Consider the following 72,089-nt stretch of genomic DNA (forward strand, 5'->3'; position numbering starts at 1 on the left):
CCCAAATATTTCAACTTCTTCTTTCTGACATAAGTTTGAGTTGGGTCTGTGGTTTCCCTACCCCTTTTGTTCTGTGCTCTTGGAGAAAAGCTATTTTCAATAGTTACATCCTTTTGGGAGGATGCAACTAGCAATGTGCTACTTTCCTTATTAATCATCACAGCCTGTTGGGAGACTGTAGTGTGGCTAGGCCGGGATACACTAACCTCTCTCACCCTATCCTTATGGTTTCTTTGATGTTTACCCTGTCCCCCACCTTTCTTACCACCCTTCACACTCCCCTCTTGTGTTGTGGTAGTTTTAAAACTAGTTTCTTTTGAGAGGAACTAGAGTGGAGTTTCTTTAATTTGGATTTTAAAATTTTAGGTTTTGTGGCTTGGGTAGACATCTGTTTGGTCACAATCATAGATGCCATAGCCACAATTGTATGCAAAGAAACTGGAGGTTGGGAAAGAGTTGTGACAGAAACAGTTACCTCACTTACCCAAAATGCCTCCATGATTGGCAGATAGTTGAGAGGCACTTCACTATGAAGATTGTTCATGTTCAAATCAGCAAGTACCCTCTTTTATTGGACCAAAAAATCAAGCTTATTTGTTGGGTTCTCAATCAAGAGATCCTTAGAAACATGGTTTGCTAGCATCATAAGAAACCTAGCATAATATATATTTTTGGACCTTTTCTTGATATCTCTTAATTTATACCCTAATTCTATCATGACATAGTTACTAAGCATATAAAGAATATTAATTTTTGAGTAAGTAACTGCATCAAAGTTGCTAATTTTACCAAAAAATGCTTTTATAAAAGAATCACAGAGAAAGCTCCATTCTTTTCTAAGGCCCGTTCTCCCAACCTCACCTAGTTTGGAAGGTTTGAGAGAGTAACCCATAGACACAAGCATGGTGCTCACATATGTCTCTGTGTGTGGAACATTAGTGTTGTTTTCAGTCAAATGGAAGCAAGCTTGTATTTCATGACAATTAATACAGTAATCATTACATTTCAGAGAGAAGGCAATGGTTTTATCTTTGGAGTTGTACACAGTGGTGGTCCAGATCTGCTCCACAACTTCACAGTAGATTACTGGAGAGTGAAGCATAGCATGGCTTAGTTTGTAGTTGTGAATGAAATCCATCATCTTGTCATAGTCCTCAGAAGCAGCAATGTTCTTGTCCACCAGTGCCACAAAGTTGTTCTACTCATAGACAAATCCAGACTGAGACATAATTTTGAATACGGGTGCCAATTTTGTGATTGAAACAGTTACATAGTGGGTTTTTGGAGACGAAGATGGTAAAAATTGCTTTGATAATAATGAGAAAGATAAAAGTAAAAATGAAAAATTGAAAGGGGCTTTTATACTTTCTCATAAATTATAAATTAAAAATTTAAAAGTACAATAAAGTACCCAATGAAAATTGCCAAAAATAATCGTTTAAAAATGAAATAAACTGTAGAAATTCTAAAGATTATCCATCGACATATACATACACACTGTAAGTAAATTTGAAGGATAAGGTATAGAATTAACTGCTATGATTAAAGTAATTCAACGGATATATATTAAACAATTATCCGTCGAGATATAAAGTACCCAAAAAAATATTTGATTTTCAACAGATAATGAAATTCAACGGATATTCAATTTCAACTAGATAATGAACATCCGTAGATATATAAATTTTGACTTAGCGAAAATTTCATCTCTTTAGGAAAAATCAAATTTATTTCTGGTTGTATTTCAAATTGCTTAGACATCAAAATAACTTAGGAATAATTAAGCATACCTAACTCACTTACCAACCTAGTAAAAATTGACCCATCAAGTGGCTTGGTAAAGATGTCTGCAAGTTGATGCTCACTTGGAACAAAATGAAGTTCCACAATACCATTCATGACATGTTCTCGAATGAAATGGTACTTGATATCAATGTTCTTTGTCCTTGAATGTTGTACATGATTTTCAGTAATGGCAATGTCACTTGTGTTGTCACTGAAAATTGGAATCTTATCTACATGTAGACCATAATCCAATAGTTGATTCTTCATCCATAAAATTTATGCACAACAACTACCAACAATAATATATTCAGCCTCAGTTGTGGAAGTAGAAACTGAGTTTTGTTTCTTACTAAACCAGGATACTAGTTTGTTTCATAGTTGACAGGTTCCTGGTGTACTTTTTCTGTCTATTCTACAACTTTCATAATCTGCATCTGGATAACCAATTACATCAAAACCAGAACCTCTAGGATACCAAAAGCCAAGTTTTGGTGTTCCTTTGAGATATCTGAAAATTCTCGTAATAGCTACTAAATGAGATTCTCTAGGATCAGCTTGAAATCTAGCACAAAGACAAGTAGCAAACATTATATCTGGCCTACTGGTTGTTAAATATAAAAGTGAACCTGCCATGCCTCTATAATTTGAAATATCCATAGACTTTTCAGTTGTGTTTATTTTAAGTTTAGTGGCAGTGGCCATAGGAGTTTTTGCAGATGTGCAATCCATTAAGCCAAACCTCTTTAAAAGATCATGAATTGACTAATGAATATTCCATCACTAACTTGCTTAACTTGGAGACCAAGAAAGTAAGTTAGTTCTCCCATCATACTCATTTCATATTTACTCTGCATTAGTTTGACAAACTTTTTACAAGGTTTTTCATCTATAGAGCCAAATATAATATCATTTACATAAACTTGAACAAGTCTACTAGAGCCATTAACATTTCTAAAGAATAAGGTTTTATCAACAATACCTCTTTTGAAGTGATTTTCTAAAAGGAACTTTGACAAAGTGTCATACCAGGCTCTTGGTGCTTGCTTCAATCCACATTGTGCTTTAAAAAGATAATAAACATATTCTGGAAAGTTGGGGTCTTCAAAACCAGGAGGTTGACTGACATAGGCTTCCTCCTCCAAATCTCTATTTAGAAAGGAACTCTTTACATTCATTTAATTGACTTTGAAATTGGCATGTGTTGCATAGGCTAGAAAAATTCTGACAGCTTCAAGTCTTGTAACAGGAGCAAAAGTTTTATCAAAATCTATCCATTTCTGTTGACAATAGCCTTTAACAACCAATCTGGCTTCGTTCCTTACGACTATACCATTCTTATCCATTTTGTTTCTGAATTCCCATTTAGTGTCAATAGAATTCTTGCCTTTTGGTTTGGGTACCAGCTTCCAAACTTCATTCCTTTCAAATTGGTTTAGCTTTTCTTGCATAGCTAAAACCCAATCAAGATCCAACAAAGCTTCTTCTACCTTCTTTAGCTCTTCTTGTGACCGGAAGCTGCTATATAGACATTCATCTTGAGTTGTTTTTCTTGTTTGCACTCTTGAAGATGAATCACCAATAATTAATTCAAATGGATGATCTCTAGTCCATTTCCTTTGTTGTGGTAGATAAGCTCTAGATGAAGAGGCCTCAAAGTTGTCTTGATATGTGACTGAGTTTTGATTAAAAGAAACTCTCCCTGAGGTTGTGGATCTTTGACTTGATGTTGAGATCCTTTCTGTATGTGATCTAAAATGACTTTCAACTCTTATTGATCGCTCAACGGATGCTGCATTTTGCCTTTCGACGGATGATGCAATTTGTCTATCAATGGATGATATACCATGTCTTTCAACGGATGATGCACTTTATCTTTCGACGGATGTAGAATCATGGGCTTCATTTGTTGCTGATTTTTCTGCATTTTCCTTAGAAATTATTTCTTGATCACTTTCATCATCACTATAATCACAATTCATCTCAACATTGTCGAATTTGAGGCTTTCATGGAAACCTTCATCTTGTAGTCCTTCAATCTTCTTATCATCAAACACAACATGTACAGATTCCATAACAATGTTGGTTCTAAGATTGTAGACTCTATATGCTTTTCCAACAACATATCCAACAAAGATACCTTCATCAGCTTTGGCATCAAACTTTCCATGTTGCTCAGTTTGATTTCTTAGAATGTAGCACTTGCATCCAAAGACATGAAGAAAGTTCAGTGTTGGTTTCCTGTTCTTGAAGTTTGATTCATATTTAGATTTGAGGAAATATTTTCAAGAGAACTTTGAGAATTCATCCACAATCACTAGACAATATCTTTTCTTTGAGATTGACAACACATTGACTGGTCCAAACAAATTCATGTGCAATAGTTGCAGTGGTTCTTTAATTGTAGATTCAAGCTTCTTCTTAAATGATGCCTTGATTTGTTTTCCCTTTTAACAGGCATCACACAATCTATCTTTTGAGAAGTCAACTTGAGGAATGCCTCTTACTAGGTCTTTCCTGACTAGTTCATTCATAGTCTTGAAGTTCAGATGGGACAGCTTCTTGTGCCATAGCCAACTTTCATCTTGACTTGCTTTGCTAAAAAGACAAGTAATAGAATTTGCATTAAATGAGTTGAAGTCAGCTAGATACACATTTTCTTTTCTCACTCATGTGAGAACCATTTTATTATTCTTAGTGTCTATAACAACACAGACTTATGAATTGAAGGTTACAGAGTTGCCCTTATCACATAGTTGGCTGACACTCAAAAAATTGTGTTTAAGTCCATCCACCAGAATAACTTCTTCACTGATGATATTGTCTTTTGAAATCAAGCCATATCCCACAGTATACCCTTTGTTGTCATCTCCAAAAGTTATACTAGGGCCATCTATCTCCTTGAAATCAGTGAGCAGGGTATAATCTCCAGTCATGTGCCTTGAGCAATCACTATCCAGATACCAAAGATTCCTCATGTTTCCCTCCACAAATCAAAATCAAATCAAGTTGATTTTGGTACCCAAGTTTCCTTTGGTCCTGCCTTGTTAGCCTTCTTTCTAGGTCTCCTGGGCTTTTCCTCACTTGACTTAGGTGATTGAGATTCAATCTTGGTCATTAGAGTAGGGTTTTGAAAACCATTCATAATAGCATAATTACCATGCACAGGTTGGTTAACATGAAATGACATATTATGTGAAAACATGTTATTCCAATATAACATGCTAAAAGTCATTTGAGGCATATTGAATGCAGCATAATAAGGATTTTGTGCAAATGGCATATTAGAAAATTGTGCATTCAAATTATGTGCTGGCGTGATATTCATAGGCATTGTGGGCATGTTGGGAAATGGGGGCTGTGCATGCATACCAAATTTACAATTAACAGACAAATGATTAACACTACCACACTTAACACATATTTTTCTAGGTATAAATTTATCAGGTGTGTAGTTGTTATGTTTGTTAATTTCTACTTTCCCATTCCTATTATTTTTCATTTTGGAGTCTGCCTTGACCTCAATTTTCTCCAATATGTCATTCGGCTGCTTCATTGACAAATGCCCCACATTCACTCTTTTGTTCTCCTTGACTTGGCTTGATTCTCCTGTAACAAAGTTCTTGGAAACTGATTCATACATTTCATTGGGTTTAGATAGCTTAACTTTTCTAATTGGTTTCTTTTCAATCAACGGATGTGGTTCCTTGTCTTTCGGCGGATAATCCCCTTTAGCTTTCGACGGATAAACTTCATCATCCATTGAATTCACATCCGTTGATAATCCTTCTACCAACACATGGTCCAGTTTCTCCTTATTTTTTTCCAGGCTTCTTCACAAAATGATTCTATACCTTAAACCTTAGCAATTTAGGCACTTACATTTCTTGATGAAGCCTTGATTATCTCTTTCTCTCGTTCAAACCGCTTTCTTAAAATTTCTTCTTTCTTCAAAGAATCAGTTAATTCATCTTTTGCAATCTTGCATTCTATCTTCAGTTTCTCAAACTCAACAAATTGAGTTTCTAACACAGTGTTCCTCTCACTTTAAAATAAATTATTATCTTTTATTTTTGTGTTTTCTTTAGTGAGAGATTTAAGTGTAACACACATATAATATAGTTTTGTTGACATGTCATTTATGACATCATTACACTCATCTTTAGAAATGTGTGCTAGATTAGTAGTGATTACCTGATTGCTTGAAGAACTAACTTCTGCTTCATCTGATTTGGCCATTAGTGCAAGGTTAACATAGCTTATTTCTTCATCTTCATCTACCCCATCAGCCGTCCGGCCATTTTTTGAGTCAGAAAAGCCCTTTTCTTTTGTTTGAGCAGTTCAAAGTACTATCCACGGGTTCAAACTTCTTTTTCTCAGAATCAAGCTTTCTGCATTCATTGGCAAAATGACCACTCAAGCCACATTTGAAACACTTGAATTTAGATTTATCCATCATGTTTCTATTTGGCTGGGTTGCTCCAAAATTCTTTTTGAATTTGAGCTTGACAAATCTTCTTTATAGGAAAGCCATATGTTCATCTATGTCCTCCATTTCATCCTGACTTAAATGGTCTTCATGCTCAGCCATTACCCATTTTCCTTTGCCTTCACAAACCCTTGAATTAGGTGCAGATTCCACAGCTTCAACCTTCATCTCTTTCCCTCTCTCTTGTTCAGCTACTAAAGCAATAGATCCTCCATTCTTCCTTCCTTTCACTAACTTTTCATCTTGTTCCAACTCAAGCTCATAAGTTTTTAGAATGCCATACAGTCTCTCCAAAGTAATTTCCTTCTAATTTTGAGAGTTTCTAAGAGAGACAGTTATAGGCTTTCAGTCTTTTGGTAGAGATCTAAGGAATTTCAGGTTTGAATCTTTTGTCTGGTAGATTCTTCCATGTAGCTTTAGTGCATTTAGTAGTTTTTGAGACCTACAAAAATGTCAATCAAGGATTTATTGTCCTCACAATGAAAGTGCCCATACTGCTGGATTAGAAGTTGCATCTTATTTTCCCTCACTTGTTCAGTTCCATCACATATGATTTGAATTGTATCCAAATATCCTTAGCAGATTTATAGTTGATAACATTGTCAAACATATCACTATCAAGACCATTGAACAGAATGTTCATAGCCATTTTATCTTTGTGCACTTGTTCAATATCTTCATCTGTCCATTCTGATTGTGGCTTTGGAATTGTTTGCTCATTGCCAACAGCTCCTTCAACGTGTGTTGCAGCTCTGCGAGGAACATAAGGACCTTTCTCAATGCAATCAACATACCTTTCAACTTGAGAGAGAAGATGCATGTGCATTTTCACCTTCCAATGGTGATAGTTGTCTTTATCCATAAAAAGGGAACTTCACATTCCTTTTGTATACAATCAAAAGTGCATAGAATCAAAATCTACGGATTAAAGAGTTATTCTATTAACAAATCAACCTGGCTTTATTCTATTATTTAATGTCTTTTACAAAACATATTCAAGTGAACTGAGTTTAGGATTCCAGATTTTTGCTCACTCGCCCATTTAGCTTTCCAGATTTGGCATATAGTTTATGCAGATTGTCAAGACCAGTCTCCCTACCTATATTAGTTCTGACTACCAACTCAAGCTTTGTCCTTAATTTTGTAATTGCCAAAGGCAGGGAAATTAATTACATATATCAACACTTCATTGCGGAAAGTAAGGTTTTGAGGGCTAAAAAGAGGAAATCAAATTACAAATGAGTTTTTGAGGACTAAAAAGAGTATATCAAATTACAAAGTACGTCATTAAGCATAACATATACTCTACGAGGGAAAAGAGAAACTAGAAGATGGAGAATACCTTCTTGGAGTCTGCCTCAGAGGCTGATGGTGCGAGGAGAAGCAGGCGGAAGGAGGAGTTGTCACGGTGAGTTTAATATTACAAGGGTAGGGAAGATAACCGGACACAAAATAGTTGTAACGAGGCAGTAGGTAGAAGGCTAATATTGTCTTTTGAGGAGTATTGTAATAATGCAAGGCTTACTTAGGAGGGTAAAAATGATAATTTATAATGAATAAAATTATTGAGTTAATTATCTCAGGAGCAAAGAATTTAACAAGTTCGAAAATAATCAATAGATTCATTTTTATTTAGTTTATTAATTAGAATATATATAGAATAATAAAACATAATAATGAATAGTGATTAAATATATATTAAATGTGGGGATAAGTTTGAAATAAATATTGTGTATGAATATTAATATAGGGGCAAAATCGTAATATTAATTAAATTACTCATCAAACCCCCTGTTGTTGTACTATATACATAATAAATAATAAATAATAGATTAACAAATATTTCACTACTATATTTGAAACCATACAAACAGTGTATACAAGTTATTCATTTAAAAAAATTATTATTTTATGACCATTTGTTTACCAAGATTGATTTGATAAACTAGTAAACTTAGAATATTTGAAAAAAAATGTAAATTAAAAATTTAAATTAAAACTAGTTTATAAAAAAGTTAGGCTAAAGACCCGGATCTCGCACAGTCTTTTAATAATTAAAGAAAAACTAAAGTATGCATATACAAAGCTCATTATAGTAAGAGTAGTATTAGAGGTACCAAAATAACTCCAAAAAACATGTTTTTATTGGTGCGATTTATATTAACACATGTGAGTCTATTTCATTTAAGAGAAAATAACCAATAGAAAAGCGACATCTCATTTTTTGGGAAAGTTTTGGTAAAATATTTTTGGACCTCTAGAAATTACTCATATAATAAGAATAATTTATTTCAATGGTTGATATATCTATTCACTCCCGTAAGTAAAATACATCTATGAATGAGGTTATAACTGATTAAAAAATGAATGCATTTATTGTCTAAGAACGGGTAAGACACATGAACAATTATTGTTAGGGGGAATACACACAAATATACAACCAAACAAACAATGCAAAATACACACACAATATATGACACAGAAAAACTCACGTCCTAACTTGTATTATTAATCCAAACAATTATCAATAATACAATCAATCTCTCTAAACGGTATTCACTCAAACGGTAATTAAGTCAAACAATACTCAAGCATACATCAAAACAATAACATGACTATGTATATATAGCCATCACAAACTTGACCATCAAACCTAATAACCTAATCCCATTATAATATTAATTGTTTACTCAATACCCTTACAATTATTACCCAACTCAATTATGATAATAATTGTCTACTCATACAGTTATTACCCAATCCAAATATGTTTTCTATCACCAAGCCCATACTACCTATTGAGTTTAACCCCAACAATCCTCCCCTCCAACCCAATATGGTTTCATGCACAACTGAATTAACGGTCACCATCAAGCCATCGATGTCGATCCGCCAATACTTCCCCTCGAATAATAACCCACCCTTCTAGTACAAAAAGATTTCTTTTATCTTTTCGACCTTTGAGTATCTCTAAATCTCCTTTAATGACTTCCAATATACTGTTTTTCATCATAACATTATATCCCAAATTAACTAATTTATCCAATAAAATTAGATTTCGATTTAACTCTAGTATGTATCTTACTTGAGTTAACTTCTGAATGTATCTTACTTGAGTTAAGTTTTGAACACGACCATTCTGACGTTTCATTGTTACCTCACCAATGCCAACAACCTTTACCCTTTTACTGTTGGGTAAACTTACCATCTTTCCCTCACACTTTTTGTAGGACGAGAACCACTCCCTCATACCACATATGTGATGAGAATATCCCGAGTCAAACACTCATTCTTCTTTTGATCCCTTCCCTTCTTGAACCAAAAGAACATCTTTATCGGCTTCTACAAGCGAAACACTACTCCCTCCTCGTTTTTTCTTCAACTCTCTCAAGTTTTCTCTTGCCTTTGGACACATAAATTGTATATGACCCAAATCCTCACAATAAAAACACATGATATTAGGGTTATTTTTGTTAACATACTTCTTTTCTGTGTCACGCACACGTACCACGAATGCACTTCCATCAGATGTATCACTTGATTCTTGTTTCATCAATCTTTCGACCTCCAAAAGAACAACAATAGTCTCATCCAAATCTAACTTCGTTTTCCCAACCAATAAAGAAGTCATCACAGTATTATACTTCTTCGGTAAAGACACTAGTAGTAGAACAACTTTGTCCACATCCTTCAATTTATCATCCAAATTATTCAGCTGGTTGATTAAGCCATTAAAATGATTCAGATGATCTCTTAAATCTCCGTCTTTTTCCATCTTGATCCCGGATAAATCTTTTTTGAGAAACAACTTATTGGCCAAAGACTTTGAGTGATAAGTCTTCGTTAACTTCTCCCATAAATTCTTGGGATTGTCCTCTTCAAGAACACCATACTTGATTTCCGGTGCAAGGGCCCACCTGACCGTTGATGTTGCACGTAACTTCATGTCTCCCCACTTTGTATCATCAACTTCAGTAGGCTTCTTCACTCCGAGAGTCGCATATAACTCTCATTGAATTAACATATCTTTCACCGTGCTTTGCCACAAGGTAAAATTATTTATTCCATTAAACGATTCAATTTCAAATTCCCCATCCTTCTCCATCATGAACCTTGGCTCTTGATACCACTTGTTAGGGGGAATACACATAAATATACAATCAAACAAACAATGCAAAATACACACACAATATATGACGTGAAAAAACCTACATCCCAACTTGTATTATTAATTCCAAATAATTATTAATAATACAATCAATTTCTCCAAACGGTATTCACTCAAGCGATACTTAAGTCAAACAATACTCAAGCATACATCAAAACAATAACATGACTGTATATATAGCCACAAACTTGACCACCAAACCTAATAACCTAATCCCATTATAATAATAATTGTCTACCCAATACCCATACAATTATTACCCAACTCAATTATGATAATAATTGTCTACCCATACAATTATTACTCAATCCAAATATGTTTTCAATCACCAAGCCCATACTACCTATTGGGTTTAACCCCGACAATTTTAACTTATGATGATGGAAATACATAAAATATTTATCCACTCATAATTGATTAATCTCAAGCCTAGAGATTGAAAGATTGATCGTATTGTAACACAACATATATCCATTCAGTTAATTACTCAAAAATGAATTGTTTAATGTCTTGAACGACATTGAGACACAGAAAGAGAAAGAAATACAAAAAATTCTTAAAATATTGAAGATTAGAAGAAAAAATAATACGAAATAGTTAGAAAAAAGTCTCGAAATATGAGAGCACAAGGATTGATTAGAGTTTCAGAAGATTTTTAAATATTTGTGAATAAAACTAGAAATAGATATTAAACTCTTAGGATGTCACATTTGAAAACAATCCAAATTTTATCAGGAAGATTGTTGTTGATGAGTTATAGTTCGTTTAACATCATTCTAGAAGAATTGAAAATGAGGAGCGAGTATAAATATAACTCCCTTCATCCCATTTTAATAGTCTATTTTGCAAATTTCACACATATTAAGAAATAGAAATTACAATATTTTTTTTTCTCATTTCACACAATAATACAATTTAGTTTTTACACATTACATTGATTGCATTTACTTCAAGAGATGAGTAAATGTACACAATTATATATACATAGACAAAAGTTCTTAAAAAAATAATGTGCATTTTCAATTTCAATGCAAGGACATTTATGAGAAGGATTTTCTAGTCAATATTGAAACTATAAAATTTGCATGGGTTAATGAACGTGACAAATATTTTGGGAAAGTTTTATTTTGCAAAGTGGACAACTAAAATGGGATGGAGGGAGTATGAAAAATCATCATAATTAGATAACACCCACAAAACACTATAAATATATTCATGAGCCACGACAAAGTTGAAAATTATTGTACACACTATCAGTACTACTCATATCAGATTCCAAATTACAAACTTCTTTAAACAACATTGTTCACACATAATTTAATTTAACACACACAATTTAAGTTACTGGCATAGGAACGGGATTTTATGCTAGTTTCTATATATTTCTATATATTATAGCTCAACATGGCTATAAAAAAGTGAAATATTTTATTCTCGTGAAATAACAGATTTGCCCGTGTATTTACTATATTTTTTAAAAAAGTTGTTAATGGAGATCGAACCTGAGTATACTCATTCACCAATATATCTTTATACCACTACACCAAATTATAACTTGTGTTTTTCATCAAACGTATAATATGCGAGTGTCATTTAATACTGAGACATAGTATTTAACTTTAAACATAATTATTCGATTATTTACAGAATTAATATGTATCAAATTACTAACTTTATCGTTATTACATTATCTTTAATGTTAATCCAATTTAAAATTCATAAAATAAGATAGTTATATTTAAAAATTATTTATTTTTATTTATGCAAGTAAAAAAAATTATGACTTATAAGTAAAATTATCCAAACACTTATATAACTTATAAGTATTCATCTATTTACCACTTATAAGTCAATTATACATTTTTAAATTGTAAGTTACTTATTTTAAGATTTCCCAAATGGACACTATATTTTTATTCAAAAAAAAATTAGGCAACTACATTACATAAAAGCCTTAAAGTGTGTGTCGAACCTCGTTCCCCAATGTAAAAAATTGGGTGGGACGAATGGAGTAATATTTTAGTTAATTGTTAATTTGTTTGGTATGAAATAAAACTGTGCGTGTCTTTAACCTAAGTTTAAATTTTAAAAATGAGAATTCATACATTTTAACTATCAAATTATTAATATAAACAAATGAATTATAAATAATAAGTAAAAATGAATATTAGTATTTAAAATTTGAAATTTCACTGATAACTCAATAACATACTTAATATGAATTACATTATTTTTGTATAGTAGGTCTATATAATAATAATAATAATAATAATAATAATATACAATAATTATATCTAAGAAACTTGATTACAAAATGATTTTATTTTTTGGGTGATAACCCTATATAACTAAAATTGGAAAAGGAAGGACAATTCAAATTGCCGAATCTGTGATGCGGGTGATCAAAATGCCGACCAAAAATGGCAAACTTAATGTCATATCAACTAAATATGTCACAATAATTCGCAACCAGTCCACAAACTATGGCATCAAAGCTACTTGCAAAAAATATTCAATTCATTTACGTGTTTACTGGTTTTACGATTTATAAGCATGTATGCAATATATGATATCTTAATGTTGATATAAGATGTTTATATATATGTATGTATATGTTTTGAATATATAATATTCATGAGAATTGTATAATTATGTGATGATTATACAATTTGTATATATACTAATATATGCATAATTTATGTTTTTCTTATTATGAGAATCGTATCTAATATGAATTCTGAAACGGATATAGCAGATTTGCTGAAATTTGTGTATGGTGTCCTATTTTCGCAAACGAGTACCTTTTCGGAAAGGGAAACGAGCATTTGTAAGGCGTATGACATGGTTTAGTACCTCAAATCTACGATTTAATGTTATTAAATTTAATTTTGAATTTTTAAGTTTTTTATCATATTTTATTTTTATCATTAGATCATGATCACAAAATCATGTTATATTATGTGTGATGACCCTATATCACTAAAATAGGAAAAGGAAGGACAATTTAAATTGCTGACGGGATGAAGGTGATCAAAATACCAACCAAAATGATGGAATTAGTGTCATATCAAACACTTAGAATAAGTATATAAATAGAGTAGTGAGATTATATTGATTTGGTTGCACAAGAATGAACGAAGTAAACTTTTTAGTGATATTAATTGGTGATTTCAAGGGATTTACAATTATTGATGTATATTAATTATTGTATAGCAAATTAGCAAGTTAGATTGGTGATGAAGTGGAAATAGAGTTGGACAAGTTTATTTATCCCACATCGAGGCGGAAGCAAAGAAGAGATGTAAACAGGACTATATTAGAAAGGGAAGCGCCAATTGTTAGAACTTACATACCTGGACGGGGTCAATGGGTGATCAAGAAGGCTCATGGCCTAGGCAAGTGGCCTTCATTGCACCTCTGGAAGGTGCACCCGCCTAACATCTCTTCGGAGACTGTACGTCTTAATTTCTGGCAGTGGGGGCCTGCGCTTGTCGCGGCCCCTTCAATTCAGTTCTAAGTTGGTTTTTCGAATTAACTTTTATTATGTTTGAATTGGCTCGATTCAAGTCATTGTTATGAAATCTTGTTTTTCATTTGCATTTAAATTCTCTTCAAGTAGTTAAACCTTTCTAAATAGATTCTTATTATCAGTTCAGAATCCTTCTCAGATGCTCAAAACTACATATTACGAAGTCCTTTTGCCCAAGGATGACACAAAAATTGAGATATGGTTTAATTTTGCAAAAGAAAAAAATAAAAACAAATATTGTGGTGTTATCTGAATCCAGATATAATATTTTCTTGTTAATGGTGTTTAATCTTCAGATCAGGAGACCTATGACTTATATATAGCTAATATTTTATAGTATAGTTTTCAATCAAAAGAGCCTATCATTTTTCTTCTCCTTGCATACTATAAAGCACAATAAATTGTCTTCTAGCCGACTTAACCATGGATTTTGCATTGAATTGCTTAATACAGTAATTAAAACCACACAAGAGTTCTTTAAATTACCACTGGAAGAGAAGAAAAAGTTTCCACAAGAAGCAGAAGATCTCGAGGGATATGACAAGCTTTCGTAACAGAAAATCTCACTTGTTTAAGAAACTTCCCAGTGAATACAGGTCACTCAATCTCTCTGTCTATGCAAATTTATACACTCTCGTTTTGACTCATTTCTTGAGATTGATTTTTGGCTTATTGGTTATATGGTTGGCCAAATCAACTAGGATTTAGTTGGTACTCCTAAAACATATACAGAATGGCCGTCGAGGCTTACTCAGCGGAACTATAAAGCTCTGCAATGAAGCTTGTTAACTGAATGGCAAAATAACTTGAAAATGGATCCTTTGGAAATGATAGATCTGTTTGTAGATTACTCCCATTCAATGCATACAAAGTACTATCCTCCATGTCCCCAATCAGATAAGGTTATCGGTCTTGCACCACATTCTGATGTGTTGGCCTAACACCGACAACTGCAAGACCAACCTAACCTGATTGTCACCAGGCCAAGAACGATCATCTGCTGCACAAGATCGCCACACACCGACAATCAAGCACTTCCAGTCACGCTCTAATCTTGCAGTCATGTTCATCTACCAACATACAGAACAGATCCTGATCAGTATGGTCATGTTAAGCTTAAGAATCTTAATAAATAATAAAGACATTTTAAACATTGTGATATTAACAAAACAAACATCAAAAAAGACTGTTATTGGCACAAGCAATGAAGCAAAGCTAGAACATGTCATTCACAAGCTTGTAACTAGCTTTAATTTATGTAACAACCCCTTCGTCTTTTTCATCGCTTACCGTTTGTGTTAAAATAGATGGAGTTATTGTTATATTTTAGCACCTAAAAATGATTTTTGTGCTAAAATAGTATCATATTTTCGATGCTTACCTCTAATTCTCCAAATGTAACTAACTTGTCTCTAATAATCTATGATTTTTCTCAATATTTTTTAATCTTTTTGATGATGTGGAAAATGATATCATCTATATTTTGTGCTATATTAGCACAGACCGCAACATTATCCTATTTCAATATAATATATTTATTGCATCACTTAATTCATAATTTTACTATCGCGTGTGCCTATGAGCACCTACTAAGCACTAGATTTCATACTTATATTAAACTAATGATAACAGCGCCAACGCTCACACATTTTTTTACTTTATATGAATAGATTCAAACATAGATACTGAGAACAATTAGAAAAAATAAATATGTAAAAGTATTTAACTTTTAGTAATATTTGAGTACATAAACAGATTGTAGCATAATGACCATTTTAAGCCTCATTTGCATTCACAATGCTATACGAAAACAGTAATGGGAAACAGGCTGATAACATGAAATAGTATCTCACTCAGCTCCCACATCGCTTAGAAATAAATATTAAAAATGTTTCATATACTTTGACAATTGTAATCACTTTCGTTCCATCGGGGATGTACGATAAATTTGGAACGATAAAAGATTAGCATGGCCGTGACACGAACAAATCGACAAATAAACCAAATTTTTGTTTATTTATTCTGAAGAAACTTTTGCTTTCAATGTTCAAATTTTTTTATTACCTTCTGAAGAAACTTTTGCTTTCAATGTTTAATAGTAGCTCATCTTTCACTGACATTCAACAGTTATTGATTTGGCTGATCCTCCCTATTTTTTTGGTTACTCTTTCACAGAATTTGCAGCAAGCCATTGAAATTTCAAAGGAAACAGTAATGCAAAACTGTTGTTTCGTAAATGCAAGTTATGCATGCAAACATTATCTGATGAAAAAGTAGTTAAAGAGTGAATATGATATTTGTTTAAACCAAACTATTTTTCATCCCTTTCTCAACTTAACCCAATCTCAACTCCACTCTGCATATTTTACTCATGAATCTGGACTACTGAAGATAATACCTTGGCTTCAAAAGCAATTTCTTTTTATGTCTTGTTACGGCATCAAACACTTACGCTCTCCAAAAATTCAGGCTATTTGTGGACTGTGGTTTCTGAATTCTAGGCAAGTCGTTGAAGGTTTACAAATAGAAAAGTATTGACATTTATCGAATTTCTTGTTAATCGAAAAGCATTGATAGCATTAGTGTATTCTATGTTGCTGTGCAACCAATATACGAGATTGTCAAGATGGACAATCAAGCACTGCCAATCACACTTTGATCTTGCAGTCAGGGCCTTAGTCATAGTTCAAAACTTTTGTTTTACCTTTCATTGTGAACCAATCCAATGTACGAGATTTCAGGGGTTCTATTCAAAATCAGTTTATGGGGTACTAACATATATACCATGTAAATTCATACATATTTACTTACATGATTTAGAAAGTTTTAGGGTCTTTGGGTGTAAGGATCCTAACGCAAGTCTTACTCGTCTATATTCAGGTCACCCTTGGTCATGTTTCATCCACCAGACCTTGTCACTTGTCTCCTTGAAAGTCAAGGTTACAGAAGTTGAACATATGGAACATATCTTGATCAGTATAGTCATGTCCTTTACAGTACAGAAGTCTTGGTAAATAAAAGATACAGTTTTACGTATTATATTAATGTAGGATTTATCATTGCTTAAAGTTTCAAGTATTTCGAAAAGCATTTTAATCAAGAAACAGCACACAGGCAATGGTATAAGATGTCAAGCACACACTTTTAATACGAAATCAGAGAAAAAAACTATGCCAATTATTCTCTTTGATTAATTACCATTTCTCCATCGTCAGCGATTTTTATCAAGGTAGATAAGTGATTGATTGATTGATCAATAATGTATTTCATTCACGTTCAAGAGAAAAAAAATAAATCCCATGTGAACAATATTATGGGCCAAGATTTGTCTCAATCACTTTGCAAATTTCATGATCAAATTTTTATTTGTTTGAAATAATTGTTGGGTATGTAATGTAACCTTTTAATCTTTATATTGTACACATACATACTCGGGAAACAAACTCTTCATTTTTTTGTATGGGGGTAAGCCTGAGTACATTTTACCTTCCTGGACCCTGAGATAAACGGAATATATTGGATATACCGGGTATGTTTGATTTAATTAGACTTTTCCCGAAATCGATCTTTTGTTGTGATTTGAAAAGAGACAGTTTATGATTGAAGCTAAATCTGCCACAAATTTCGGATGAAACCACGACTAGGTTTAGGAAAATTACTTAAAATAATTTTAAAACCGCCGCGCGTACTATCCAATCTCCTTATATATATATATTATCAAGCCAAACCAAACATACCCAACATATCCCACTTATTGCAAGACCTGTGAAGGATAAGATGCATGTAACGTTACCCTCATTTAAAAGAATGAAGAGCCTGTTTTCCGAAAGACCCCGTCTTTTATGTGTGAATGTGTTCCGTGTAAAGAGTAAAAGTTACAATACAAAACCAAGTATGTACACTATTTATTTTTCACATGGGACTTACCTATTTATTTTTCTCTCCCGGTAATTTAAATTGAGAAAGTGGATTGGGATGACAAAAATCGAAGATACAGTAAAACCTCTATAAATTAATATAGTTGGGACCGGAGAATTCTATTAATTTAGAGAGGTATTAATTAATCGATAAATTAATAATTATTAATTTATAGAGAATTTTCGGTAGCAAACAAAATTAACTTTTGAATAAATTTTTATTCACATAAATTTAAATAAAATGAATTGTACAATTTATATTTTATACTTAATTCAATTAATTCAATGTATATGAATTTAGAAAGTCAATGTAATGTACAATATATTAGATTCAAAGTCCATGTAGTGTATAAGTTAAATTCATTGTATTTTACATAGAAAATATTCAATATATATTAGGAAAATTCAAAGTACATGAATTAATTTAATTCATTATATTTTACATAGAAAGTATTCAATGTATGTGTAGTCATAAAATATATTATATATACTGTATATACTAGATTGGGGGAAAAATTATACAAACAAAACAATGGCTTCTCATCTAAAAGGTGTCACAAAATCAACAATGACGGATGAAGCAAGAAAAGCATTATGTGAATATAAAAGAGAAAATTCATCATGCACTCAAAAAGATCTCCAGTTGTGGTTCGAGAATAAGTTTCATCTAAAAGTTAGTCAAGGTACAATATCAAATACACTGAAAAGGTCAGCAGACTATCTTGCAGCTAATTACTTGGAGAAAAGAAAAGATATTAAGCGACATAAACCAACAAAATATCCAGATATGGAGAAGGTTCTCTATGAATGGTTTCTCCAGTACCAAGATCGTGTTAATATGACAGGAGAGCTAATTTTAGAGAAGGCAAAAGAGACCATGAAAATTTTATACCCTCAACAAGATCAGGAACACACTTTTTCTCAAGATTGGCTTGAGAAATTCAAGTTAAGACATGGTATTAAGTCATTTCGTCGCTTTGGAGAAAGTGGTTCTGTTGATGTACAGGACATGGAGAAGAAACTGGAGTCCATAAGGGAAAAAATAAACCAGTTCCCTATGAAAGATGTTTTTAACATGGACGAAACTGGTTTGTTTTACAGGTTACAAGCTGATCACTCTCTTTCTACGAAACAACTTGAAGGAAGAAAACAAGACAAAGAAAGGCTCACGGTTGTTATATGTTGCAATGAAGATGGCTCTGAAAAAATTCCTTTATGGATTATTGAAAAGTATGCAAAGCCACGGTGCTTCAAGAATGTTAACATGGGCAGCTTGAATTGTCATTATCGTGCAAACAAAAGAGCTTGGATGATTAGTGTACTTTTTGATGAATACATTCGTTGGTTTGATAGCCAAATGCAAGGCAAAAGAATTTTGTTTGTGGTAGATAACCGTCCAGCACATCCAAAAAATATTGAAGGACTATAAAATGTTGAGTTGTACTTCTTGCCACCTAACATGACATCAAAAATCCAACCTTGTGATGCAGGAATTATAAGAGCTTTCAAGATGCACTATCGCAGGAGATTTTATCGTGGGTTATTAGAAGGTTATGAGTTGGGACAATCTGATCCAGGAAAGATTAATGTTTTGGATGCTATCAATTATGCAGTCGCGACGTGGACGACAAATGTAAAACAAGAGTCAATAGCAAGGTGCTTTCAACATTGCAAAATTCGTTCCATAGATGAAGTTTCGAGCAATTTAAATGAACATACAACTCCGAAAGAATACATTCATGAACTTGAGGTGATGATTAAGGATCTAGGTTATCGTAATAAAATGGATGTTAATAACTTCTTAGATTATCCGGGTGAAAATGAATCATGTTCCGAGGTCCAGAGTATAGAAGAGATTGCAAACACCATCCTTGAAAATAGTGTTGAAGATGATCTTGAAGACGATACAACACCGTTGGAGCCGGTTACACGTAAAGAAGCACTCAAGGCATCAAAAATACTTAATAACTTTTTGATGCAACATGAAAGCACCACACCCGAGCTTTTGGATGCAATAAGGAAGATTAGGGATGAGCTTCATGTTGATTTAAATTATATGAAAAAGCAAACTACAATTGAATCATATTTTACAAAGATGTAATAGCTATATTTTTATGAATATAAGGGAATTATTAATTTATAGTTTTTTTGGGACCATATTTTTATACAGGGTTTTCAAAAAAATTATTATCTTATTATCTTATCGAAATTGATCATTTTTTGAACTGGCCCAAGTCGGGACCGGACAAAATTATTAATTTAGAGAGATTATTAATTAATCGAGTATTAATTTACAGAGGTTTTACTGTATGTTCCCAAGTATGTACACTATTGATCAATCAAAAATCACGTATTCGATATAAAACGACGTCATGTTGTGTGTTTAAGTATGTTTGAAAATATTGACTATGAGCGAACTAATCCCAATACCACCAAAATTACCGGCAGAATTACCAAAGTCTTGATTTCAACGAAAAAAATTTGAATTTGAATACATCCAATGAATATAATCTCTAATAGCTAACATAAAAAATAATAATAGATGATATAGATGGTATGTTATTATTTTTTTACTAACGTAAAAACCCGTGCGAGGCACGAGTCTGTTTATATACTAAAATAATTTCTCAAACGAACCTATTTATATATTAAAATAATTTTTTAATTAAAAACACGGTAAATATGAATATTTTAATATTATGTTAATTTTTTGTAGTAATTTTTTAGTCAAAATTTTATTTTAATAAGAGCATGTACGTATGTAAACTTGCATATTTATTTTAACGAAATAACCGTATATTTATTAGATATAAAATTGGATATATATACAGGACTATATGGTGAACATATGATGCAATCTATTAAGATTATGTAAAGATCAATCTTGGCATTTCCAAACTTTTTCTTTTTAAAAATAAAATCTATAATTGCATACGTATATATGAGTCAAATATACAATATGTATAAATTTTATCGTAAAGTGTGGAGCGACCTACACATTTACAACAACTTGCTAGTGTGAATATACACAATTAAGGCATTTGCACATGTTATTTTGATAGTGTTTAACACTAAACGACCATATTCGGGGTTAAAATGCGAAAGTTTATCATCCTTAACCTTCTTCAAGGTTAATTATAGGGTGAAAGCTGCTAACTGGCCCTAATCGGGGGTAATCGGCCCTAATCGGGGCTAATTTCCATGTATAAGTTGCTAATTAGGCTTAAAAGAGCCTAATTTTAAGCTAGAATGGACTAATTGGCCTTACTCGAGGCTAATCTGCCCTAATCAGGGCTAATTAAGACTAATCAGTATGCATAAGATACTAATTATCCCTAATTCACACTAATTATAAGAGTGAATGGGTTAAACGACCCTAATATGGGTAATTTCATCATACAAATCACTAATTATCCCTAATTTGGGTTAATTATGCTTAATATACACTAATCGGCCCTAATCTGGGCTTAATTTCACTAATTGGCCCTAATCTAGGCTTAATCTTAAAATTCTGAAAATTAAAAAAATTTCAAAAATTTTCTGATTTTTTTCCATTTTTTTCGAAATTTTTCAAAATTTTCGAGGGGGGTCATCGGGGTTGAGCAGAACCTCCTGCTGCAGGAGGCTCTGCTCGGCCTCATGCCCCCAAATGTGGGCTACTCGGCCCGTTAGAACAGAAGCTCCTGGTCGGCCTGTAGGAGGTTGCCCAGGGGTTCCTGCCCCTTAATTTTTTTTTGAATCTCTCACTCAGAGTTCAGGTCTTCTACATACCTTATCATGCCCTTGCTCTTGGTTGTCCATGGAATTAATTTCATGGTTGCCTTTGAGTTTCTCTCAGCTCTGTTACGGCTGTTTCAGTGAACGTTCTGTACTCATCTCAGTGGACGTTCCGTACTTGTTCTTGCTAAACGTTCTGTGTTCTATTGAACTTGTCCTTATAGGAAGTCTCATACTTCATTGAACTTGTCCAAACTTCTTTTGTAGGATGTTATGCACTTTAACCAACTCGTTCTCGTAGACGTTCTAGTCTTCACGAAACTTGGTTCTGCTGAGAGTTATCCTTTTCAAGAAATCTCCAAAGGACCTCTCAAGAAGGCCTCTAGAGCAACCTTTGAAGGCCTCATGGCTCTCTTACAGGAGCTTTTGGTGAGTCAAAAGACCTTAATGTGTTGCTTGGTCGGTCAAGGCCACTACGGAGGCAAGTTGTGGTCATGGCTCTACTACAGAGGCTCCTGGCAGGCCAAAAGCCCCCAACTTGTGGGCTGGTCGGCCGGGGCTTCCCAGCATGCAAGTTGTGGCCGTCATGGATCTGATACGGAGGCTCCTGGTAGGCCAAAGCCCTCCAACTTTTGGGCTGGTCGGCCAGGGCATCCCCGCATGCAAGTTGTGGCCGTCATGGCTCTGATACGGAGGCTCCTGGTAGGCCAAACGGCCTTCATTTGTTGGATGGTCGGCCGGAGCTTCCCCGCATGCAAATTGTGGTCGTCATGGCTCTGATACGGAGGCTCCTGGTAGGCCAAAAGGCCTCAATTTGCTAGTTGGTCGGCCGGAGCTTCCCCGTATGTAAATTATGGTCGTCATGGCTCTGATACGGAGGCTCCTGCTAGGCTAAAAGGCCTCAATTTGTTGGCTGGTAGGCCGGAGCTTCCCCGCATGCAAATTGTGGTCGTCATGGTTTTGATCTGGAGGCTCCTGGTCAGCCATATGCCCCCCAATGTGTGGGATGGTCGGCCAGGAGCGGTCTTAACGGACCTTGAGAGTCTCCTGCAGGGTAGTCTGATCCGTCAGGAGGAGAACATTCTGTCCTAGTGTTCATGAGCACTCTGGCCTTCAGGGAACTTATTTAGCTGTAAAGCTAATCTTATTTTAACTTCTATAAGTTTTGTTAATCGTGGTGATTAGTGTAATCAATCCTCAGTTAGGACTAACGACTTGTGTTTAGCCTCAACCATGCTTTTCTGATCATTTCCTAGTGAACGTCATGTTCTTCAGGAAACTTGTTTTCGTGGACGTCCTAGTATTCACGAAATTTGTTCTCATGGACTCTTTAGCCTTCATGAAACTTGTTCTCGTGGACGTTCTAGTCTTCACGAAACTTGTTCTCGTTGGGCGCCTATTTTTTCAAGAATTCTCAAGGAATTTCAAATGAGTTCCACGGAAAAACCTTCAGGAGTTTCTGAATCAACCCTACAGGGGTTTCTGGTCGGTTATAAGGCCTTCATGTGGCCTGGTCGACCAATCCTGCTCTTTTTGGTGGACGTCCTGCCCCTTTTTAGTGAGCGTAATGTACTTATTCTCGTGAACATTCTACTCTTCACGAAACATTTTTCCCTCCGTGAGGGTTCTAGTCGGCCTAATTCTTCCTTGTGGAGGACTAGCATCACTAACCCTTGGTAGGCCTAAATCTCACCTCCGTGAGCGTCTTAATCTTCATGAAACTTGTTCTCGTGAACGTTCTGTTCTTTTTGAAACTTGTTTCCGTGGAAGTTCTTGTCTTCACCAGGAGCATCCCTTGGCTCTAGTTCATGGTTCTCTTGGAACTTCATTTGAGGGAAATCCCTATTAGTTCTGGACGTCTGGAGACGTTCTTTCGAGGACGTCCTAGTTAGCCTAACCCCTCCATGTGGAGGAGTCGGCTTCAAGGACTCTTGTTCGGCTATAGGGACCAAGCACTTGAGGCCCTGTTCAACCGTAACCTCAATGTCTAGAGCTTCTTGGACCTTCGGGACCTTATTCGTGGAAGTTATTGAACTTCAATCTTCTCAATATCAAGTCGTGGCTTAGACTTTCCTTTTTTTTTTTCGAGGAGTGCCTTGTCATGTGGGGGCTTCATAATTTAAAGGAAGCTTGTTAAAGCTGGCCTTCGAGGCTTCTCTATCGAGGGTACCTATCTTCCTCCTAATTTACCATTGGTTAAATTTGTTCCAATTAGGCGAACAACTTCCTGAAGCGGAGATGTGCAGGGCTCATGCCTTGTATTGTGTACATCTCTTCTTTTTAGAACTTTCAATACTTCAAATTGAAGGAGGAGCCTGGCTGGCTTAAGGCCTCCCTTGGAGGCCGGTCTGCTGGAGCCCTTTTCGAGGGATATCCAGTTGGTCAAGGGCCTTCTCTGGAGGCTGATCAACCTTCTTTGGTAGGTTGGAGTCTGTAGTGTAGACTTTAGTCGACCAAATACATTTCGTGAAGCTAGCTTTCTCATATCTTTTTCTTATTAGGCCAATGCCTACTTCGCAGCTTCTTTCACTAGGAGTGCAAAATGAAGGAGTGAGCACATGGACTTGGAGGCATTGATGAAGAAACTAGAGAGAAAGTTTCAAGATTGGGATTCTAGAGCTCTCTTAGCATTTATCAACAGTCGAAAGACTTATTCAAGATGATGGACACCCATGATGATGAGGTGCGCTCTGTTAATATGTCCATTGGCTATGTTCATAGCTCTTACCCGGATATGGTAAATTTACGGGGCTTTCGTAGCCTTTGGGTTGTTTCCAAGGTTGCCATTATTGGCCAATCATCTGATTTTGGACTATAGATTGTCCTTCCGTGTTTAGGCCTTGCATGGCTTTGTTTGTCGTGTGTGGATTTTATCAATTTGTGGTCCTTCATGGACTTGAACATCTTCAGTGTGTAACCTAATTGTTCATCATGACTTGATTTCTGATCCTTCAGGACCTCCTGCATTTGTAGTTTGATTTCATATTCGTCTTTTATTTTTGGTACTTTGGTCCTTCAGGACTTTTATTCGTTAGATGCTCGTACACTGGTCGACCTTATTCCTCCATTTACTACTAAGTACTAGGAACATGTCTTTCTTGTCCTAAATATATTAAACCTTTAGCTTCGAAACGTGCCAGATATGAGGAACTTTGTCACCGCTCAAGGTTTCCAACTTGTAGGATCCTCGTCCTAATATTTTCATGACCTTATACGGCCTTTCCCGGGTAGGGGTTAGCTTTTCTTTCTCTTCAACTCCTGAAGCCTCAATATTTCTTAAGATCAAGTCTCCTTGGTAAAAGAACCTTTCTTTAACCCTTTTACTATAATAAAGGCAGACTCTTCGTTGATGCTCTGCATTGCGGGCGCTGGCCTCATCTCTGACCCCCTTAATGGGATCAAGAGCGAGCCTTATGCCTTATTCATTGGTTTCTGATTTATAAGATTCGATCCTAGGGGATCCATGTGTGATTTCAAGGGGCACCACAACCTCAGCTCCTTAAGCCATCATAAATGGGGTAACTTCAGTAGTCACTTTGTAGGTGGTACGATATACCCATAATATAGGCAACAACTCATCCACCCAAGTATTTTACATGCGTTCAACCCTCATCTTAAGTCCATCAAGGATGATTTTGTTAGCAACTTCCGCTTTCCCGTTTTCTTGTGGGTGTGCAACCGAGGTGAAGCGAAGTTCTATGTTGTTATCGTCACAGTAGTCTCTGAATTCTGCATTATCAAATTATTTCCCATTGTCCGTGACAAGGATGCGTGGGATTCCATATCGGCATATCACATTCTCCCAGAAGAATTGGGCAATTTGCTTGGTGATTATCTTGGCTAGCACTTTAGCCTCAATCCACTTTGTAAAGTAGTCTATGGCTACCACAATGAACTTCCTATGTCCCGATGCTACAGGATATGGTCCAAGTATGTCCATTCCCCATATTGCAAAAGGGATGGGTGTGCTGATCGATGTAAGCCTCTCTGGGGGCTGTCGTACTATTGGAGCGTGCCTCTGGCATCTGTCACATTTCTTCACATAAGCCTTTGCATCGGCTAGCATAGTTGGCCAGTAGAATCCCAACCGAGTTATCTTGTGAGCGAGGGCCCTGCACCCCAAGTATTGTCCACAAATCCCTTCATGGGCTTCTTTAAGTGCCTTCTCTGCTTTAAGAGGTCTTAAGCACTTTAAGTACAGAATAACAAAGGACCTTTTGTAAAGAAGGCCTCCAATCAATGAGTATCTCAATGCTCTAACCGACAGCTTGCGTGCCTCCTGCGTATCGTCGGGGAGCCACCCAGTTTCTAATTAGGTCTTGATTGGGTCTATCCAACAACTTGCCACACCAACCGGTGCTATCAGATTTATGACATGAATAGTAGGGGTCTTCAAGACCTGGAAGTAAATACTTCTCGGATAGCTCTCAATTTCAGACGAGGCGAACTGAGACAAGGCATCCGTCGTAGTATTCTCCTCTCTCGGAACATGTCCTGCGTATGATTCATTGAACTGAGTCAGTATTCCCTTGGTAATTGGTCATAGTATCATCCTTGGTCTCAAACTCCCCATTAACTTGAGCAACTACAAGTCTTGAGTCTCCGCAGACCTTCAGGTTTTTGGCCCTCACAGCTCTAGCCAAGCCTAATCCAGCTATCAATGCTTTATATTCTGCATCGTTGTTCGTAGTCGGGAAATCCAACTTCAAGGCATATTCAATCATAAACCCATCAGGGCTTTGCAAGACTAGGCCTGCACCACTAGATTTTGTTTTGGACGCACCGTCAAAATGGAGAACCCAATACTCTTTCAAGGTTATTTCTTCATCCTTATCCTTCTCTTCTCCTTCTGGGGTTACTATCTCTTGCCCCCGACTTCGTGGTCGTTAATGGTGCATTCGACCACGAAGTCTGCTAAGGCCTGAGCCTTGATGGTCATTCGAGGCTAACTCAATCGCCCACTTGATGAGCCTTCCACTGGCCTTCGGGCTATGAAGAATGTTCCTCAAGGGTTGGTCCGTCAGGACTTCGATCTTGTGAGCCTGGAAGTAGGGTCTCAACTTCCTCGAGGCTGTGATGAGAGCAAGCGCAAACTTTTTCGTGGTGGAGTAATTCAACTTTGATCCATGAAGCACCTTACTTACATAGTATACAAGCTTTTGGAGCTTCTGTTCTTCCTTCACGAGGACCGCACTCACGGCTTGTTCAGATACCGCGAGGTACAAATAAAGAGTATCTTTCGGACTTGGTTTAGCCAACAACGAGGCTTCAGTCATGTACTTCTTTAGCTGTTCAAAGGCCTCTTGGCTCTTAGCTGTCCATTCAAAGTCCTTCACCTTCTGAAGGGTTTTGAAAAAAGGGCAGACATTTGTCTCCAGACTTGGAGATGAACCTCCCTAGAGCTATGATTCTTCCTGTCAGCTTCTGAACATCCTTGATGGAGCGTGGTGGCTCCATGTCTAGGATGGCTTTGATCTTGTCGGAGTTGGCCTCTATTCCCCTCTTAGAGACCATATGACCCAAAAATATTCCTGACCCAATGCCAAAAGCACACTTGGATGGGTTTAACATCATCTTGTGGTGCCTCAACACTTCAAATGCCTCTCTGAGGTGACTAATATGATCAGCCTTACTTATGCTTTTGACTAACATGTCATCAACATAGACCTCCACGGTCTTCCCAATTAAACAGGCAAATATCTTGTTTACCAGTCTTTGGTAAGTAGCTCCTGCATTCTTAAGTCCAAAAGCCATAATAAGATAACAAAATACACCAAAGTCAGTTATGAAGGATACCTTGGGGGTGTCATCCTTATGCATTCTAACCTGATTATAACCATTGAAGCCATCCATGAAGCTTAGCATTTCATGTCCAGCAGTGGCATCGATCAGAGTATCAATCCTCAGTTGGGGTAATAGTCCTTGGGACAAGCATCATTCAAGTCAGTGAAGTCAATGCACATCCTTCACTTCCCATTGGCCTTCTTAAACCATTATGGGGTTGGCCAACCATTCAGGGAATTGCACTTCTCGATAAATCCAGCTTCTAAAAGCTTCTCGACCTCCTACTTAATGGCTTCCAACCAATCAGGGGCATAAGTTCTCTTTTTTTACTTTACAGCCTTGTGAGTTGGATCAACGTTCATCCTATGAGTTATAAGGTTTAGGTCAATCTCAGGTATCAACTACTTTCCAAGAAAATACATCACTATTTTCTTGGAGGAAAGTGGTCATTTGGCCCTTCAAGGGCTTGTCCAGAGATGCCCCAATATACGTGACCTTCTCGGGTCTAAGGGGTCTAAAGGAATTGGAACCAAGTCCTCAGCTGGCTTCCCTCGCAGTTCGTCATTCTCTCGGACATCCATGTCTTCTATGGGGAGGACCTGCCCCCCGGTTCCATCGGGCCTAAGTGCTGCAACATAGAAACTGCGGGCCATTTTCTAATCTCCTCTCACTTCTCCAACACCATTCATAGTTGGGAACTTCAATACCATATGGTAGGTTAATGGCACAGCCTTAAAAGCATGTATCCCTGTTCTACCCATGATAGCATTGTAAGTAGAGGCTGCCTTGATAACCTGAAAGTTCAACATCTGCGTGGCCTCCCTGGGCTCTTCCCTGATAGTTACGGGAAGTTGTATTAATCATTCAACTTTACATTACACATGGTTAAAGCCGTGGATGGGTGCGTCAGACGGAGTTAGTTGAGAATCATTGTAGCCCATCCTTATGAAGATGTCATGAAATAGAATGTCCACGGAAGCTCCATTTTCCACCAGGACCCTCATAACATGACAATTTCCAATTATCGGAGTGACAAACAGAGGATCATCCTGAGGAAATTTCAAACCTTCAAGGTCTAGGTCACCAAATTCAAGAATCATATCCGACTTAGAACGCTTAGATGGCTCTCCAACTATGCTCATTACTTCTCTTGCATAAGCTTTTCGGGAGTTCCTTGTAGTACCAGCTGCTGTAGGTCCTCCTGAGATCATATTGATTACTAGCCCTCGGGCTGTGGGTTGCGATCTCTGTCGTTACCCCTTCGATCGTCATCTCTTCGATCATTGTCTCTTCTTTGACCTCCAGCCTCTTCACCCTTGGTGAAATGTCCGAATTTTCCTCTTCGGGTCAAATACTCAATCTCATCCTCGAGTTGCCTACAATCTTCAGTATCATGACCAACATCTTTGTGAAACCTGCAGTACCGACTCTTGTCTCTCTTCTCGGGGTCTCCCCTTAGTGGCTTCGGCCATTTGAAGTCTTTGTCCTTTTCAATTTCCATAAGGATTTGGCTCCTTGGAACATTAAACCTTTCATATTCAGTGAACCTTGGTTGCTGATTCTTCTTAGAGGATGAGGAGTCAAAGTTTTTGCCAATTCGTGGATACTTATCCTTGGCATCGTACTCATGATCCGTCTTCTGCTTCTTGTTCTCAGTAGGTTCATTATTCACAGTTGTCTTCTTCATACTCTCCTCCACTTTGATATATTTCCCGACTCTATCCTGGAGCTGTAGTATGCTTTCGGGAGGGAGTTTAGCCAAGAACATCTTAAAGAACTCATCTCTAGTCCCTTATTGTAGGGCTATCATAGCTACCTTATTATCAAGATCAGGGACCTTCAAAGCCTCCTTCATAAATCGATTCAGATATTATCTTAGGGACTCCTTCGCTCCTTGGACTATGCCCATGAGAGAGTCTGAACTCTTCTCGTGCACTCTGCCACTTATGAACTGCTTGATAAAAGATTGACTCAAGTCCTTAAAGGATCCAATAGAGTTTGGGGGCAAACGGCTATACCACCTTTGAGCCATGTTTGATAGGGTTTGAGGGAAGGCCCAACACTTAATAGCATCGTTCACGGGCTGCAGCAATAGGGCGTTAGAGAACGTCCTAACATGATTAACAGGGTCGCCAGTACTATCGTATACTTTGATGGTGGGCATCTTGAACTTCCTTGAGATATGGGCATTCATTATCTCATCAGTGAATGGTGGGTTTGGATTATCAAAATCTCCTAGGGACATAACATCACTTGGATAAGCCCTTGGGGCAACAACCCTTCTGGGCTTGATTGGAGGGGGATCTCTCCGCCTTGGAGCAATTGGGGGTCTCGGATTCAGATGCGTCTCCAGGTCACGCTTCAGCCTTTAAATATCAGCTTTATGAGCCCTGATAGGAGCCATCTGATGATTCAGAGTTATCAGTATAAGGTCCAGAGAATTCTCGATCCTCCGGGATAGGAGCCAAGCCACGTATGTATTGGGGTGTCCGCCTTTGTGCTTCGCTCCTATTAGAGTGTCCACTCCCTCCAACTTCGGGGTATAGAGGCATCCCATAAGGGGGTTAGTAGTCACAATTGTCGAGTACTTATACCCAACAGGTTGAAAGTTCACAGGTGCATGTAGCTGCTGAAATTGGGGATTCGTCCCTTGAGGATTCGGGGGATTCGTCCCTTGTGGCTGAGAGCCTCAGTTGCCCCTACCAGGGTTCCTCCTTGGGTGGAGGCATAGGTTGAGTGCGGTGGTACTTCTACCACTGATGCGAACGTTCGCGATGGGACAAAATTGTATGTTCCACTATTATTTCTGCTCTGTGTATTCACCATTGTTGTTGTAGTCTTCCCCCAGACGACGCCAAATGTTGTGGAACAAAAAACTGAGCGCGTTAGTATTTAATGCTAGGGTTGGTGAGCTTCAAGCTTTAATGGCTGCTCTTTCGTTCGGGACTATCGATCCTTGCAAGATGCCTACGTATCTCTGTGTTGTAGAGAATCAAGCCAAAAACGTAGTTCTAGGTTGAGGGGTAGAGCCCTTTATATAGAGGTGAGTCTAGGGTTAGACTTTTGTTGGGAGACTTGGTGGATAAGTCTCCAACTTAGATGGTGATTAAGAGTCCTATTGAGGAAGGAGCTCCAGAACCTTCTGTGTAGGACTTTGAGTCCGTTTAGAACACCTCTTCCAGCCGTATTGGGCCTAGTCCGTGAACATCTTGTGTTCGTGGACCTTGACGACCTCAGCTAATGGGCCTTGTCTACATGGGCCGTCTTGAGTCTCTTATGAGTTCAGACCAGACAGGTCTGTATTGGACTTTTAGACAGGAAGCCCAAGTGCAATTAACGCGACATTTAATGTGTCTTTATGATGTATTTTCTATCCATATCACATATAAATACATATTAAATAATTAAGAAAAATTTCAAATACAAATCAAGTTGGCTTCGCTAAAAAAATATCGAACGTCTAACCAACCCTTTAAATTCAATTTATATTTCTAATTCAACCACCTACCTATTTTTAAGTCGTATAATCTACCAAAAGATAATATGTTTGATTTGCTTGGCCGAGATTTGAACTAAATACATAGTTATACATAAACTACAAAACATAAACAAAATTGAGTCATGATAAATAATAAGTTTAGATTTTATTTACTTAAAATTTCAAATAAAAAAATTGGATTTGAATGAAATTGTGATTTAACTAATAATATTTTTAAAAAACAAACTTAAAACTTAATGTACCACAATAGTTATGACATGAAATTCTAAGAAAGAGGTTGATAAACGATACTCTCCTAACACAAATTCATCTCATTTTGCATATAAAAAAAGTGATGACACTTTTGTAATTTTTAAATATGCAAGGAATAAAGATAACTTCATAGTCATTTTATTGACTTTCTTTGCCCTTAAATTTAAATTTATTTCTTGTTATATTATTAACTGTGATTAAATTTTTATTATAATTATATCACCATTCAAAAAACTTAACTTAATTGAATATGATCTTCAACACATCTATATTTGTTTAATATATTTGAAATAATTCTGTAATTGAATATTTTTGGATTAAAGTGAACATGTAATCTAATAATCGATCATTAACCAAGATTTTACCTAACATAATTGTTATTCCCTAACAATATAACAACAAAATTACAGAAGCGAGTTGAATGGAATTCTGTTTTTTTATTTTGAAATTTTGAAAACTTCTTACAAAAATATATAACTATATTTGAATATGCTTGAGTGCGGATAAACAATAATAGTATTCAAGAACACAAAGTAAATAAACAGGTGTTTAAAACTTTCTGGTGGATTGATATTTCCACCATATATATATATATATTGAGAAGATAACTCTGTGATGCTAATAGCACAGAGCTGCTTACAAGTGTTTACAAACTTGAACTTGAGAGTATTCTACAGATTATACAGCTTTCTATGCTCTCTTGTTCTTGCTTGTTGAATTAATTCGATAATTAAAATACTTGCAACACTTGGTTTATATATTACCAAGCTACATGTGAAATAACACAAAACATAAAACCTAACAGCTAGGTCCAATCACATGTTTCTTCATTTCTCTATCCAATGCAATCCAGTTAGATACTGCATCTTTGAACGTCCCTGTTTTGCATGGAAATGAAAATGCTTCATTTTCTTCTAAAACATGAATCCAGACTGCCACATTCCTTTTGTATACAATCAACCCATGTGACTGTCAAGTCACTATCAGCTGCTATTTGAAATGGTTATCCGTTGAAGCTTTGAATATGGCGTACCATGCAATTTATTGTTCAGTGGAATATAATACTTACGCCATTATGTACTTAATATAATTTAATACAACTCTATTATAAAAGATAATATTATAGTTTTAGCCATTTTATAATATTTTATCTATCTACTTACTTTTTGAGAAGGTGTTCACCAATATGGTTAAATTGAAAAAATTCGCTAAAATGTGATGTTAAGATACTTGTGTAGACAAAGTTTATGCCCTGCCAAATTATATCCTTATTATATAACATACAAAATGAGATCTTATCCGAATTTTTGTTACTTATGATCCATGTACTATCAATTTAATATGAACCGTTAGATCTTTAAACAATTTGATCATAGTCGTTGGATCCAAAATAAAGAATATTTCATAACAAATGATAAGTTGGTATTATAAATTAAATATAATATCCTACTGTTGGATATAGAAGGGGTTGAAGATTAAAGATAGATTTATCTTTGACAACAATGCAGAGGATGATAACTCAACATAGACAAGACTTACAAATAATCCTATATCCATTGAAACCAGTACGAAGATAGAAGACTTGACATATACACAATGATCTGGAAAGCTACAGTGAAGAAGTCGTCAACAGAAGTTTGAAGGAAGTTCATTAATATGTTCATTCATCGAAGGAATAAGGTTGAAGATATTCGAAGTAGCAATCTGGATTGGTGTGAAGGTCATAAGGGTTTCAGTGAAGCTGATTTGATATGGTAGAAGACTTGACAGTGAATTGTATAGTCTATAGTACGAAGGCTTGAGAGCGGAACTAGTCGTCTGTGAACCAGACCATTGCACTAGGCGTCAGTGATCCGTGAAAGGAAACTAAGTACTATCATTCGAAAGACTGTCAAGTGATATTCGTATTCAAGAAAACTGTTCGAAGATTGAAGACGAAGCTCAGAAGACAGGAAGACATGAAGCGGTATGACTCAGGGATTGCATAGATCAAGTTTGAGTATGTATAAGAAGTCAAGTACAAGTTCAAAAGGGATTCAAGTCAACATTCTAGGAGTTGTTGGTCAAGAAAATAGCATGTATAAAGATTTGGCTAAGTAAGAATCACTATGGGAGCTAAAATTGACTAGTAAGAAGTCAACCTTGGTCCACTAGTCGACTTATACAAGTTGAAAAAGATTCTAAGGCAAGGAAGGCAAGAATCGACTACTAAAAAGTTATAAATCGACTTGTGCAAATCCTAGCAAGCTACTAGTCGAAATTGGAAGCTACTAGTCGATTTTATAGCCTAGAAATCGACTAATGTAGTGTGGCTTAAAGAAACTAAGTCAAAAACTCCCTTGGTAATGAAAATCGACTTCTGACATTTTAATTAAGCCAAAATTGACTTCTATAAGTCTACTAGTCGATTCTGACATCCTAAAATCGACTAGTAGGTACTTGGAAGTGATCTTGATGCAATTTATATCCTCTTGGCTTGATTTCGACTTGTACAATTCGACTACTGTACCCTGATTGATTTAATACTTGGACAAGAGCTTGCCACGTCTCTCAGACTATTCACCTACCTATATCTATCAATTCAACAGTGAATTGAATAATAATCACAATCAGAATCAGTAGCGTTGCTCTCGCTCTTTGGAGATTCATTCTATCAAATCATCAATTTGTGAAGTGAAGTGCTGCTGAATTTTATACAGAATTCTAGTCTTACATAGGAACACTCAAAAGCATTAAAGCCTTGTATTGATAGCTTGTATCCGATAGGTTATATTTCTTTTTAGAGTGATAGCGATACACACATTTGATAAGTTATCTTTTGTAGTGTGTAGAGTTATTGTTGCTTTGTTTACGTTTGTAACAAAGTTTGTAAGCAACCCACTCGGAGATTTTTCTTTATAATATAAGATCAATCCCCCGAAGCTCTTGTGTTTGTGTTTATTTTTCATAGTATCTTTATCCGCTGGGAATTTATTTGAAAAACCAATGATAATACATTCACCCCCCTCTGTATTAACCTAGTGGACCTAACAATTGGTATCAGAGCTTGTTGATCGATATACGGATCAGATCCTTTAGGTTAGCAAGTTTTGTGTTGGATTTTGGTTGAACGCAGACTGGGATAGCTTCTGGTTGTGTAGATTGGGTTTCTGTTGATTGGTTGTGTTGTGTGACTGATTGGATAGTTACAGTTTGAGACATCTTATTGCGAAAATTTTACAGATCTGTAAAAATGAGCTCTCAAAAGATTGGCGGTCTTAAGGTTCCTAAATTCGATAAGGAAAACTATAATCTATGGAAGAAGAGGATGCTTCTTTATCTCAGAGTTGCAGATCACAGATACATTAAGGTCATCGAGAAAGGACCATTTGTATTTGAGATAGAAGATCCAAATGATGATGATAAGAGAATTCCTAAGAATCCAGATGACTACACTGAGAAGGATATTGAATTGGATAGTCTGGATGCCAAGGTGCAACACTTGTTGATGGAATCCATGGATGATGACATGAGCCATCAAATTGTTGTGTGTGAAAATGCTAAGCATATGTGGTAAACTATAGAGTTGTTAATGGAAGGAACGGAAGACGTCAGAGAAAATAGACTTGATATTCTGACTACCCAGTACGAGGCATTCAAATCTCTCCCAGGCGAAAACATAACTTCAGTCTTTGAAAGATTGAACAAGTTGATAAATGAACTGAGCATCTATGGGAAGAGATATGAACCAAAAGAGATAAACAGGAAGTTTATGTTGACATTGCCCACACATCTCATAAGTAAATGAGATTCAGTTCGTGAGCGCTTGGACTTTAAGACTATATCTCTGGACAAGTTATATGGGAAGATGAAGACTCATGAAATGGAATTGGAACAGAAAAAGATTATATATGGAAGTGGTGCAGTGGACGTGAAGAATGCTGAGTTACTGAAGACAACTGCTCTTGTAGCTAGTAAACACAAGGACTTGGACATAACTGCTGAAAAGCCAAAGACAAATGATCAAGTGCTTTGTGATGCTAAAGTTAATGATGGAAATCTCTCTGGAGACCCAAGGGATTATTATACAATGGAAGAGTTGCAAGATATGAAGGATCCCACTATGGCCAACATGGAAGCTATGTTTGGAAACCTGAGATTCAGGAGGAAACAAGCCTTCAGGGGATCTGGTATCAGCAACAGGGGTCAGAAATCTCCATCATATTCAGACTCAGGCTACAAGACAGGGATGGTGGATAGAAAGAATGTCAAGTGTTTCAACTGTGGAGAAATGGGACACTTTGCCACTGAATGTAGAAGGAGTCAACATGCAAGAGACAAAGGAAAGGCTTATCAAAGGAAAGATTCTGGAGGTTCGAAGAAGTATCCAGTGAAGTCTTACATAGATGAGGGTAGAAGCTGGGATGATACTGATGATGAGGAAGAGCAGTTGGGAAATCTGGCACTCATGGATGACACTCCACACTCTTCAAGACAGGTAATCCTTTGCTCCTACTCACCTCCATTTCATACTGAAAACCTATGTGAGAATGAACACTGCCTTGCTTTTAGAAAGGCTATCACTATACCCGTTGCATCTTCATTTGATAGTATAAAAGTTGAATGCACTGAGAAAGCATGCATTGATAGATATAATTCCATAAATCTGTGACATTATCACTGTATAGTCTCCTTGAAGAATGCTAATGGTACCGTAGGTGACTTGAAAGAAAAGGTAAAGAAACTCCAGGAAGAACTTGATAAGTTAGTTCTTGAGAAAGTTAATGTTGAAGACATCAGGCAAAAACATCACTATCTAGAACTTAAGGCTAATAATCATGTTGAGACCATTGCACAGAGAGATGAGAAGATAAAAGAATTAGAAGCTAAGCTACAAGCTTATGTCAATTCTGCTAATCTTGCGAAGGAACTCATATTTAGGCAAGTTGTAAGTGGTAAACTTGGAATTGGGCTAGATTATGATGAGCTTAGAAAGTCAAGTAAGAAACGTGTGGTGGAAAATGAAAAAGTTGAAAAAGTAGATAATCCACCTGATACACCACACGTTCTGAAAAGTGCTAAGAAACCTTTGTACAAGAAAGCATCTTCTGATCCCTTTGATGAGGATAGATTATTCATTGAACATGAGTTGCTTGTTGAGGACTTAAATGAATTAAAAGATAAAAAGGCAAATGAACCTAGTAAGTCAGCTGACTCAGATAGCGAAACATCTAAGGCTGAACTAGGTTTTAGTTCCAAAACTAAAAGAAGCAGGAATAGAAATGGCAGGATATGAGGCAATGCCCTAGAAAGTTATTCAACAATTGTGGATTTGCTGGTCATCTTACTCATGCTTGTAGGAAGGCTAAGGTAGATAATGTTAAGAATGTTAATATGCATAAAATGTCTAGCATGCCTAAATCTCCTAAGTGCAATTATTCTGTTTGCATGACATGTGTTATTAATTTCATGAACACTTATCTTGATTCCACACACTTGCACAATTCATCGCATAATCATGATAAACATGTACACACACACACTGGTAAGTCTAAGACTGTCAGCCCTCCTAAGGTTAGGAAAGAGGCACCTGTCACCAAGCCCAGAAGTAAGTCTGCTAGTGCTTCTGTAAGTGACAAAGGGACAGTCAAAGATAATGCACATCATACTAAGCCTGTCAATTCTGTGAAGCAGAATGTTAAATATTTAAATACTTCTAAGTCCCCTGGACCCAACTTAGTTTGGGTACCAAAGAAAACTTAATCTCCTTTGTTTTCAGGGCATTAAGCAGAAGAAGGTCATTTGGATTTTGGACAGTGGATGTTCGAGGCATATGACTGGAGATAGAGCCCTGCTATCAAATGTGGTTGAGAAAGCTAGCCCGGAAGTTACCTTTGGAGATGACAGCAAAGGTTATACAACAGGATATGGCTGTTTGGAAATTGGAAATGTCATCATTAAAGATATTTCTCTGGTTGAAGGTCTGATGCATAATCTCCTCAGCATAAGCCAATTCTGTGATAAAGGCTATGAAGTTTTGTTCAAGAAGGAGAGGTGTTTGATCTCTAATCAGAAGAATGAGAAGCTTACTCTCAATGGAGTGAGAAAGGGTGATTTGTTTGTAGCTGACTGGAATTCTGCTGGAAATGGTCAAGTTCTGTGCTTCTATAGTAAAGCTTCTCCAGACGACAATTGGTTATGGCATAAGAAGCTCTCCCACTTAAACTTCAAGACCATGAATTCTTTGGTTAAGAAGGAATTGGTGAGAGGTCTGCCCGAGATGGAATTTTGTCCTGAAGGACTTTGTGAAGCATGTGAGAAGGGAAAGTCAAAGAGAGCATCACATAAGAAGAAGACAGTTTCTGACTTTGCTGAGCCCTTACAACTTCTGCATATGGATTTGTTCGGACCAGTCAATGTAATATCTATGTCGAGAAAGAAATATTGCTTAGTGATTGTTGATGACTATTCCAGATACACGTGGGTGTTGTTCTTACATTCAAAGGATGAAACAGCTGAAATGATCATTGATCACATCAACAAGATTGAGTTAGAAGCTGGTGTGCCTGTAAGATGCATAAGATCAGATAATGGCACAGAATTCAGAAATGCAAAGTTGAATGATTTATGTATGGAGAAAGGCATCTCGAGACAGTATTCAGAACCAAGGACTCCTCAACAGAATGGAGTGGTAGAAAGAAAGAATCGTACGTTGGTTGAGGCTGCAAGGACAATGCTGAATGAAGCCAATCTTCCTACGTATTTCTGGGCTGAAGTTGTTAGCACTGCGTGTTATACTCAGAATCGAAGCCTGATCAACAAGATGTTTGAAAAGACACCATATGAGTTAATGGCCAACAAGAAACCATTCGTGAGTTACTTTCATGTGTTTGGAGGAAAATGCTATGTGCTAAAGGACGATGAGCATCTTGGTAAATTTGATGCCAAAGTTGAAGAAAGTATTTTCCTATGCTATTCATTGGAGTCTAGGGCATACAAGGTGTTTGTGATTGATGGCAGCAAAGTTGTGGAAAGCCTTAATGTAACTTTCGATGACACCAAGCTCACGAGTATTCAGAAGGAAGATAGTAATGATCACTTAAGTGTGGAAGATCTTTCTAATGATGAAGACGAACCTGAGTTTGTTCCAAATAGAGATAGCAATGGAGATGATCATCACAATGATCATAATGGTGATTCATATTCTGATGGAAATGGTGGAGATGGTTCAGATATGAATGGCAATAGTGGTAACAAAATTGTGCATAGTGAAACAGTTTCTGGAACCAGTCCTCAAGTGTCAGATTCTACAGATCAAGATGGCAGCAACTCAGGGGGAGCAGAACAAGAAAGAGGATCTGCTAGTCGAACTCAACAGAATGTTAATCAAGCTGAATTATCAAGGGCAAATCTGCCTAGAGCTGTAAAGTGGAGTAGATCTCATCCTGAAGATCTCATTATTGGTGATGTTGGAGTGAGAGTTCAGACGAGAAGAGCTACTGCTAATGAATGTCTATTTTCTGGGTTTCTTTCTCAAATGGAACCAAAGAAAGTAGATGAAGCTCTTGGAGATCCTGATTGGGTGATTGCTATGCAAGATGAGCTCAATCAATTTGAAAGACAGAAAGTGTGGAAGCTTGTACCCAGACCAAAATATAAATCTGTTATTGCCACTAAGTGGGTATTCAGGAACAAGCTGGATGAAGATGGAATAGTAACAAGGAACAAGGCGAGACTGGTTGCTAAGGGTTATTCTCAAGAAGAAGGCATTGAATATGATGAGACCTTTGCACCAGTGGCTAGACTTGAAGCCATCAGAATGTTCTTAGCATTTGCTGCACATTCAAACTTCAAGGTTTATCAGATGGATGTGAAAAGTGCTTTTCTGAATGGTGAGCTTGAAGAAGAGGTCTATGTGGAGCAACCTCCTAGTTTCACAGACCCTGAGTTTGAAAATTTTGTGTATCTTCTCTTCAAGGCTCTTTATAGTCTAAATCAAGCGCCTAAAACATGGTATATCACTCTCTCTGAATTTCTACTTGAGAATGGTTTCACTAGAGGTGTCATAGATAAGACTCTATTTCATAAAAAGCATAAAAATGATACCATACTTGTGCAAGTTTATGTTGATGATATTATATTTGGGTATACGAATGATGCACCTTGTGCAAGGTTTGTTAAGCTTATGCAGAGTAGGTATGAGATGAGCATAATGGGTGAGTTGAATTTCTTCCTTGGACTTCAAGTAAGCTAGAAGCCAGATGGTATCTTCATTTGTCAAACGAAGTACATCAGGGTTCTTCTGAAGAAATATCAGATGGAAGATTCAACACCTGCCAAGACTCCTATGGCAACTGCCATAAAACTTGATCAAGATGAGTCTGGTAAAAAGGTGGACATCACTCACTATAGAGGCATGATTGGATCTCTTCTCTACTTGACTGCAAGTCGTCCAGATATAATGTTTGTAACATGCTTATGTGCGAGGTTCCAAGCTGATCCGAAAGAGTCACATCTGATAGCTGTCAAGAGGATCTTTAGGTATTTGAAGGGTACACCGAATTTGGGTATCTGGTATCCTAAAGACACGGGCTTTGATCTCATTGGCTATACGGATTCTGACTATGCTGGTTGTAAAATTGATCGGAAGAATACTTCAGAAAGCTGTCAGTTTCTTGGAAGAAGATTGGTTTCTTGGTTTAGCAAGAAGCAGCATTCGGTTTCTACATCTACTGCTGAGGCTGAGTATATTGCTGCTGGAAGTTGCTGTTCTTAAATTATATGGATGAGAAGCCAACTACGAGACTATGGACTTGAGTTGAATCATATTCCTATCTACTGCGACAATACAAGTGCCATAGAAATCTCAAACAATCATGTTCAGCACTCGAGGACCACACATATTGATATAAGGTATCATTTCATTAAAGAGCACATAGTGAATGGTACTGTGGAACTAATTTTTGTTCCCACAGCTGATCAAATTACAGACATTTTCACTAAGCCACTTGATGAAGCTACTTTAAGCAAGTTGGTTAGTGAACTTGGCATGTTAAACTTGTCCACTTAAAAATGGAAGTTAACATATTATGTAATTTGATTGGGATAAATTTTACATATCCTATGATGATGCTTTGAGGCCTTGTAAAGTTTATTTACCTATATTCATTATCCATAGATTAAAGCAAATTGATTATCACATGTTTTGTATGCTTGTATGCTTAGTGATAATTGGATTTGAGATTTTGATGCTAATTGATTACCATGATCTTACATGTTACATGTTATGTGGTAATTGAGTTAGTTTATCTGGAGCTTTGTATGTACTTGAGATAGGTTAGCACCCCTTTTCTGTATTGGACCTAACACTCTATCTCAGATAAATTTATTCCTAGCATGAATTGTGTTTAATTGTCTTAAATCATAATGTCTATTTGTCCTGTACGTATGCACGCTCTTGCTCTGATATATAAAATATTTATGCATGTGTACATACTTGACAAAATACTTGACAAAATATGATTGCTATATGCTAGATAACCCTTTATATTGGTTTAGAACTAAAATGAGTAGAGTATTTCTTCCATCTTTATCACATGTTTCATCCATGTGGCTCTGATACATTCTCTAGAAAGAATTATTCTACTTACTCAATTCTAAATCAATACATGATGCTATTTACCATTGCTACTAACTCTATTGTTATTTAAGTCTTGTGCTGAATATCCAAGCATAGAAAGTAGCTAAGGTAAAGTTCAGGTATGACCAATCTTTCAGAATGTACTTCAAGTTGAAACACCACACAATCACACACTGAATGATCTCTGGTAGTAGATCATGTCATGTGTTCTCTGTGGTTAATTCTAAGGTATCATTCATTGATCCTTAAGCATTCTGAAACTTTGTGGATTATTCCTAAGGCCCAGTCCTAGTATTCTGAAACTTATAACTGCTCCCAGTGGCTTAGGAAGATGACTATGAGCCTATCAAACCAATAGGTTCTGACCAAAGTCATAGAATCAAACACTCCTCAAACAGAATTTATCCAAAGCTTTTGCTCTGATACATGAAAACCACATGATCAGTTGCATTCTGAACCTTGATAACTGGAGTTGAGTTGAGTGAGGGAGATAGTGCCAAGCAGCACCACATAAGGAAGGAAAGGTCAACCCTACAACTCTGTCTCTCACAAAGTAGTGGAGTATTCAAATCCTGAGATAATTGTAAAGCCCATTTATATTTTCTCAAAAGAATGTAAAGCTGAAAAAGGCACTGAAACTGTTACTAGAAGCATTCTCTCAACAGATTGTATTTCTATTTAAAATTCGCCCGTCAACCAGGGCATCTGAATGAGAGTCACTACCTTACCTCAAATATTTCAATGCACGTGTGAGTTTCACACACAAGGAAGGTTTTGACGGAGCAAGTTTATCAAACCATCTCAAGGTCACTGATAGAACTTGAGATTTAATTTTAATTAAATCTGAGATCCATATGGATTCTAAATTTGATGAGATTCTGGTACTCTGGTTTATCCTAAGACCATTATCTCTGATTCATGTCTAAGTGACATAAGAAGAAATCATTGATCCCTAATGGCATATCATTGATCACTGGTTATCTTCCCAGAATTCAAATCTGGATATGATTTTGACTAAGTCAAAATAAAAACTTCTAAATGAGGACTCAGATATCAACTGACGAGTTTATAAGGTATGCTTTTTCATAGAAGTTGAGGGATATCAGGAATTCTGCCACTTTATAGAATCCTAATTTCCCCTCTCAGAAGGAATATTTCTGAATCTCTTGACTGAGAGTTTTCATCCTTGAAGATGGAAGGCAACTTTTCTATGAAAAGGATTTTCTTGCAGGTACATTCATTGTTGGACTTCTGGAGCTCTGAGTGGAGTGAAACACTTGTGAGGATGAGTTCAAACACTTGAGTGTAGAGTGGAGTGAAGCACACTGTGAGGACACTAAACAGAAATCACACACTTGCACTGTGAGGAAATTTGTAGCACCTGTTCTTATTCTAGTTTGGTTTTGTTTGTAATATTCTCAAGAATGCTGTGATGATCTGGGGTTGAGGACTTTTTCTGTATGAGGTTCTCTCCTGGTTCTGGTTATGGAATTCTGCTTCTTGGGAGATATAAGGAAGCTGGAAGGGAATTTTTGGTGATATAAGGGTAGTTCTTTTCTTGAGTTGAGAATCCTGGAACTTCTTTTCTCTCTGAATTGTACTTGGTGGGAGATTTAGTTTCTGTAGTCTACATTTGAAGGATTACTTAACTAAGGGGGAGAATAAATATGGCATGACACAAAAAAAACTGGTAGATATCCTTATTCAACTAAGGGGGAGAACCTTATTCAACTAAGAAGAAGATTGGATATGTCACCTAAGACATTTTTCCTGCCTACTCATGTTGATTATCTACGGGGGAGAAATATGGAGATTTTGAAGACGTATCTTTTGTATTTCTACTAAAGGGAGAGAATATGTTATTCTCTGCTGGAGCTGAATGAGTATGAGTGTAGAAGATATAAGATAGTATTATTTCCAAGTCCAGGACATCAATGTTGAAAGCTGATTGAAGATTTTTGGTTATGGTTAGTTGAGTTATCCTCCAAATTGATACTTCTCTAGTATAAATTTGACTGTCATGTTTAACAGCCAAATATGGGGAGATTGTTGGATATAGAAGGAGTTGAAGATTAAAGATAGATTCATCTATGACAACAATGCAGAGGATGATAACTCAACATAGACAGGACTTGCAAATAATCCTATATCCATTGAAACCAGTACGAAGATAGAAGACTTGACATATACACAATGATCTGGAAAGCTACAGTGAAGAAGTCGTCAACAGAAGTTTGAAGGAAGTTCATTAATAAGTTCATTCATCGAAGGAATAAGGTTGAAGATATTCGAAGTAGCAATCTGGATTGGTGTGAAGGTCATAAGGGTTTCAGTGAAGCTGATTTGATATGGTAGAAGACTTGACAGTGAATTGTATAGTCTATAGTACGAAGGCCTGAGAGCGGAACTAGTCGTCTGTGAACCAGACCATTGCACTAGGCGTTAGTGATCCGTGAAAGGAAACTAAGTACTATCATTCGAAAGACTGTCAAGTGATATTCGTATTCAAGAAAACTGTTCGAAGATTGAAGACGAAGCTCAGAAGATAGGAAGACATTAAGTGGTATGACTCAGGGATTGCATAGATCAAGTTTGAGAATGTATAAGAAGTCAAGTACAAGTTCAAAAGGGATTCGAGTCAACATTCCAGGAGTTGTTGGTCAAGCAAATAGCATGTATAAAGATTTGGCTAAGTAAGAATCACCATGGGAGCTAAAATCGACTAGTAAGAAGTCAACCTTGGTCCACTAGTCGACTTATGCAAGTTGGAAAAGATTCTAAGGCAAGGAAGGAAAGAATCGACTACTAAGAAGTTACAAATCGACTTGTGCAAATCCTAGCAAGCTACTAGTCGAAATTGGAAGCTACTAGTCGATTTTATGGCCTAGAAATCGACTAGTGTAGTGTGGCTTGAAGAAACTAAGTCAAAAACTCCCTTGGCAATGAAAATCGACTTCTGGCATTTCAATTAAGCCAAAATCGACTTCTAGAAGTCTACTAGTCGATTCTGACATCCTAAAATCGACTAGTAGGTACTAGGAAGTGATCTTGATGCAATTTATATCCTCTTGGCTTGATTTCGACTTGTACAATTCGACTACTGCACCCTGATTGATTTAATACTTGGACAAGAGCTTGCCACGTCTCTCAGACTATTCACCTACCTATATCTATCAGTTCAACAGTGAATTGAATAATAATCACAATCAGAAACAGTAGCGCTGCTCTCGCTCTTTGGAGATTCGTTCTATCAAATCATCAATTTGTGAAGTGAAGTGCTGCTGAATTTTATACAGAATTCTAGACTTACATAGGAACACTCAAAAGCATTAAAGCCTTGTATTGATAGCTTGTATCCGATAGGTTATATTGCTTTTTAGAGTGATAGCGATACACACATTTGATAAGTTATCTTTTGTAGTGTGTAGAGTTATTGTTGCTTTGTTTACGTTTGTAACAGAGTTTGTAAGCAACCCACTCGGAGATTTTTCTTAATAATATAAGATCAATCCCCCGAAGCTCTTGTGTTTGGGTTTGTTTTTCATAGTATCTTTATCCGCTGCGAATTTATTTGAAAAACCAACGATAATAGATTCACCCCCTCTGTATTAACCTAGTGGACCTAACAATTGGTATCAAAGCTTGTTGATCGATATACAGATCAGATCCTTTAGGTTAGCAAGTTTTGTGTTGGATTTTGGTTGAACGGAGACTGGGATAGCTTCTGGTTGTGTAGATTGGGTTTCTGTTGATTGGTTGTGTTGTGTGACTGATTGGATAATTGCAGTTTGAGACATCATATTGTGAAAATTTTACAGATCTGTAAGAATGAGCTCTCAAAAGATTGGCGGTCTTAAGGTTCCGAAATTCGATAAGGCAAACTATAATCTATGGAAGAAGAGGATGCTTCTTTATCTCAGAGCTGCAGATCACAGATATATTAAGGTCATCGAGAAAGGACCATTTGTATTTGAGATAGAAGATCCAAATGATGATGATAAGAGAATTCCTAAGAATCCAGATGACTACACTGAGAAGGATATTGAATTGGATAGTCTGGATGCCAAGGTGCAGCACTTGTTGATGGAATCCATGGATGATGACATGAGCCATCAAATTGTTGTGTGTGAAAATGCTAAGCATATGTGGCAAACTATAGAGTTGTTAATGGAAGGAACGGAAGACGTCAGAGAAAATAGACTTGATATTCTGACTACCCAGTACGAGGCATTCAAATCTCTCCCAGGCGAAAACATAACTTCAGTCTTTGAAAGATTGAACAAGTTGATAAATGAACTGAGCATCTATGGGAAGAGATATGAACCAAAAGAGATAAACAGGAAGTTTATGTTGATATTGCCCACACATCTCATAAGTAAATGAGATTCAGTTCGTGAGCGCTTGGACTTCAAGACTATGTCTCTGGACAAGTTATATGGGAAGATGAAGACTCATGAAATGGAATTGGAACAGAAAAAGATTATATATGGAAGTGGTGCAGTGGACGTGAAGAATGCTTAGTTACTGAAGACAACTGTTCTTGTAGCTAGTAAACATAAGGACTTGGACATAACTGCTGAAAAGCCTAAGACAAATGATCAAGTGTTTTGGCTGAAAATTATTTTATTAGTCGAGGTTAAAATAAATTTAAAATCAAACTAAGCATAACTAGTTGTATTTGGCTGGTATATTGGATTCCAGGCTAAAATAAATATTAAATTGATAATGGTAAAATAAATTTAGTATTGAACCGGTAATTCGACGATCTGTATAATAACATCAGGCTAAAATAAAATAATATATACTATTCATCCGAGCTATTTATAATTAATCCACAGTAAAATAGAATTAAAATTAAAAATTAAATTCGACTAGTTCAAAAAATAATATATATAATATTCATATGAGTTACACAAAAGTATACGATTGGTCCGGTTTTAAACAAAATCAAAATTAAACTCAATATTATTTATTGACTTTAATTAGTATAATGAGTCTCGAGGATAAAACTAAAATCAAATTAAATGTGATTTGTATATTATTGTGATGGGCTAAAACTTATTGCCAAAATAAAAAAACTAATTATATTTTGTAAACACGCATTGAATTAACAATATTATTATATATATATTTCATTTAGTAAGATTATTATTTTGAAATTAAATTACCTCTAAATAAATTTTTTAAATATATTTGTGTGAATCTATACAATTATTATCTAATCATTTAAAAATTTTGAATAAACAAATTCCACATGTTAAAATTTTCAATTTAATTTATATTTAAAAATCATATAAGATTAGAAAAAGTCAGTGCATCGCACATAATTAAGCTTGGTAAATTATAAGAAGAGTAAATGGAAAATTATTAGAATGTGCCAACAAATGGTTTATGCAGTGGTTGAGTTTTTGTAGCTTTTGCGAGAATTTAATAGTTCGAGTACTGGTATGCGCATCTGTAATTAATTAGTAAAAAAGTTAAGTAGAACATGTGCTACTTGCAAATATTAATGATGAATTTTATTTGTGTTTAAAATTAATGTTTATCATAAGTGGTCAAGAGCAGTGTTCTAAAAATCGGCCGTTTAACCGATTAATCGGAGTTCGGACGAGTCCCGTCTCGATTAATCGAAATCGGGTCAACGTGCGTTTTTTAAAAATCGGTAAAAAATCGGCTGATTCGGTCAAAAAATCAGTCAGTTTGGGTCAAAAATCGGCCAGTTCGGTCAAATGGTGAAAATAACTAAAAAAATATTTTTTTCGTAAAATTGAAATTCAAAATAATAATTAATATTTAACAATAAAATATTAACTTATATTGACTGAACTTAATAATTGAATAAGTTTCTTCAATTAAATTACTCTTATTCATCCTTTACAATATCCTCTAATTGATTTTTTATGTAACTAATTTTAGCAGATGACGAAGTTATATCTAATTTATTTGTAGTAGTTAATAACTTTCGAACTACTAAATAGTTAGTATTAATTATTATGCATAAATCAACTATCAAAAAAATATATAAAACACTTAAATACCAAATATGAACTAATGATACGTAATATTATTTTTTAATTTTTTTTTGAAAGGTTAGTGAAATTTAAATAAAATTATACTATTATTTAATTAGTTAAATTATTTCCGATTAATCGATCCGATTAATCACTAAAAGGTACCTCCACCGAAAAATTCCCAATTCCGACTTTTAGAACACAGGTCAAGAGTCCTACTTTTAAGTTTATTGTATTGAGTTTGGTTCTAAACACCAACTAATTTTTTTCTAAATTATTAGTAGCAATTTTATAATTATTAAATAAATAAAAATAAAATGTTAATTTTACTGTTATTAAAATAATAATTTGTGCATTTGTATCCTTGTTTAATATATATATATTAAAGATGTATTTGAATGTTATTTATATTATCTTTACAACCTGTGTGATCTTCATTAATATTTTTATAATATTTAAAATTATAATAAAATTCTTTTTGGATCATTACCTTATTAGTATATTTATAAATAATAATATAAATATTTGTTATTGGCGGGATTCGAACCTGAATCTTGGGTAGTGTATAAATAATATATATATATATATATATTTGTTGTTGGTGGGGTTCGAATCTAAGAGTTTTAGTAGTGTATAAATAATAATATAAATATTTGTTGTTGGCGGGGTTCGAACCTGGAAGCTTGAGTAATGTATATTCTTTTAGAATATGAATCTAACGGTCCTGATCACTTGATTAAAAAGATCCGACGATCATAAATGGAGATAACGAAACCAACCAAGAAAATGTATACCAAATTATACTCTAACTTTATAAACCGTGTGATGCACGGATCTTCATTAATATTTTTATATTATTTAAAATTATAATAAATTTCTTTTTAGATCATTATCTTATTAGTATATTTATAAATAATAATGTAAATATTTGTTGTTAGTGCGATTCGAACCTGAGAGTTTTAGTAGTGTATAAATAATAATATAAATATTTGTTGTTGGCGGGGTTCGAAATTGCGAGATTAGGTAATATATATTTTTTACTATTTGAATCTAACGGTCCTGATCACTTGATTAAAAAGATATGATGATTAGGGATAACCAAATCAACCAAAAAAAGACATACCGAATTATATCACATTCCGGTTATTATAATATAGTATAGACTATGATGAGGTTTGTGTCGAGGCTTGTTACGATGAGGTTTATGTTTGTTTGTATCTACCAAATTCATCGAACACTCACTTCCCTTTCGGATGGAATTAAACAATTTGAAGTGGTGTAAATGTGTTGTGTAATTGATGGTGAAGGAGTATCGGACTTTTCCATGTACAAGTTATTTTATTATATAATATTAAAATATTGCATATATAGTACTTTAGAATTATACAAAATTTTAAATCCAAAATATTATATAGTAGTGATTGTATGATACATATACGTGTAATAATTGATTATAGAATTATATTATATTGCATATTATTGGACCTCAGACTAAAGACTTGGAATAAAGAGCAAGGGCCCAAGAAGACTTAGAGGAATAATTATGTAACATTTGATAGAGGCCCAAGAGGCCCATTTGTAATAGATAGCCCATTTGGGACTCCCTATAAATATAAAGGAACAACCTCATTTCAATAGGTTGGCTAATTGAATAAAGAAAAGATCTCCTTAAAGATTAGTCTTAAATATTAAATAATATTCTAGGCTTATCATTTGACACTAGAAGGAGGGCTCTTTATTTTAAAATCCAACGAACTCATGGAGGAAATCAATCTGAACTAAATCATGGAAACAACAGCAGAGATCGCCACTGTTACTAGGCGTCGCGACGATCAAGAGCCGCCGCAAAAGCCACCGTTACAACCAAAATGTTTGTTCCCACCACCTGAGCAAACTGGTCACGATCAACAGCTTGATATCATGTCACGGATTCACAGGAGAGAAAGCGCAAGTGTAAAACAGATCAACGTCAGAGAATTCAAACCTTGACAGGCAAACAAGTGATTTCTAGTGATCTGCGTTTGCATCTGAAAAAAGAGGAGCGTGCAAAACTGAAGGAAACAAAAGAACCCGAAGCTCCGGTGCACTCAGATGAGCTCAAGATCATGGAGAATGAAGCTCGCCTCTTGCAGGCCAAGTTAGAATGGAAGCGTGAAATACACCACCTTGACGTGAGCTACATCAGACGACATTAGCACTTCAGGGGTTGGGTGAGCAGTACTATGATGATGAAGATGATGCAGAATATGAGTATGAGCCCTCTGTCGAGTTGACATATTCACAACCCTATGAACGCCGATAGCGCACGGTACCGTCGGGTGACGTCTCCCAAAGGACAGAGTCTACAGAGTCCATCTCCCACAAGGAGTTTGGCGATATGCAAGAAGAGATAACTCAAATGCATAACATAATGCGCAATCAGTCGGCATATGAAACTATCAATGAAAGCCCCCTATCTCTCATCCTCGAGAAAGCCCGCATCGACAGGACACTAAAGACACCGACACTTGATCACTTTGACGGATTGTCCGATCCCTTGGCATTCTTCAATACTTTTGACGGTCATATGGCTTTCTTCGGACACTCTGAAATTGCCCGATTACAATTTTCTCCACATGCCTCCAAGGTACGACTCTTCGATGGTATAACAATCTGCCACCACGTTCGATTGACTCGTGGTCAACATTAAAAAGCAAATTCTAGGCTCGCTTCTCCAGCAATTATAAGGGAATAAAGGTCACAACGTCATTAATGACCATGCACCAACGTTCAAACGAGAGCCTCCGGAGTTTTTTAACTCGGTTCAGAGAAGAAATAGCAGAAATTACGGACCTCATAGAACAAATGGCCGTCAATTTCCTGAAAGCGGGTATCGACAAATCGCGACATGTACTACTCCTCGAGGAGATTTTTGAGAAGAGGCCAAAAATTCTACAAGCGGCATTTCAGATTATCGAGCATCGCATAATGCTTCAAGAGGCGGTGAGCTGCATATAGTCACCTCGACGCTCTTCAAGATATGAACGGCGTCGAAGTTATAGTCCGCGATCACCCACGAGAGAGAGGCGTCAAGATCGCTGTCGATCTCCCCAGAAGTTATAGTTGACTACCCTCTGAGAGATCGAAGAGAAAGAGATTGGCAACCTCACAATCGCCCCGACAAAGAATTCACCAAACTCAATACCGAGAAAATAAAGATTCTAGCAGTATTAAAAACAGAGCCAGGCTATCGCCCGCCGAGGCCCATGAAACCCGGCAGACCTTCAAGTTCCAGATACTGCAATTATCACGAAGACACTGGCCACACAACAGAACAATGCTTCCAACTCAGCAACCTCATTGAAAGTAAGATTTGTGGAGGACAACTTGTCCACTATGGGCAACAAGATGATATTCCCTGACGACACCATCGGGATGAGGAAGATCGCGTCATTGACATCATTTTTGGCGGTGTAGCCTCCGGAGAATTTCTTCATAACTCTCGCAAATCTTATGCTCGAGAAGTTTTTAATGTCAATCCCTCGACAACTAAACGCCCTCGAGCGAATCCTTCTCCATTCATATCCTTCTCTGATGATGATTATCATCCCGGACTTATCGAAGGCCATCAGGACGCCCTTGTCATTACCACATGAGTGGGAAACAATACAGTTAAGAAAATGACGGTTGACAATGGAACCTTCGTCGATATCTTATATCATCATGCCTTCTCACGAATGGACATCGGTGATCAAAGGCTTGAGAATTCTCGAACCCCGTTGTATGGGTTCATTGGGAATGAGGTCCGCGTGGTAGGAACCATCGATATGTCGGTACTTTTTGGCTCTCCCCCATGTCAAATTTGGAAGGTGGTCAAGTTTCATATGATCAGTGCCTCCTCTAGCTTCAATGATATACTAGGAAGAACTACAATCACCTCCCTACGAGCTATAACTTCCATCTCCAACTTGAAATTGAAGTTCTCCACAGACTTTGGTGTAGGAGAAATGACCGAAGACCAGGCCAAAAAAATGCTATTTAACTATAGTTTCTCTAAGGAAAAAGGTAGATGAGGAACTAGGAGTCAACAAAGTGCTTGACATCGACCCCAGAGAGTTAATTGACACACCCACAAGCAACTCTTGCTATCATATCGAAGAAACTGAAGAGGTAGAAGTATTTGAAGGAAATCCTGAAAAAACTACAAGAATTGGCAAAAATCTCCATGAACTTTTAAAGAAAGATATCACGAACCTCATATGAGAGTTCTTCGACATTTTTTCCTGGGACCCAAGGACATGCCTGGGATCCCGGAGGTCGTCGCTCGACATTCACTACATATCAACAAAAGCATCAAACCAGTAAGACAGAAACACCGAACATTCTCTGCCGAGAAAAGAGCAGCCACCGACCAAGAGATTGACAGGTTACTCGAAGCCGGTTTCATTGAACCGATAAAATTCCCCACATGGATCTCGAATGTGGTCTTGGTCAAGAAAAATAATGGAAAGTGGAGGATGTGCATCGATTACTCGGATTTGAATAGGGCTTGCCCCAAAGATTTTTACCCTTTATCGAACATCGACCAACTTATTGATGCGACAGCGGGAAATGATCTCTTGTCTTTTATGGATGCTTTTCAGGGTATAATCAGATTAAGATGGACTCCCAAGATTGGCCACAAACTGAATTCATCACGCACATAGGGGTCTTGGGATACCGAGTAATGCCTTTCGGTTTAATCAATTACTGGGGCCACATTTTAACAGATGATGGATAAGATATTTGCCTCATATATCGGGAAAAATATGCTAATCTACGTTGATGACATGATTATAAAATCGAAGGCTTCCTCTGATCATGTGTTCGACCTTCGTGAAACATTCAAGAATGCGAGAAATAATAATCTGCGGCTAAACCCTGCCAAGTGCTCGTTCGGTCTCACCGCGGGTAAATTCCTTGGATTTTTGGTCACCCAAAGAGGTATTGAAGCAAATCCATCTTAGACAAAAGCGATCTTGGAAATGGAGAAACCAAGATCCGTTAAGGACTTGCAAAAACTGACTGGATGTATCGCCGCACTTCGAAGGTTTATTCCCCAATCGTCAAAAAGATGCATCCCATTTTTATCAGCAATGAAGAAAGCTTCCAAATCCTTGCATTTTGAATGGATCGATGACTGTAAAAAGAGTTTCTCTGAGTTAAAAACATTCTTAACAAATTCACACATCCTCACTCGGCCTATACCAGGCGAGCCGTTACGTGTGTACCTCTGTTCGCTGTAAATCATACGTAAAAATACACGCAAATGTACGCGATCACAAGTAGTATAAGATATAAATCAAGTTCGTTCCCACATGGACTGGTTTAGGTTAATTTTAGATTATGCACTTATGCAATAATGTATGGTTATCGTTCAATGCTAAGACAAGTAACAATTTGAGTTTTGATTTAACTAAGAGATTATACTAAATAGCAGTAACTAAAAGAATTAAGATTAAATTACTTATATGAGAATAAACATGGGATTCTAACTTCATTAAATACTTCATTAAAAGTTTATATCTTTAACCCTAGCATGTTATGGTGATGACAACTAATCAGATAACATGAAACTAGTATAAGCTAACTTTTTTTATACTTATACCCTATTATCAAACATCCACAATTAAGATAGAAGTTGAATAGACACCAATTATGCTTAGTCCCTATATGTCTATAAAGATTGAAAATATAATGGTTTAAGAACAAGTTATCTATCGCGATTACATATGGTGAATAAGATGGTTAAAATGACCCACGAATTATGCATGTCAATTCATAAATAAACCTATGCTAGCATGACAAGTTCTAAACCTCTATATTCATTGTCGCTTCAATTGAAATTAACAAACAATCTTAGATGTTAGCTACGCATCAAAGATGAATAAGCAAAACCAAACTAGGAAATCATAAATCACCACACACTAAAGAATTAGAACAATTAACTATAGAAATCCATAAATAAATTCGCTAGAACCCCATGACAACGATTAGTTCATAATCGAACTTATCGTCACCATGGGTTCCAATGAAAACATGATAATAAACAATATAAGAGCACTAGGGTTCAAAGATAAATAAAAAACAAGCATCAAAATATCAACTATATTGAAGAATATAAAAGTCTTCTCCTCTGTAGCCGTCTTGTACTCTCTAGGTCTTCGTATTACTCTCCCTTGGCTCCTTGTTATTAAAAACTACTTTTTATTGGTTTATATAGGCCCCAAATGGACCTGGACTCTCCAAATCTTCAATTTCTACTAAAATCAGGATTCTGGGGCAAAAAGGGCCACGCAGGCGCGCGGGTTTGGGCACGGGCGCGCAGGTTTTCGGCAGAAATAGGGCGCGGGCGCGCAGGATTGGGCGCGGGCGCGCGGGTTTTCTGGATTTTTTTTTGCTATTCTTCTTTTGACCATAACTTGAACTCTGTTCATCGGAATTTGATGATTCAACTGTCCACGCGAAGATAAAGAGATTCTCTTTAACTTGAGAATGATCTAGACTTCCAATTATGATCTCTTTTCAGTTTAATTTCTTGAAAAGCTTCTTTCTTCCTCCAACTAATGTCTGCAATGCAAAAATACAAAAACACGTCAAATATACCAGATACTTGAGTCCAAAACACCAATTTAAGCCTGAATGAAGCATTCTAAGTAGATATAAAATCCACTTATCAACCTCTCAGCTTCCGATGAAACCGTCGTGGTAGTCTTAGTTCGGTTTGACGAAGGAAAAGAAGTCCCTCTATACTACATTAGCCACTCACTAAGAGATGCAGAAATAAGATATCTACAGGTCGAGAAGCTAGTCTACACCCTAGTCATCGCCAATCAAAAATTGCGACACTACTTCCAAGCGAGGGAAATTCATGTGCTCACGAATCAACCTCTCGAGAGAATCCTGCATAAACCCGACATGATGGGGGCAGACTCGCTGCTTAGACCGTTAAGCTGAGCCAATTTTACATCGAATATAAACCTCGAACTGCGATCAAAGCTCAAGTTCTCTCAGATTTTGTTGATGAATGTCAATTCAAAGCCAAAGCGCACAATTCCGACGAAGACCAGTTAAGGCCATGATTACTGTTTGTCAACGGATCTTCGACCACCGACTCAGGAGGAGCAGGAATAATCTTAATCAACCCGGAAAGATTCAAGATCCAACAAGCCCTCAAATTCGAATTCTCAGCTACAAACAACGTAGCCGAATACGAGGCACTGATCGCAGGCTTGTAGCTGGCAGCGAATCTCGAGGTTGAAATCATTGATATATTCGGAGATTCTCAACTGGTTTCCAAACAAATAAGTGGAGAGTTAAAAGCACATAATGAGAGAATGGCTCAATACCTTGCACGTACACAAGAGCTACTTAAAAATTCCCTTCATGGAAGCTCTCGAATGTTGATAGAGAGGAAAATCAGTGGGCATACTCCCTTGCCAAGTTAGCATCCTCCAATCTACCTGTTAATCTTGACCCAATATATGTCAACGTCCTAACGTCTCCCACCATCGATGAACTATCCATTAATCAGATTCAGAATAGCTTCGACTGGCAAAAACCATTCATCGACTATATCCTCGAGAACAAACTCCCCAAGGGAAAGAACGAAGCCTGTTAACTAATATTTAAGGCAAGAAACTACTGTGTTATTGGCTCATTGTTGTATCGACGCGCCTTATCTGAACTGCTGCTCCACTACTTGAGCTCAGAGAAAGCCCATCAAGCGATGATCGAGGTACACACTGACATATGCGGTGAACACCTCGGAGGAAAGAATCTGGCTCTTAAAATCATCATATAGGGACTATACTGGCCCACAATCCGTAAAGATTGTGAGGAATATGTTAGAAAGTGTCAAGCATGTCAGCTATATGGGAATGTAAGCCATCGACCCATGACTGAGCTTAACTCGATACTCGCTCCATGCCCCTTTTTTCAGTGGGGGATAGATATTGTAGGGCCCTTTTAAAAATCCAAAAACCAGTGCCAATACATAGTGGTCGCGGTGGATTACGCAACCAAGTGGGTCGAAGCGAAAAGAGAAAGAGATGATTGATTTCTTCATGGAGTATGTTGTATTTTGGCTTGGAATCCCAAGGATTTTAGTTTCCGATAATGGCACACAATTTGTGGGAGCTCAGTTTGAGAGAGCTCTAGAGGAACTAAAAATCCAATACATCAAGGCCTCAGTTGCATACCCACATGCCAATAGGCTCGCAGAAGTAACGAATAGAGCCATTTTATAAGGCCTAAAGAAAAAAAATGAAGAAATCTTCCGTTGTTGGGTTGATGAACTCCCGAATGTGCTATGGTCCTATAGGACGACACCTCGAAGTGCAACAGGTGAAACTCCATTCCACCTCGCATATGGCGTCGATGTCGTCCTACCCATCGAAGTAAGCCTAATCTCCCCACGGATCGAGATATTCGATCTTTCACTCGCTCTCGAGAGCATTCGCTTTCATAATAACTTACTCGAGGAAATAAGAGAAGAGTCTCGGCTCCGAATGATCGCACAACAGGAAAAAACTGCAAAATACTTTAACAGAAAAGTCAAAGCCAATAGCCTTAAGGTCGATGACCCCGTGCTTTGAGACTCTGCTGCATCACAACCCACAGTATCAGAAAAGCTCAAACCGATATGGGAAGGCCCGTATCGAATGTCGAAGGTGGTTAGCACGGGGACTTACGAGCTCGAACATCTTGAAGGTCAGCCAATTAAAAATGCGTGGAACGACATCCATCTCGAAAGATTTTATCAGTAATTTGTTTCTTTCTGTAATGTTCGAAGCTTTTTAAGACAATGATCAACCCTCGATGCAATGAGGGTCATTATGAGACCTCCATCGAGGGATCTTTTAATTTATGACAATTCAAGACTTTAGAACATTTCCTATTTTTCCAAACATACTAGTCACGGTAACCAAACAATTGTTATATTCCAATTAAAATATAAAACGGGTTGCCCATCCAAGTAAAAGCTCAACTACTATGACAAACTCAGCAACGTGGGAATGATCAAATAGATAAACTATTACAACATTCACGTAACAGAGTACCACATTCTACGAGGATTTTATAAACACAAACCTCTGATACATCAAAGACGAATATACTAAGACGGTAACCAAACCAAAACAAATAAAAAAAAAAGAAAACGATAGAACGAAAAGAAAAGAAACACAAAGTATAATCAGAATTCTAGCTCCCCGACCAATGTTCAGTTGATAGTAAAATCAAAATCCAAAACACTTAAGATAATTCTTAAGTACTAACAGGACATGTATTCCAACATGTTACAAAAAAGTAACAGTTTCACACAAACGGATCCCAAACATTATCATTTTTCAACACAATTAAAAGATAAGTGTTTAAAAGAACAGATATATTAAAAATGAAAAATGTCAGGAAAAATCACCCACCACTGTAAAACACAAGATCCGAAAGAGGATAATACAAGCACAATCCAGAAAATAAGCACCAATAACCACCTAGTTCAAGTAGCAAAGAAACAAGTTTAATTCGCCAATGAAATAAAAATTACAAATATCATGGGGCATTCCCCACCTTCAGACACCTCCACCATCAGCTTGTTCACCATCAGTCAGGTTCCCAGGCTGCGAGGCCGCAAAATCTCGAATGTAGTCCTGAAAAGAATGACCCTCGATGTTGAAGCCGAAATCGGCAAACCGCTAAAAGCGGCGACCATAACCATCCCCGAGAGCCGATGCAATATCTTCTACGCTCTTTTCAACATCTTCCTTATGCTTCACGTTCTCATCAATGGTAGCTCTGTAAAAGTCGTTGATCCCCTCTAGCTGACGACCCAAACCTTCGCATTCGACCTTCGCTGCGTCTCTATCATTCTCCGCATCTCGAAGCTTATTCTCGAGCTCTTCAACTTTCTCAGCCAAAGTATTCTCAGAAGATTACAACTCTTCGACACGCTTAAAAAACACGAAATTCTTGTTAAAAAATCACCTACGCGCCTATCGGCCTCGGTGAAACTCACCTTCAACCTCTTCCTCTCCTCTTTCAACGACGATACCTCAGATTTCAGCTTAACCTGAACCTCGTTTCCAACATCCTTCTTGTAATCCTTCAGCACATGCATAAAATCAGCAAGGAACTATATAAACACGCAAAAAGAAGGCCATCAATAATAATATAGTTGGACCATCAAAGAATAAATAAATAAAAAACAACAAAAACAACGACAACAACAAAATAGCAAAAAGGAAAGAACATGAAGATATTTTACCCAACCCATTCGTCCCTTACATCGATCCACGAGCTCATCCCGCTGTCTCCCCTCGTAAGCCACTACATCCTGAGGCAAGTTAAAAATCTTGAAAGCACGAAGCGAAACCGTCGAACCACCCATCCAACGCTCAGAGGGCTGAATCTCGACGCGAACCGGCTCCCTCCGAACCCGGGGGTCAACGGTGTTAGACATAAGGACCCTGTTCCCAACAAGTATAACAGTTTTATTCACTCCCGTGAGAGCCGCTTCAGTTTCACCAGCATTACTTTTCTCCACTTCACCATGGTGACGCTTGCACGGATGTTCGACCGGAGGAGCAACATCGGCAACCACTTGCCCGACATCCTCCACAACCTTCTCACCACGATAGTATAGAAGCTCGATAAAAATTGAATGATTTTGCTTCGACGGGCCGACCCTGCCAGCGTCAACGGTACCTCCCGATGCCCTCTTCACTAACAGAAGCATTGCCTTATCCATCTCCCCACGAACCCCTCTATTCAGAATGTTCTTAAGCGAAGTCTCGACTACTGCAAAAATGACAAGAAGGAAACAAGGGAATTAGTCAACTTAAATAAAAACTTAAAAACAACGAGCAAAGTGGAATTAAAAAAATCAATCAGAATACAGGACACGACAGTCAAAATAGATCAACATCCACCTCTCTCACAATCGTGCATTTCCAAGAAATGCTGATCTTTCAACAGTAAGTGAGTGTATATAGATATATCCCTATGAGATCATCAAGATACTCCCTGTCATACTTATCCAAACCATTTAAATAATCAATAGTAGCCTGACTGATCTTCCTACAAGGCCTCACAAATTCCAAGTCTGGACCCCCGATGTACAACCACTTAGCATGATAACCGGAGTTCGACGACCGACAACTCACTATCTTCATCCTCTTATGCCGAGTATCAAAATAGACTTGGCCCTCATGATATCGGACCCCGTATATCGAGAAAAATAGCTTAATAGATGAAATCCTATCCCTATCACAACACAAAGCTATAAAACCACTGACTTGAGCCACCGAATTAGGGGCCAACTAGCCAACTCCACAGCCTATCGCCTCATACATCGCCAAGAAAAGCGTATGCATTGGCAACCTTAGTCCAAAGTGAAACAGAAGCATCGGAATATCATGCATACCATACTCCGACATCATCCAGACACGCTCTTCAGCTGTCGGAACCCGATACCTATACCCATTTACTAAATCGACATATGCCTTTAACTCTTTCAACGGAACTTCCTTGTTTATATAGTGACTACGGTAATTGAGACTCGACTTATCTAAAAATTTCTCCCGACCAAGACGATAATTATCTACAACACGACTCGTAAAGGTCAGGGTTCGAGGACTCATTGGGGTAGAAGCTTGTCCCTCGACTGGAACACCCTCCAATAACTCGTCCTCATCCAAAAAATCGAAGGAGTGACATTGTGCAAGATCGGTTGGAATCTCCAAATGGTTCAAATCCCACAAAGATTCTTGGTCTCCTTCCTCGAGGGGCCTTTTCTCGGGGTTTCGATTGGACACAGTTCTAATAGAAGAGGAAGAACTAACTACATCCACATCCATGATTGTTTATAAAAACAAGAAATTTTTACCACAACAACCAAGAAGAACAAAAGGAAAAACGGATATAAAAGCAAATTGCAAAGCTTAAGACTTAACAAGAAAAAGAGAAAGACTTACATAGATAAGGAGGAAGTGGAATGGCAGCAAGACTCCAGGCAAGCGGCGGTTCTGTACTAAACTTCACGGAAGCCGAACGGTTGCACACTCTCCCAATAACAAAATATCTCTTAAAAAGAAATTAGTATATATGTGAAGAATATATATATATATATATATATAGGTTTGCAAAAAAAAAGAGGGGGAAGAGAGAATAATAACACACCTACACTAAATTCGCCTATCTCATTTTTTTATTTATTATTCAAAAAATTTCTCATCTTTTATATTTACCCATGCATACATATTTATTTATTTATTTCCCTTTGTTCTCAGTTCTTGTAGTATCCCCATATTACTGTACCTAATTTTGTAATTTCAGGGCTCAAAGAACCCAAGATCAAATCTAAAAATATTGCTCAAACTAAAGGGGAGACAAATGTTGGACCTCAAACTAAAGACTTGGAATAAAAAGTAAGGGGCCAAAAAGACTTGGAGGAATAATTATATAACATTTGATACCCCAAGAGGCCCATTTGTAAAAGATACCTCATTGGGACTCCCTATAAATATAAATGAACAAGCTCATTTCAAGAACTAATTGAATAAAGAAAAAATTTCCTTAAAAATTAGTCTTAAATATTAAATAATATTCGAGGTTTATCACATATATAGTACTTTAGAATTATACAATTATATAAATTTTATTATATTCAGTTCACTTTTTTCAGGTGGCGTTATTAAAGAAATCAAATTTGAACCAAAATTATTCGATTTTTGTATAATTAAACTAGAGCCAAACCCAATCAATACTGATTGAAATTTCAGTTTGGACTATTTTGGGAAAAAAGTATGTCAAGGACTCAAGACGCACAATATAAAATACGCGAGGGTTTATTTGAATTATAAGATTTAAATCATAAAATTATGAATGATTTTACACATTAAAAATGAAAAATAAATATATTCAATTATGATTTTCTATTTATCGAATTTAAATTTTGTGATTGATAAAGGCTGTAGATATAAATTTAAAGCTAAATTAAATAAGTTCATTTTCCAGTGCTTGTTAATTTTTACTAACATTAGAATGAAAGCAAAAGTTTAAAATTTGTTCACGTATTTCATCTTAATAGTAATTGATTTTTTTGGAATATTTTATAATAATTATCCATATTATCTATATATACATTTAAAATAATAGTTTTTAAATAAAAAAAATTAACTTACAAAATGAGAATTTTTTAAAATAATTTTACTATTGAATTAAAATATCTTAAAATATGTGTCCCAAATCGTCATATTATGGGTGGTGCTAAATGCAGTAAAATTCTATTTCATACACTCATTAAATATCTTGATAATTTATTAAATGATCTTTAACTAATGTAATACTGTTAATTATCTGCTCCTCAATCACAGTGAATAAAAAGTAATGACGCGGCTGTAAGTGTGGTGACTGGTGAGTCGTTTTCTTCCCTTACATTTAGATTTACTTTGATAATATTCTAATAAATGAGAACCTTGAACACAAGTTTATAATTTGAAATCATTTATTTTATTTTATAATTATTTATTTCACAAGTTTATATTTGTAATCGACAAAAATGAATATTAGTCGTTTTCGAAATAAAACGAATGTTATCTGTATATGATTCTAACAATTTCATATAAATATATGGATATAGTTAGATTTATATCCGAATTATACGTTTGATCGCACTACAATCGCACTACAACTGGGATTGAACATTTGACATGTTTTTTAAGATTCATATAGTTCCATTAATTATTTCAAAGAAAATGTTTTAAATTAAATTTAATATTAATATTTCATTCAAAAAATGAAAATTTAGAAATAAATTATTAAATTATACATTATATATACATTAATATACATGTCAAACATAAAAATAACTGTAAAAAATAAGTGTGACTGAGAAATACGAATCAAATGCTAAAATTTAAAAATCTTCTGCTTCAATTTAGTTGTAGATGACACCAAAATAGAACTGTGAACTATATTTTACAAATACTAACTTAAATCCTGTATGATGCACGGGTTCCGTTAATATTTAAATTTTTTATTTATCTCGTTATATTCTAATTTTTAAAATATTTTTGTAAATATATGATAATTATAAGTTTGTAATAAAAATAATAGTATAACTTGAGTAGAATAAGTATATTTTCTTTAGTGATTTAATAATTTAGTAGTTTAGCGGATATATGATACTATTTATTTATTTTTTAATAATAGGATATGTTGTCGTAGTTTAGTAGGATTAGTAGACTATATCTAGTAATTTAACAATTTAGTAATTTAACGAATATATAACACTATTTATTTATTTTCTTTAATAACCAAAATTAGGTAATAACCATTAAACCAAATTATACCCCCTTTCGATTATTATAATATAGTATAAATAGTTAAGTTGGTCAATATTTAACATAGTAACTTCGTTGCTAAAATTCTTGAAAATATTTAAAATAGTCACACATATTTGTCCATAAACTGAAGAAAATATATTTCAATCATTAAACATTTTAATTTGATTTAAGAAGATACGTGTAAAAATGTAATAATGATAATATTAAATGCACCGATTTTTAAGTGATGCACAAATAATGAGAGAGGGTTGTTGTAATTTCCACTTACTCCATAAAATTTTACTGTATTTAGCGGTCATCTATATAGTATTATATCCTTATATATAATTAGAGTAAAAGAGATCATATGGTACGGTATGTGATGGTTTGATCGTCACAGTCCCGCGTTAACTAAACAACTAAACTTATATAAGTTTATTAAAACTCTTTTGAAAAAATAAAACTAATTCCCTAATATGTTTAATGTATGCTATTAACTTATACGGAAAATTATAATATACAACCTAGATAAAAGTTATAATTTGGTTAAGGGTGTTTTTTAATATTTGGTTATAAAGGAAAAAAATAAAAACAAAGAAAGAATTTTTTATTAAATTTTAAAAAAATGAAAAAAAAGGACACCACTTTAAATACATAAAATTTACAATAATATAAATTATATGACTTTATTTTTATATGTGTATGAAAATTGGGATTATAATACAAGTTAAAGTTGGCAAACAATTTTAAAAATTGAAATAATAATACTATTTATATTAAATATGCAATACACAAAAGTTACAACAATATAAATTATAGGACTTTATTTTTATATGTGTATGAAAATTGGGATAATAATACAAGTAAAACAAATAGCACATAATTAAATTTCATGTAAATAGAAATGTAACTAACTATTTATATTAAATATGGAATACACAAAAGTTACAACAATATAAATTATAGGACTTTATTTTTATGTGTATGAAAATTGGGATAATAATACAAGTAAAACAAATAGCACATAATTAAATTTCATATAAATAGAAATGTAACTAGAAATTTGTATAAAAGTTGAAAACAATTTAAAAAATTGAAATAATAATAACAGTAAACCAACAAGGTGTTGGTGCGGTGATAAGGGTGCAAGCCACTGTGCCTGTAATCAATTAACAAAAAGAAATAATAACACTATTTATATTAAATACAAGTGAATATCGTATATTCAATAAAAATATATAGTAAATACAAGCGAAGATAATTTATATAAGCAATAACACCATTTGTGTAACAAAAATTTATATAAAGTTTTAAATAAAAATTCAAAAAAAATATAATAATAAAATAAATATGTAACAAACACATTAAAAATATTATTAAAAATTTCCCGTGTATTGCACGGGTATAAAGCTAGTATATTATAATCACCGGAATGGAGTATAATTTGGTATGCCTTTTTTTTGGCTGGTTTGGTTATCCCCATTTATAACCGTCGGATCTTTTTAATCAAGTGATCATGACCGTTAGATTTAAATACTAAAAGAATACACGCTACTCAAGCTCCCAAGTTCGAACCCCGTAAATAATAAAAATTTATATTATTATTTATACACTACTAAAACTCTTTGGTTCGAACCTTGCCAACATCAAATATTTATATTATTATTTATAAACGACCCCAGATTCAGTATCAAATCCTGTCAACAACAAATATTTATATTATTATTTATAAATATATTAATAAGATAATGATTAAAAAAATTATTATAATTTTAAATAATATTAAAATATTAATGAAGACTAGTATTATTAAATTGAAAGGTAAAAGTCAGCGCACCATCCTCTACCCCGAATGGTCTCATCGTATTATTAGTTCATCTCATCCTGTTTCTGTTTCTCTGTGTGTACGATCGGAGTCGTCGTCGTCGTTTTTCAGACCACAACTCTCAACTTCTTGTAAGAACCTATCCTCACATATACTTACTTACTTACGTACATGTAAATAATCTTAATTTTATTATATTTGTCTTTATCCTTGTTGTTTAATTTCGAGGTTTTTTAATTAGGTTATTTATTTATGTGTCTATTTAGATATTGTGATTGATTGTAAATTGTGTTTTATGTAAAATTTGAGTTTGCTATTGAATTGATTTGTAACCATTTAGGTGAATCTAGGGGAACACGTAAATTACTGTTTTAAGGACTTTTATTTTGTGACACAGTACAATTATCTTTTGTTAAGTGTGTACTTTTAATTTTTAGTATACGGAGAGGAGGATACGGAGAGGGGATGTTTGAGTTAAGTCCTAGATTAATGAGAAAATTATTTAAGTTATAAAAGAGAATGTATTTCCGGAAAATGACTATGATCTAGACAAGTGATATTGATACTTCAATGTAAGGATAGTATAATGATATTAAATGTCTCCTTTTGATGATTAATATTACGTTCCTCGTGTAATGCAGTACCTTCTTCCCTTTTGCAAATTGATAGCTAAATGCAGGTTTAACTTGAGGATTATTGGGAATTAGGTCTTGTGTAATTATATTGATTTTAATTAGTAGAACAAAAAGTGACATTCTAGGAGAATATTGGCCACCTAGGTAGAAGTATTACTGGATAGCCATTTTATTTTTTGGTTTGATTGGGTAATGCAATACACATATCGTCCCCTCTTCATCCTTAAGCAATTAGCTTATGACAAGGAGAGCTTTCGTGATGAGCCCGTTAAATTAAAGTTCCATGTAGTTAATTTCAGTTGCTTAGGATATCTGGCTACAGAGAAAATGAATAAATGTTCTTCTAGTAATCCAAACGATATTCATAATTTCTTATTAATTGGTGAGGCTATGCTTCGTCTTTGTTACACTTCCTTTTTGCAATGTATGCTAATGCTCAAGTGCCGAGTTGGCATATTCTAAATGGCCAAAGCAATTAGAGCATCTCCAATAGATTTTGGGGTGCCAAAACATTGCCAACACATTAAAAATAAGAGTAATATTTTATTTTCACTTCATCCCTATTAGATTTTGAACCCCTAGCCCTAGCTCCTATAATAAGCACTTCATACAACGTGCCTAAATGGTTCCCCACATAAATTATGTACTTACTATTATGTGACAAATTAATAGAAGTTAGAAAAAAATTAAGTATGAATGGATCATATTTACTTTCAAGTTTCAACACAAGAATTTCTGTTTTTTTCCAATTGAGGGGGTGCCAAAAGTTGGCAACTTCTCTTGGCACCCTTGCTACTCCAATAGGGTGGCACCCAAGAGTGGCATGCCACATAGATCTTGGCACCCGTATTGAGATGCTCTTAGCAACCTAGTTACTTCTGTTGTAGTCTACATAGTTGAAAGGTTAATACAGTGAAGATAGCTAAAAGGGCTTAAGAAAGTTTTAGTCGACGTGGCTGCAGATTCATTTCATTAAATGCTTAATATGGGGACCTATAGAAGAATCATGGTTGAAACATAGTTTTGTTTGAACATAATCCTGATTCCTGACCGTGGGGATGTGGAGGACTTCTTAATTTCTCAATGGCTCGAAACACTAGGGTTAAGTTGAGTTCTTTTAATTTTTGTTTTAGCAATAAATTTCATGTCCCATCATATCAGTACCACTTGGTATCTATCTACATGTGTGTGTGTGTTACATCTCATTAGGTGTTATTAAAATCATAAATGCAAGTGTGTACAAAGAGCCAAAAAGGAAAGGAGTTTATACTATTAAGAGATAAGCCATTTTATTCTGTTTCATGTTAGTCCTTGCGGAGAGGATCATCTGTTATTTGTTGGAAAAATTAAAAGCCTGGATCAGTTGAGAATAAAAGAAGTTAAACTGGAACCTTTATGTGAAGATGAAGTGACTGTTATTGTTTCCCGTAATGGTTTTGTAGTATGTTGATGCTTGTTTCTTGGATTAATTTTGCGTACGTTGATGCGAAGATGATTTTGTTATAATAATTTTATAATACTATATAGACATGAGTCTATTTGTATTATCTAATTAAGAATATGCTAAAATTTAAATGTTAGTAGAGAAGTATTATGTAGTACTTACTAGTTAGCATTGATTTTCTATATTTAGTATTTAATTTGTTGTCCAAGTTTTAGGGTCTCTAGTTAAACAATTTCAATCTTCATAATTAGAGAGAGTTGTATATTATGAAGTGTTGAAATTGGAAATCTGTGGATATATTGTGTGCTTACAGATCCTTTGTGGAGATGGCGTTTTTTTTTTGTAAAAAAAAAATTCGTCATGTGGTGGTGTTTTTTTATCTTTATTTAGTGATCTAACAGTAACAATACACTTTTGAGTTTTTTTGTATTTGTACCATGTCTTGACTTGTGATTAAATATGTGCTTCAATCTATCATGTGATTATAGGCTACACCAGCTCAAAATGTTCCCTTGTATTGTGGGGCAGGAAATACGAAATATATATTAAACACTGTAACGAGCTTTGGGCTATAATATTTTTGTAGGAAGTTAATTCATTAAAAAATAAGATACCTTATATCTAACTTTGAAAATACATTTTTGCACAGGTAGTCAGAGCAGCAGAAAAAATACATGGCTTCCTTCAAGGCATTTTTGAACAGTCCGGTTGGCCCCAAAACAACTCATTTCTGGGGTCCAATAGCCAACTGGGGATTTGTTATCTCTGTATGCTTCTATTCTTATCACTGAAATTACCAACATTTATCTGCTGCGCAACTATTTGATACAATCTATCCAAGTTTTTAGTTGGTTGTGTTTTATTACACTCCATATCTTTAAATCATGTATGCTTAATTTGTAAGGGTTTGGTGGACATGCAAAAGCCTGCTGAAAATATATCAGGCAACATGACAGGAGGTTTGTGATGCCTATTTTAATATGAAAATTTGATGTGATGGTTGAGAATATTAAACACGTATATTATTGATTCTGCAGCACTGTGCATATACTCTGGATTATTTATGAGATTTGCATGGATGGTTCAGCCTCGCAACTATCTACTTCTTGCATGCCATGCCTCAAATGAGACTGTTCAATTGTATCAGTTCTCCCGTTGGGCAAAGAGTCAGGGGTAAGTGATAAAATGATATTACTTCTTGGTCATCTGTTTGTATGAACTATGTGATTGCATTTTGCCTCTATAGTCATTACTCGTTAGTCAAGGTTATATCTTTACAAATATCATTTTCTTCTTTCTTGGAGACCTAGTACCATGTCCAAAATTTAAATTTCCTTTAGATTAGGACAGATCCATATATAAAGAGCTTTGTAAATATATAAGGTCCCTTTCTTTGAATGGTGAATGATCATATATCTGGACCAGAAGAATATATAAAATCTGGGTCTCTTCTGCAAACACGGGCAAATAAACTTAATAGATTAAACAGACTAAATAAACCCTTTTAGCTTGTTTGTGGAGCATCGTTGCATTAAAGCGAACTTGCTTCTCTTAAAAAATTCTGATAGGCCAGTCTCCCAAAGTATTAGCATATAAAACCGATAACCTTGAGAGGAGGTAATTTTTTTAAAGCTGCTGGTGAATATACCCTCTGGGTTGCAATCAAGCTGAGTTGCTACTTTATGGTAGCTTGTGATAGCTACCTATCAAGAAACCTAACTTTGTAGGGTATGTTTCTTCAGTTGGCTTGTTGCTTCTGTTCTGAGCTGTAAACATTTCCCTATGCTGCTCTGTATACACTTTATAGAACCTTTTTTTTCAATGACTTGTATCCATTATCCTTTGACTATTTGTATGTATATTAATGTTTATCCACACCTCTATGTTTTCTAAAATAGGTACTTGCAAGGGAAGGAAGACAAAGTTGCCCAGTGATTTTGGATGCTCTTTTTCTCATGTTCATCATGTATTGTGGAGTTTACCACCCAGACGATAGCGTGACTTGATTTATTTTAAAGCAGTTCGGAACTGAGCTGGTCACTGAGTAAATCAGTTGATTCTTACGTTATGTTTGATTTCGCTTACTGAAAGCAACGACAAGCTTATAAGAAATACCTTTACACAACCGAAAATAATGTCACTGCTGTTGGTGTACTATCCCCTCTCCGTTGTGCAGTCGTCCAACTCTGAATTGTGGTTAAATATTGCTCTAGTTACTTCCAGTTTTGGACTATAATGGATAAGTATTCCTCTAAATATTCTCAAATTAGGAAAGATAAAAGTTATAAGAGACTGGTAATTTTGCCTAGGGAAAAGTGGACCAAGTCGATTTTAAATATCAAATGGCTCAATTTCTTTCCGAAGAAGGGTCATTTGTACCTATACAGTTGCCTACATTTGCAGTCATAAGCTGGAATTGAGAACAAGTAAATTTTACTATCAGTCAAGTTCTTACAGCCAACATATAAATGAGAGTTATATTTGGGCGAGTCCAGCTTGTTATTATCGCTGTTCGGGTATGACAGTTTGAAACCATGGTTTCATCAAACTGTTAATGGTGTAGAGCTATGATTCAACTTTTTTTTTTTGGGGGGGGGGGGGTTGTTGGACTTTGGATGTGTTCATGAATATTCATTTCATCTTAGTGTTCATGAATATTCATTTCATCTTAGTGTTCATTTCATCGTACAAATAAGAATCCAACCAAATCAAGATGACCTTTTTTACCAAACATAACTGTGTTAAATATTGTGACTGATACGATGCTAAGATTACGCAAGCAGTTATGATGTCAGTTAGCTCAGACTCTTACAATGTACTTGTAAATTACTAAATTGTGTTTCTATTGATCTCATGCAAATGGAAGTTGGAGAGTTAGACAAACATGGAGAAACGTTGGGAATGGACAACCTCCAAACACGCACCAACTTATGCCAACTTACTTCTGAAATTTTCTTACCATTATCATTGCCATAGCCGGCCCTCTCTCAAACACACACAAATGCACCTTTCTGCTTTATCTCTTACAATTCACTTCTGTCTTAAGTTTTGAGCTCAAACAAACATTTTAATGGCATCTACTACCACTAATAACAATGGCTTCTGCTATAAGACGAAAACATTCAAATCAACTCGACCGCCAATGCCTCTGCCTTCATCTTCGAAAGCTCTCTCGATCACTCAATATTCTCTCTCCCTCCTCAACTCTACTGCCACTGCTTCCTCCCAGGAGACTTCCACTTTCCTCATCGACGCTGCCTCTGGAAAATGTCTCTCGTACTCTCAGTTCATCCGTCAGTCACAGTCCCTAGCTGCCTCTCTCCAATCTCACTTCCCTTCTCTGTCCACAAACGATGTCGCTCTCATTATCTCTCCTCCCTCTCTCCATGTTCCCGTACTTTACTTTTCTCTCCTCTCTTTAAATATAACGCTCTCTCCTGCCAATCCTCTGTCAACTCCCTCCGAGTTGAAACACGTTGTCCAGCTTACTAAACCTAAAATCGCATTCGTAACTTCTTCTACGTGTAAACACATTCATTCCCTCCCACTCGGCACAATTCTTATCGACTCGACTCAGTTTACCTCCATGCTTGATTCGAAAATCTCGTCTAGTCTCAAACAAGTGACCCCGGCTCAGTCTCATTCAGCAGCGATTCTCTATTCATCTGGCACCAGGTTGTATCAAAGGAGTCGAGTTATCACACAGGAACTTGATTTCTGTAATATGTGGATTTTTTCATTAACAATCATTTAACAACCAATGACAATTCGCAAGCTGTGTCGTTATTTACATTGCCTTTGTTTCATGTATTTGGACTTTTTATGTTGTTTAGGGCATTTTCATTAGGAGAATGTTTAGTGTTGATGGGAAGATTTGATTTTGAGACAATGTTAAAGACGGTTGACAAGTATAAAGTTACTTACATGCCAGTTTCTCCGCCTCTTGTTGTGATGCTTACCAAGTCTGATATGGTGGCTAAATATGATTTAAGTTCCCTTCGAAAGCTGGGATGTGGCGGTGCTGCTCTGGGAAAAGAAATCTCACAGAAGTTCAATGCCAGGTTTCCGGACATTGATATAATGCAGGTACTTAGGGGACATTTCTTGTATCCTGATTGGTCTGAATTGAATGGTTCTGTCCTAATTTCTATTGGAACCATCTTGATTGCTAAAAGTTTTTTTTATAAGATAATTACAAATAATTTAACTGTAAACAAAAGGCTTCTTAGCAAATGCAGTTATTAACCAAATGTTCTGTTATTATTTTATGGTAGGCCTGTAGAAATATTGTTATTAACTATTAAGACAGTCATTGACCAAATGCAGTGGTTGATTTCTTTGAAATGTTAAACTGAATTAAGGACCCTATCTTAATGAAAGGGTTTGTGGAGTATTCCAAGTCGAGTATTTGTAGCACTGGATGTTGTTATCTGATTTACATTCAAAAGACGGAATCTTACTTTGTGGTTATATGATGTTTCTGTGGCTATTATTGGCATTAGGGATATGGTATGACTGAGACAGGGGGAGGGGCAACTTCAATAGTAGGGCCAGATGAGGCCAAACATTATGGATCTGCCGGGCGCTTGACTGCAAACATGGAGGCTAAGATAGTTGATCCTTCCACCAGTGAGGCCTTGTTACCTGGAAAAGAAGGGCAACTATGGTTAAGAGGGCCTAATGTTATGAAAGGTGAGGCTCCAGTGCCAAAATTACCCAATTATTGTATCTGTAACCTAATCATCTGCAATGAAAATCAAGAATTTTATTGATGATAGTAGGTGGACATGCCTTTAAGGTTTTGTTTCTTAAATAAGATTAGGAGAACTGATTTTACTCCACTACGGCTTTTTGAATTGTTACCGTTTCTTGTTGATGATGGAAAGTGATTTACTTGATGCAGGTTATGTTGGAGATGATGAAGCAACTGTTGCAACCTTTAGTTCAGATGGCTGGTTAAAGACTGGTGATGTCTGCTGTTTTGATTCAGAAGGGTTCTTGTTTGTTGTTGATAGACTAAAAGAACTAATTAAGTACAAGGCCTACCAGGTGATCAACTCTTAAATCGTTTTAACCCAGTAATAAGTTGCAGTTGCAGTGCAATTTGTGGAACAAATTGCAGGTTCCTCCAGCAGAACTAGAACGTGTACTTCACTCGATTCGTGACATTGCTGATTCTGCTGTCATTCCGTATGTCTCTCTATTAATTGTTCAACCGTGACCAATTCTCCGCTAATAAACATTTGATGTGTTATATATAGTAGGCACTATCGTTTTTCAGTCTCCCTCTGTTTTATTTTATTAACATATTGTGATTTTTTTCTCATCTCACTTTGCATTGCACAAAAGCAGGTATCCAGATGAAGCAGCAGGCCAAATTCCTATGGCTTATGTAGTCAGAAGTCCTGGCAGCAATCTCTCCGAGGTTCAAATCATGGATTTTGTTGCAAAGCAGGTAAGTTCTTGTTAAATGCTTACAATCCTGTGACAGCAAATGTAGCTGCATTGGTAGAATTTCATGTATTTTCAGTGGTCAAGTTGTTTAATTTTTGTGTTAAACATTCATACGACTATGATTACTGGTAATTCTTGATTAGAATTGTTAGTCTTACTATAAATATGCTCCATTTTGCAGGTTTCCCCGTATAAGAAGATTAAACGTGTAGCGTTTATCAATGCTATTCCAAGATCTCAAGCCGGAAAAATATTAAGAAGGGATTTGGTGAAACATGCTACATCAGACGCTTTAGCAAAATTATGAGCCGATTTCCCTGAGCTACTGCGACATGGTCCTCAGCTATCGATATTTTTTTCCAGAAAACATCAAATACTTTTTCGGTGCATAACAAAATAGTTCTGAATCCCAGCTACATTAACCACCACAGCCTGCACCTTCATATGATAACTTGACAAGCAGAATTTCATGTACAATTTCTCGAGTTCCTGTCCATACAATTGGATAGCATAAGATGTGGGTGGGGTCTTCTTCTAACAATTTAAGATTTTAGAATGACTGGACTCGGGTTACAGTCTATGTGATGTCCGGTCAATCTTATTGTAAGATTGAGGCGATGTTTTGACCTGTTTAAAGTACCAACACGTTGTAGAGATCCATCATTCTTTCTTAATATAAATACTGAAAGTTTAAGGTTTAAAGTGTAAGTTTCCATACATAGTAAAACTTACCAAGTATAGTTTTACGTGCGTCCGTGTGATGTAAGGTTAGTGTAAAACTTACTTCATCTATATATTCTTAATGACTACTCCTTAATTTACCCATTTTCCAAATGGGTACCCATAACCTATATTAAATATAAAATCACTAGATCCATGTATATATCCACAAAATTTACCCAATGGGTAAATAAATTTACCCATGACCCATATTAAGTATAAAATCTATATATCCATGGATATATCCATATAAGTTTACCCATTTTTTTACCCATCAAAACACTAAACATGGAAAAAATTTGAATTTTAAAATTTAAACATCTTATCTAAGGAAAGATTTGCATGATTTTCTCATATCTGTTCCAACACTAATTCAATGATAATTATTGATTTTCTTATTCTCTCTCATTCTTTGCAAGCATGACCTAATTTTTTCATCTCCTACTTCAGTTTCATCGCCTAATTTTTGAGGATAATAGCTCAAGATTTTTGACCTAATTTTTTCATAAAATTCTTCATGCAGATTTGATGTGTATCATCTCGTCATAAAAGCTTACAGAATACGTTGTTCATCTGTTAAAACCAGCTTCATGATTTACTGAATATATCCGGATGGATTGTCGAGGAACCAGTACATCAGGTATTCATCTCCTTTGTCAGTTTACTTATAATAACATCGTTTTGTAGATATTTGATTTGATCATGCTTTTCTTATAGGTTCAAAACGACGTGTTCGTGGACAAAATGTTGAAAATTTGTTTAAAAGTCCATCAGAACCAGAGAATCAAGGTAGTGTACACTTTAATTGCATTTCTGATTCGTTTATTGAAAGTTATAATAATGTTCATGTATTATTTCAGTTGTCAAACGTCGTACGCGTGGGAAGAATGTGGACAAGAATC

General features: G+C 35.8%; 3 protein-coding genes, 1 non-coding gene and 2 pseudogenes across 4 annotated transcripts; all 6 read left to right on the forward strand.

Moving 5' to 3' along the window:
- The first annotated feature begins 13,784 nt into the window (after nucleotides 1–13,784).
- LOC141663415 (U1 spliceosomal RNA) lies at nucleotides 13,785–13,943 on the forward strand. Its single transcript, XR_012551487.1, has one exon. It is a non-coding gene; the product is annotated as a U1 spliceosomal RNA (small nuclear RNA).
- Nucleotides 13,944–15,891: 1,948 nt separating this feature from the next.
- On the forward strand, nucleotides 15,892–15,979 carry LOC141662668 (U6 spliceosomal RNA; annotated as a pseudogene).
- Nucleotides 15,980–18,417: 2,438 nt separating this feature from the next.
- On the forward strand, nucleotides 18,418–19,314 carry LOC141659947 (CENP-B homolog protein 2-like). The gene has a single exon (XM_074466890.1). The coding sequence runs from the start codon at nucleotides 18,418–18,420 to the stop codon at nucleotides 19,312–19,314; it is 897 nt and encodes a 298-aa protein (XP_074322991.1).
- A 15-nt stretch (nucleotides 19,315–19,329) lies between these two features.
- Nucleotides 19,330–20,006, forward strand: LOC141723428 (CENP-B homolog protein 2-like). Its single transcript, XM_074525230.1, has one exon. The coding sequence runs from the start codon at nucleotides 19,345–19,347 to the stop codon at nucleotides 19,984–19,986; it is 642 nt and encodes a 213-aa protein (XP_074381331.1). The 5' UTR covers nucleotides 19,330–19,344; the 3' UTR covers nucleotides 19,987–20,006.
- A 42,917-nt stretch (nucleotides 20,007–62,923) lies between these two features.
- On the forward strand, nucleotides 62,924–67,170 carry LOC141723776 (mitochondrial pyruvate carrier 1). The gene is made up of 5 exons (XM_074525666.1): nucleotides 62,924–63,065; nucleotides 65,663–65,780; nucleotides 65,918–65,972; nucleotides 66,051–66,186; nucleotides 66,912–67,170. The coding sequence occupies exons 2-5, from the start codon at nucleotides 65,688–65,690 to the stop codon at nucleotides 66,946–66,948; spliced, it is 321 nt and encodes a 106-aa protein (XP_074381767.1). The 5' UTR covers nucleotides 62,924–63,065; nucleotides 65,663–65,687; the 3' UTR covers nucleotides 66,949–67,170.
- A 148-nt stretch (nucleotides 67,171–67,318) lies between these two features.
- On the forward strand, nucleotides 67,319–71,447 carry LOC141723777 (4-coumarate--CoA ligase-like 9; annotated as a pseudogene).
- Nucleotides 71,448–72,089: the final 642 nt, after the last annotated feature.

The sequence above is a fragment of the Apium graveolens genome, chromosome 5 (genome assembly GCF_009905375.1).
Source record: "Apium graveolens cultivar Ventura chromosome 5, ASM990537v1, whole genome shotgun sequence".
Taxonomy (NCBI): domain Eukaryota; kingdom Viridiplantae; phylum Streptophyta; class Magnoliopsida; order Apiales; family Apiaceae; genus Apium; species Apium graveolens.

Excerpts from the sequence above, each read along its gene's own strand:
- LOC141659947 (XM_074466890.1), top strand. The coding sequence starts at position 18,418 with ATGGCTTCTCATCTAAAAGGTGTCACAAAATCAACAATGACGGATGAA.
- LOC141723428 (XM_074525230.1), top strand. The coding sequence starts at position 19,345 with ATGACATCAAAAATCCAACCTTGTGATGCAGGAATTATAAGAGCTTTC.
- LOC141723776 (XM_074525666.1), top strand. The coding sequence starts at position 65,688 with ATGGCTTCCTTCAAGGCATTTTTGAACAGTCCGGTTGGCCCCAAAACA. Across the intron at positions 65,781-65,917 it reads ACTGGGGATTTGTTATCTCT|GGTTTGGTGGACATGCAAAA; the intron begins GTATGCTTCTAT and ends TTAATTTGTAAG. Across the intron at positions 65,973-66,050 it reads ATCAGGCAACATGACAGGAG|CACTGTGCATATACTCTGGA; the intron begins GTTTGTGATGCC and ends TTGATTCTGCAG.